This window comes from Magnolia sinica, chromosome 11 (assembly GCF_029962835.1).
Source record: "Magnolia sinica isolate HGM2019 chromosome 11, MsV1, whole genome shotgun sequence".
Lineage (NCBI taxonomy): Eukaryota > Viridiplantae > Streptophyta > Magnoliopsida > Magnoliales > Magnoliaceae > Magnolia > Magnolia sinica.
The window spans coordinates 55,495,825-55,567,913 of NC_080583.1; the positions used below are offsets into that span (position 1 = coordinate 55,495,825).

The 72,089-nt window shown below is 41.0% G+C and overlaps 1 protein-coding gene across 2 annotated transcripts; it reads left to right on the forward strand.

The window, feature by feature from the left end:
• The first annotated feature begins 222 nt into the window (after positions 1 to 222).
• On the forward strand, positions 223 to 44,754 carry LOC131219159 (probable E3 ubiquitin-protein ligase HIP1). Of its 2 annotated transcripts, none has more exons than XM_058214177.1 (6): positions 223 to 453; positions 19,838 to 21,701; positions 43,035 to 43,085; positions 43,278 to 43,373; positions 44,166 to 44,309; positions 44,435 to 44,754. In XM_058214177.1, exons 2-6 carry the CDS (start codon positions 19,950 to 19,952, stop codon positions 44,564 to 44,566), a joined length of 2,175 nt encoding a protein of 724 aa, XP_058070160.1. In that variant the 5' UTR covers positions 223 to 453; positions 19,838 to 19,949; the 3' UTR covers positions 44,567 to 44,754. The 2 variants fall into 2 exon arrangements, with proteins under 2 accessions (XP_058070160.1, XP_058070161.1); XM_058214178.1 differs by lacking the exon at positions 223 to 453 and adding an exon at positions 586 to 835.
• The last annotated feature ends 27,335 nt before the right edge of the window (positions 44,755 to 72,089 follow it).

Here is a 72,089-nt window from a genome sequence, read left to right on the forward strand (position 1 = left end):
AACGCAGTCAATTTATCAAAGTCACGCGGGGCTGATTGTAAAAACAACTTGAGTTGTATCATTTAAGACTCTGGGCCATTTCAAAGGGCAAACAGTCACCAAATCAGATCTGAGGACGGCGTGGATAAAATACAAATACCATGGTGGAGCCCACATAGCGCCGTTCAGTACGGAGTCGCGGTGGCCAGTGTCAGTATGCAATCCGCGGTCCTTAACAGGGGCTTGCTACATCCCACTCGAACGCGCGTGTCAGAAAAAATAAAAAAGGAGAATGGATGGATGGAAGGGTTGGGTGACAACGGCGTAGGAAACAGATGTGCAATGTTGATCTCCCGGGCGGAAGAAACAAACATGTAATACAGAAGAGAAGGGGGCAACTCTCCAGAGAGAGAGGAAGCGACACATGTATTACAGCGGATTCTCCACGGGCAATCGGTTTCTCCTGCCTAATTGGTCAGCGCCACCCCAACCCCAACCTCTTTATTTTTTTATTTTTTTTTCTTTATATTTTTTTCCCAACAGAGAGAGGGTCCTCTTCTTTATTTTCATAAAAGAAAATAGAAATAGAAATAGATATTTCTATTACTCGTGTGGAATTTCCATTCATCGCCTTCCCATTTCCCCACCCTTCCCTCCATCAATCGCTGTGACGAAGAGAGAGGCCGGCCTCCTCTCCTCTGAGTCCCTTCCCTCTTATCATCCATCTTAGCTCAATCTTACAAGGTCTATCTCACCCGTTCGATCTCGTTCTCCCTCTCTCTCTACCATCTTCTTCAGGCACACAAGCTTCTGCATGTCTTTCCATCAAGGGTGTCTTCTTTCATTACATACTTCTGTAAGATTATTGAGTTATAGTTCCCTACTCTGCCCCTTTCCTCCCTGGCATCTTTCATTTTTCATGCAATCAGGCGATGCGAAAAACCGAAATGCCCTTCATTACATTGATCATTAGCATCACAGGCCCTTTTGTTTTCCACTTTCTTCGCGTTTATGCACTTTGGGGATTTTCATTTTCTCATGGCTTTGGGTTATGAAATTTGGGGACTTTTTGATGGGGACATCAGAGGGCCTACTTGAGTATACCAGAGGTGGAGGCGACCACCGACATCAGCCCAACCCTCTACGTGGATGGGAAACAAGTTCTGGATGGGGCCCGTCGGACCACTTTGAAGACCTCACATGCATTGGACGTGACCCCAGATTGGGATGATGCATGTGGGCTGCTTAAGAGTTTTAGTCATAGGTTTTTATTTTCGTGTCAATCAGACTGTTGGATCTTGTTGATTGAGACATCGGGCCCCAAGAGGATCTTTCTTTATTTTTGTTTTTTTATTTTTGTTTTTATTTTTGTTTTTTTTAATTTTTGTTATTTTAGGATTTATTAGATAGTTGAGATTGCACTTAGGTGTTTTAGTGTGCTTGTTTTGGATTATGGGCCATAATTCTTACGTAGATGACAATTTTGTAAATTTTGGTATTTTTGATATAGAAGCAAGAGGGGGGGACGCCCAACCCTAATGGTGCTTGGAGTAAAGAAAACAAAAAGCTGGTCTCTCTTGAGAAAAACTGTTCTTCATCTTCTTTTAGGATTTGTGAGAAAACCCTCCCTTCCAATCGGATTGTGGAAGGACTAGAAGATTGCTTGGTGGTGGACTCCTCCAAAGTTCTCTTCTTACTCTTTCTCTTCTCCAACAAGGTACACAACTCTCTTCACTTTTCTTCTTCTTCCTTTTTCAACAACTCCTCTAAAACCAAAACCTTTTCATCCCACATCCATTTTTTTTAAAAACCTTTATCCATCAAAACCCAATCATCCATCGAACCTACACGTCCGTCCATATGGACAACCCTATCCCCTTGTATTTTTACATCTTCCTTCTCCTTACATCATCCTCTATACCCTTTTGCTCACCCTAGCGTCAATCTTAAACCTAAAACCGTAATCCCCAATTTCCTAAAACTCTTAAGTCCCTAAATCCGTAAGTCTCAAATTCCCAAAATCCCTAAACCTTGACTCCCGATGCCCAAAACCTCCTTCAAAAAATCCGATTTTCAAACAAACCCATTTTCCCTATATCTGATTTTTATAGTGCCAATGTTTATTCATGTGAATGTTGCCCTACCTATGCTAGATTGGAAGTCCCAACTTTCAAGCGGGCCACTCTTGTGATATTTTATACTTTCATGCACAGTGTATGTGATAGCCTAGGTCCATTGAGTGGTTAATCTGAATTTTCATAACTTATAATGTGGATGTGCTTGATTTTACTTGTTAAACGCTTAAATTGATATGTAGTTTGATCTCACATCATTCATCCTAGGCTAGTTTCACTCGTCTACATCAAATTTGGTATTAGAGTGAGGTTCTAGCGTAGGTTAGTGTTCCCCATTCGAACCGAGAGTTGTTAGATGCATTTAGAATCTACAAGCACCCCATTACATGCCTAGATTAGTATCTCATTGAGCACCATCAAATCTGATTTTTTTTAGTGTCACATTTAGGTGGTGTCAAATCTAAATTTTGCATTGCATTCATAATATAGTCCTTATAGAGTCTGGATTGTCTTTCCTTAGGGTCGTTTAGTGTATGCAAACACGAACAGGTTGTGGTTTTGGTCTATTCCCTACCATGAACCCGGATTAGATTGCCAAGGCTCTCAAAAAGATTAACCGCCGTCTGACGGCCATTGAGACTCACAATAGGACCATTGCCGTAAAATTGACTATCAGTAACCATCGTATCACGCGGCTAGAGGCTATCACTAAGGAAGACCACCAGTCTCAGGCAGGATAGCCAACAGATGAGGACCCAGTTGAATAGGGTCTAGTCCTAATAAAACCCATTACGAGTCATAATAGGAACTTTGGTCATGGAGTGGGTCATGTAGGACCGCACACCTCATGCGCCCCGTAGAGAGTCGCAAGATCATTACAACCTTGAGGATAGGGTTATGAAGAGCGTCAAAGTCGATGCTCCCGGCTTTGATGGCCACTTGAACCTGAAGGATTTCCTTGATTGGCTAGCTGAAATGGACCACTTCTTTGAGTGGCATGATATGTCAGATCGTTGTCGAGTGATGTTCGTAAAGATGAAGTTGATAAGTCAAACTAAGCTATTCTGGACCAATACGAAACGGAAGGCTGAGTGGTGTGGAGATGAGCCCAATACATCATGGGTTGAGATGAAATAGGTCCTTAGAGAAAAATATCTCCCGCTTTCCTACCGTGAGTGTCTTTTGGACCAGTGGTAGTCCTTGAGACAAGGGTCGATGCCTGTCACGGATTACATCACCAAGTTTTGAGGAATATATGATGTGATGTGACATTGATGAGCACCCTTCAGTGACTCTGACTCGTTTTAGGATGGGCCTTCGGGCTGACATTAGGCGTGAGCTCATCCCTTGTGATGTTCATACACTAAAGGAGACCTACCTTAAGGTAGATGAGCTTGAGTGATACCTAGTGCAACCAATCATGTATCGGTTTGGGGCTAGGGATTCTAGTGGCAAGGTTACTCCTCAGCGAGCTAAACCTAACCCTAGAAGCCAGACTAAGCCCCCAACTAGTGCTCCCATCTATAACAAAGATGTTAAAGGTAAGAGTCTAGCCAACACTAGTTCGAAGGGAAGTGAGTACATGCAGTGTTACCGTTGTAATAACTATGGTCACCTCGCAAAGGAATGGCCGAGCAAAGAAAGAGGTTTAGCTCTTATGATAGATGACATAGATGAGGATGCCTGGAGCGATTGCAATGTAGAGGAACATGAGCCTGACATTGGTGCTAGTGATGAGGAGTTCTATGAGCAGGAGACCCTAACACTCGTAGTTGTCAGATGCACCTTTGCCCAGGCTAAAGAAAATGATGATTGGTGCAGGAACATGATCTTTTACACTTATGCCAAGTGTGGAGAAAAGAATTGTAAAGTGATTGTGGACAGTGACAGCTGTGCCAACATGGTCTTTACCATCACCGCTAGTCGACTGGGCTTGAAATCTGAGTCTCACCCTCAGCCCTACATAGTGTCGTGGGTTGATGAGTTCTCTATTACGGTTTCACAACAGTGTCTTATCCCCATCCAGTTTGGGTCATATAAGGATTCGTTGTGGTGCGATGTGGTTCCCATGGATGAAGTTGATAAGTCAAACTAAGCTATTCTAGACCAATATGAAACGGAAGGCTGAGTGGTGTGGAGATGAGCCCAATACATCATGGGTTGAGATGAAATAGGTCCTTGGAGAAAAATATCTCCCACTTTCCTACCGTGAGTGTCTTTTGGACCAGTGGCAGTCCTTGAGACAAGGGTCGATGCCTGTCATAGATTACATCACCAAGTTTTGAGGAATATATGATGTGATGTGACATTGATGAGCACCCTTCAGTGACTCTGACTCGTTTTAGGATGGGCCTTCGGGCTGACATTAGGCGTGAGCTCATCCCTTGTGATGTTCATACACTAAAGGAGACCTACCTTAAGGTAGATGAGCTAGAGTGATACCTAGTGCAACCAATCATGTATCAGTTTGGGGCTAGGGATTCTAGTGGCAAGGTTACTCCTCAGCGAGCTAAACCTAACCCTGGAAGCCAGATTAAGCCCCCAACTAGTGCTCCCATCTATAACAAAGATGTTAAAGGTAAGAGTCTAGCCAACACTAGTTCGAAGGGAAGTGAGTACATGCAGTGTTACCGTTGTAATAACTATGGTCACCTAGCAAAGGAATGGCCGAACAAAGAAAGAGGTTTAGCTCTTATGATAGATGACATAGATGAGGATGCCTGGAGCGATTGCAATGTAGAGGAACATGAGCCTGACATTGGTGCTAGTGATGAGGAGTTCGATGAGCAGGAGACCCTAACACTCGTAGTTGTCAGATGCACCTTTGCCCAGGCTAAAGAAAATGATGATTGATGCAGGAACATGATCTTTTACACTTATGCCAAGTATGGAGAAAAGAATTGTATAGTGATTGTGGACAGTGACAGCTGTGCCAACATGGTCTTTACCATCACCGCTAGTCGACTGGGCTTGAAATCTGAGTCTCACCCTCAGCCCTACATAGTGTCGTGGGTTGATGAGTTCTCTATTACGGTTTCACAACAGTGTCTTATCCCCATCCAGTTTGGGTCATATAAGGATTCGTTGTGGTGCGATGTGGTTCCCATGGATGTCGGCCACATCATCTTAGGTAGGCCCTAGTTGTTTGATTTGGATGTTATAATATTTGGTCACTTGAATATACAAACGTTCATGTTTGAGGGCAAGAAAATTAGATTGAGCCCCCCTACCACCCAAGAACACTCCAGAAAAGGAGGCCACCAAGAAGGGTCATCCCGGTACTTCGAGGAGGTCCAAGCATAAGTCTCTTCATATTATTAATGAGAAAGAGTTCGAGAAAGAGACTAGATCGGATTCGGAGGTGTATACCCTTGTGGATAGAGCGGCTATGCCCCATATTAGTTTACCGTGATGTGATTTCGGTGATGTATGAGTTTAGAGATGTTTTTCCTGATGATCTCCCAGATGAACTTCCACCTATGAGGGACATTCAACATGTCGTTGATCTTGTCCCTAAGTTGACTCTCTCAAACCTTCCTTATTACAGAATGAACCCAGTATAGCATGCGAAACTCAAAAAGCAAGTTGATGAGCTTCTGTAAAAAAAGTTCATTCAGGAGAGCATGAACCCATGTGCTGTTCCCGTCCTTCTGACGCCCAACCAAGATGGCACGCGGCGCATGTGTGTGGATTGTAAGGCCATCAATAAGATTACCGTCAAGTACCGGTTTCCCATACCGCGTCTTGACGATATGTTGGACATGATGGCCAATGCTACCATCTTCTCTAAAATAGACCTCAAAAGTCGGTATCACTAGATTCACATTTGCTAGGTGATGAATAGAAGACTGCTTTCAAAATGAAGGATGGGCTGTATGAGTGACTAGTTATGCCTTTTGGGCTGTATGAGTGACTAGTCATGCCTTTTAGGTTGACCAATGCCTCGAGTACATTTATGGGGGTGATGACCCGGGTGTTGAGACCCTTCATGGGGAACTTTCTAATCGTGTACTTTGACGACATCCTTATCTATAGCATGACTAAGGAATAACATCTCCACCATATGAGGCAAGTGTGTGGGATCCTTAGGGCAAATAAGTTGTATGCCACCCCCAAGAAGTGTTTGTTTCTGTCCAATAGTGTCACCTTTTTAGGTTTTATCGTGTCATTTGAAGGCATGTATGTGGATCCTGAGAAGGTCAATGCTATAGTCAATTGGCCTGAGCCGCGCAATATTCATGAGGTGTGTAGCTTTCATAGCTTGGCCACCTTTTATAGGCAGTTCATTAGTGGGTTTAGTTCTATTATGGCTCGTATTACTGATTGCATAAAGAAAGAAGAGTTCTAATGGACTAAAGCAGCCTCTTGGGTGTTCAAGGAGATTAAAGTCAGGATGACAAGCTCCATGCGACGTTTGGATTTTCCAAGGTTTTTGAGGTTGCATGTGATGTGTCTGGCGTAGGTATAGGAGTGCTTAGTCAAGAATGACACCCTGTCGCTTTCTTTAGTGAGAAACTGAGTGAAGCGAAAAAGTATTTTACCTATGACAAGGAATTTTATGCAGTAGTGCAGTCTTTGCACAATTAATGACATTATTTGTTATTGATGCGGACATCAGTGGGGCACCCTTTAGAGTGTACCAGAGGAGGAGGTGTCGCCGACAGAGTACTAGAGCGAAGGAGTTGATGTGGACAGACGTTGGGTCCATTGGACCCATTTTCTGACGTGCTACGAGTACAGGAGCGGCATGACCACACTCTGACTATAGATCCATGGGACGAATTTCACACCCTACCACACGGGTGTTTTAGTTTTAGGCTTTTTTGTTCTTTTCCTTATTTCAGGGGCTTTATTGCACTTTCTTTACTTTGTCTTTTTTGTTAATTTTCTTGTTTTCAGGCGCCTTAGTGTACTTTTACTTTTTTCATAGCTTATATATACGTTGTGAGAAACCCTATTTTGATTATTATTGAATGAATAGAAATTCGTTTCTTTTCTTCCTCTTTATTCAAGAGATTGGGGTTTCATGATTGGCCCTTGGGTGTTGAGGATTCCACTCCGATTTAAGGTTTCTTTCTTTCTAGATCTTTGAGGTGCAGGAAAAGGTAAGAATCATCTTCCTTTTCTTTTGACGACAAAAGGACCTGTGCCTTCCTCAAACTCTTCATTCTTCTCCCCTTTTGTTCCTCTCTGGATATCCCCATTCTAGTTTGAACAAAAAAGAAGGATGGTTAGTCAGTAGGATCAGATCCAAACTTGACTGTGGACTGACTTATGCTAGATCTGGGATATCCTAATATCCCTAGTTCCTCCCTTTTTACTATTTACACGATTTTATGCTAAGGGGCATAATCTTGACGGAATTACCTCATCTTTGTTTTGAAATTTACTTAATCCATTTGACTGGAAACAATTAGTTAATTGGTGTATTTATTTGAATATTCTTTAACCTAATTATACATGCATTTAGGATTAGGTCATCACATGTCCCTGCATTAGTTATTGTAAGAGTTCGTCTTATTCTTTGATCATGAGGCTTTGCGTTACCTTGACTCCCAAAAGAAGTTGAACCTAAGGCATGCCAAGTGGGTCAAGTTTCTTTAGGAGTACACTTTTGTGTTGAAGCACAAACATGGTTCTGAATGTCGGTATCGGTCGGCATATCGGCCCAACGGAAAATAATATGATACGATGTCGTGTATCAGTATCGGCCTGTATCAACCTGGATCGTTTAGATTTTTTTTTTTTTTTTCGAAGTAAAAAAAAAAATGGAAAATATTAGAAAAATAGGGGAAAATGAGATATCCAAGAATCTTTTTTTTTTTTTTGTATGTGTTTTGACCATGTATTCAATGATGTATCGGACCATTCTTTGATGAGAATGTTGTTCGTTGAAGGTCAATTGAATGGGCCCTAATTGAACACAAATAAAAGATGGTTTGGTAAATAATGGCCTCTTACATTCGAAATATAACAAAAAGAAGATGAAAATATAAAAAAGCAAGGGAAGGTTTACCATTCTTTTCGATTTTTCCCGTAATGGTCTACTTCGTTTCAATTTGTCGAATCTCATTCAAATCATTTGTTTTGATCCCAAAATAGGTTTAGATCTAGCCTAAAATGAGTTTTTAAGATTCTTCCATGGTTTAAATGAAAAGAAGAACAGGAGGCATGAGTGAAAAAATAATATTTCAAATATGGGATTTTATGGGCGTATTGGTTTGTATTCATATCGGGCCGATATGACCCCGTATCGCATATCGGCTTGTGCCGATATAGATATGATACGACCATATCGGCCGATAGGACACCAATAATCATATCCATGAGCACAAGGCCGGGGTTGAGAATAAACCTACCGATCACCGAGTCTTAGGGTTGCATTACTCCAATCAATGATCGTAGAAGTCACTGGGTTTGATCGATTAAAGGAAGATTATCCTAGTTGTCTAGATTTTGCAGAGGTGTACACATCGTTGTTAGGTGGTTAGTCTAGGGTAGTAGTTTGTCTTGGTTAATGGGTTTTGTTTAGAGGCAATAGATTGTGTATATCCCGTACGTCCCTCCGTGACTTTCTTGTTTGGGAGTTTCATGTTAAAGGGATAGTTGGTCATTTTGCGCGTGATAAACTATTGCCCTTGTAGAGGAGCGTTTCTATTGGCCAAGTCTCAAGCGAGACGTGGCTAACATTGTAGGGCAATGTATGACTTGTCAGCTGGCAAAGCAAAGAAAGCAGAATACATGATTATATACTCATTTGCCAGTTCCCCACACCCCATGCGTTGATGTTAGTATGGATTTCGTGCTTGGGCTACCGTAGACGATAAAAAAAGCACGATTCCATCTTTGTGGTTGTGGACCATTTTTTGAGAATGGCCCACTTCTTTCCATGTTCTAAAACGTCTGATGCCACTAACGTGGCTAAGATATTCTTTGGGGAGGTTGTTCGTCTACATGGTTTGTCGAAGACCATTGTGTCAGATAGAGATGTGCGATTTATTAGTAATTTTTCGAAAACTCTATGGCACATGATGGAACTAAGTTGCAGTTCTCTTAAACATACTATCCCTAGACTGATGGTCAAACAAAAGTTGTTAATCAAAGCTTAGGGAATCTGTTACGATGTCTGGTGGAAGACCATATTAGGACCTGGGATGCAGTTTTACCCGTAGCCGAGTTTGCATATAATAGTTCAATCAATAGATCCACATGAATGACTCCATTCAAGATAGTACTTGGGTATAAGCCTAGAACACCTTTAGATCTCATACCTATGTCTGTCTCATGTAGGCCATCTGAGTTTGCAGACGCATTTGCACGGTATATTCATGATTTGCATGGTGAGATCAGGAAGCACATTAATAGTAGTAATCAACATTATAAACTCTCTGCAGATTCATATTGTAAGTTTTAAGGAGTTTTAGGTGGGCGACTACATCATGGTCCGCATTAGGCCCGAATGATTCCCACAGGGAACTGTGAGGAAATTGCATGCTCGCAGTGCAGGTCCATACAAAATTTTGACAAGAGTGAGCCATAATGCATATGTGGTAGATCTTCCATCTACCATGGGCATTACTGTCACATTCAATGTGGAGGACCTTATGCCTTGTGACGGACCCACACATCCATCTTATAACTCTCCTGCAAACCTTTCTCTTATGATGTAGAGCGGGTCGCAGACACTTTCATGTCCAAGATGGATCAAAGAAGGCCCGATAGGAGGCAGAAGTCATCAAGACCGTCAGAACCTTAAAACAGGCACATCTTGCAAACCGAAATGAGTTACTCGACGTACCATACGTGATTTTGGGGTAGGACGAGCTACTTTAGCCAACCAACCCTGCTATGCTGGGTTGCCCACGCCGAATTTGCGAGATTCCATCATATCGACGGTCGAATTCCATGTTTATTTCCGTTTTTTCTATTTTTAGTAAGTTTTAGTTTGATTATAACTCTTCATCGGTTGGGCTTTAGGAGTTTTGTCCAACATTAAAAGTGCTTAGAATAATTAGGAGAATAATGTGGTTAAGCCACATAGGACACTTACTATAAAAAGTAAATTTACTATTTATAGTAAGTTGCGAATTTTAGGGAGTTTTAGTTGTAGTTTAATTCCGAAATTTCTTCCAAGGCTTGGTATCCCTATTTAAGGGGTTGTAGACTTGTTTATTTCATTCATGAATCAATTTTCAAAATTTCATGAATACTATTTCTATTTTCTTGCTTTTTCCTCGTGGATTCGGAGTAGTTATCCTTGAGGAAGACGGTGATCGACCTCATCACGATCCCTGCATCATCTTACCCCTCATGATGGTGTCCCTGACCCCGACCCCAGCCCCAGCCCTAGCCCATGGCCTTTGCCAGACCCTGCTTCCCACCTCTTGCTTTCTCTTCCATCACTACTTGGACGGAAAGAAGAGATTGAGGATGTTCTAGGCCACCAAGCGGTCTCTACTCACCATGGAGGATATCAAAAATACCTTGTGAAATGAAAGGCCAGGCCCGAGTCAGACAACACTTGGATTGCAGAGGTAGAGTTCCAACACATTGATCCTGACCTCCTCGAGCACTACCACAGTTCTATTTCACCAGTGACGAATTCTTTTCAGCCGGTGAGAGTTGATGGAGATATCAGAGGACCTACTCTAGTATACCAGAGGCGACCACCGACATCAATGCAACCCTCTCTTTGGATGGGAAACGAGTTCTAGATGGGGCTTGTTGGACCACTTTGAAGACCCCACATGAATTGGACATGCACCAGGAAGACCCACATTGGGATGTTGCATGTGGGCTGCTTAGGAGACATTTTTAGTCATAAGTTTTTATTTTTGTGTCGATCCAACTATTGGATCTTGTCGATCGGACCATTGGGCCGCCAAATCTTCTAGATCTGGGCCCCTTGGGCCCTGATCTTGCTTTATTCTTGTTTTTGTGTGTGGTTATTTTAGGATTTATTAGATGGTTGGGATTGCACTTAGGTGTTTTAGTGTGCTTATTTTGGATTACGGGCCCGGACACTTAAAGTGGATGATAATTTTGGTATTTTTGATATATAAGCAAGGTGTATTTTTTTTTTTTAATCCTATTGGTGTTTGGAGTAAAAGAAAACAAAAGACTTGTCTCTCTTGAGAAAAGCCCTCCTTCATCTTCCTTTAGAGTTTGTGAGAAAACCCTCCATTCCAATTGGTTTGTGGAAGGGCTAAAAGATTGCTTGGTGGTGGACTTATCCAAAGTTCTCTTCTTACTCTTTCTCTTCTCCAACAAGGTGCACAACTCTCTTCACTTTTCTTCTTCTCCCTTTTTCAACGACTCCTCTAAAACCAAAACCCTTTCATCCCACATCCATTTTTTAAACCTTTCCCCATCAAAACCCAACCATCCATCGAACCCACACGCACATCCGTACGAACCATCCTTACGGACAGCCCTATCCCCTCGTTTTTTGCATCATCTTTTTCCTTACATCATCCTCTACACCCTTTTGCAAACCCTAGCATCATTCTTAAACCTAAAACCGCAATCCCCAATTTCCTAAAACCATAAGTCCATAATTCCCAACAATCCCCAAACCTCGATTCTCGATTTCCAAAACCTCCTTCAAAAAATCTGATTTTCAAACAAACCCATTTTCCCCAAATCTGATTTTTATAGTGCCATTGTTTATTCATGTGAATGTTGCCCTACCTATGCTAGATTGGAAGTCTCAACTTCCAAGTGGGCCTCTCTTGTAATATTTTATACTTTCATGCACCGTGTATGTGATATAGCCCAGGCCCATTGAGTTGTTAATCTGAATTTTCATAACTTATAATGTGGATGTGCTTGATTTTACTTGTTGAACGCTTAAATTGATACATAGTTTGATCTCACATCATTCATCCTATGCTAGTTTCACTCATCCTACATCACTTTTGCTCTATTGTTTGCCCGCTATCGACTTATCACTGTTACGGCTACTGTTCCTAGCCTCCTTTGGTTGCTGTTCATGCAGATCATTTGGATTCTCTAAGGGCCCGTTTTGGATACCACCAAATAAGTTAACTTTTCTACTTACAATAGTAGATAAGTAACTTATTCGAGATAAGTGAGTTTGGCTTATAATCAATTATCAGTAGCTTTTTTTAATTTAAAGTTACTTAATCACTTCAGTTTAATAACTAGAAATCTAGATGAGCTACTTAAGGCATAAGTAGCTTATCTTTCGTAACTTACAATCCAAATGCCCCCTAAGGGTTGTCTGGATGATTGTAAAGTTTTGAGTTGTAAACACTTAACACCTGAAAGAGTTAAGGTGTAAAGTGTTTACAGTCTGTCTTGTTTGTCTTTAAGCTATAAACTGTTTAAAGGTAAACGGTTGTCTGTGTTTGGATCACATGTAGAGTTTTACAACCTATAATGGATTACTCACACCGGACAAAGCTTGGAGAGGTAAATCCCTATAAAACTTCAAATGACATATAAGGGCTTCATTTAAGATGGATCATTAGGTTGAATTCATCTTAATAAAGCCCGGAGCCGATCCTTACACTAAACTAAGCATTAGGTGGGCCACAGAAGTGGCCCACCAATTCAAATGTCTTTTATAAGGAGAAACTATTGAATATAGATAGTTAATTATAAACTATCATCAAATTAATAGCAAAGAGACCAATACAACAAGAGTTCACAGTCAACCCAGAAAACAAGAGGGCAAATAATTCCCAACCAATAGCTTCTGGCCTGACGGATTATGTTCCACAAGCATTGACGGTTTCGATCATTGAACCATTGCCCCACTTGTTCAAACTGAACCTTTATATTGTATAAAGTTACAAGAGTCTACTAAAGGACTCATTTGATCCTCTGGCAGAGTATGTATGACCAGTGTTCGAAATATCGATACTATTGGCCGATATTATCGTTATCGCACCCCTGTGAGACGATACACTCGCGATAACCCCTGGAAGATACCAAAAAACCCAAAATCTAGATATTGGCCGATATATCGTTGATATCGCACGATATTTCGACGATATCGCGCGATTTCCTCTCCATTATTGTCGGACATCGACGTCATCATCCGAAAAAATCGGGAAAAAAAATTAGAGGGTGGATTTCGGTACCTGTAGAAGAGCGCCATGATCGGAAGCTTCCATTTGGTGGGCCATTCGAATTGAAGCGTCGTTCCTAGGTTACCACAAATAAAATCTCTGATTTTGGAGAGAAATCCGGAGACATCCCTGTCGATACGATGAGATTTGGGAGAAATTTTAGGGTTCCGGCTTCCGGAACCCTCTGCTTAAAAATGAAGGTCGTTCGAGCCTTTTTTTTATCGAAATTGAGTACCGTACACCACCGAGCTAACTATGTGTTGACGTCACCAAGTTCTGTGGGTCCCATTATGAGGTATGTGTTATATCCAGACCGTTTGTCCATTTGGCGAGCTCTTCGTAAGGCTTTAGCCGAAAAATAAGACAGATCCAAAGATCAACTGGACCACACTACAAACAGCAGTGGTAGATTGAACGTCTACCAATGAAACCCTTTTGGGGGTCACGGAAGTTTTGGATCAATATGATATTTATTTTTCCTCTTCATCCAAGTCTGTGTGACCTAATCAACAGATTGGATGGCAAATAAACATTATGGTGGGCCCTACGAATGTATTAATGGTGAGAATCAGTCCCCCACTGCTATTTGTGGTGTGGTCCACTTGAGCTTTGGATATGACTCATTTTTGGGTTCATGATCTAAAATGATCTCTCCAAATGCATGAACGGTGTAGATATAATAAATACATTATTGTGGGGCCATGCAACTCTGAAATGTTTGCACAACTTGAGCTCGAGGAGCGTCAGCGCCGTACACGGATTTCCTGCTAAAGCCTTCCGCAGGAAGTTCTTGCACTTGAAATCTTAGTGGGGCCTACTATGATGTTTGTGAGGAATCCACTTCGTCTATCCGTTTTGTGAGATCATTTTAGGACATGGAGTAAAAAATGAGTAGGATCTAATACTCAAGTGTGCCAAAAATGTGAGGATCGAACATCCACACTTGAAATATTCGTGGGGCCACATAAGTTTTGAATCAGACTAATATTTGTATTTTCAATTCATCCGTGTAGGAATAACGTTATGAACGGTATGGATGGCATGTTAACATGACTGTCGACCCAGGGAGGTTTCAACGGTAGCAATTTTCCTACCCACCTTTTCCTTTAGTGCGGCCCACTTTAGTCTTGGATGCTGCTCATTTTTGCTCTCAAGTGCTAAAATGATCTCAAAAAACGAATGGACGAGGTGGATTTCTTACAAACATCACAGTGGGCCCCACCTAGGTTTCGAGCGAAGGAACTTGGCAGGAAATCTGCGTACGATCAGCGCCCCACTCCCAGTGTGGTGGGAAGTGGATCCCCTAGTGAGCAGTGTACTTTGTAAACTTTGTGGGCCCACTATAATTCATGTATTTTATCCACTCCGTCCATCCATTTTACCAGATAATTTTATGGTTTGAATGAAGAGAAAAAACTATTATTAGCTTGATCCAAAACTTTTGTGGCCCACTAATGGTCAATCACCATTGTTTCCTATGGTATGGTCTACCTAATTATTGGATCTGTTTTATTTTTTGGATAATGTCCTGAAATGATATGGAAAAACGGATGGATGGGGTTGATACTGAATATAGTTGTCTTAGTTCAATCAGACAACGCATAGCTTAGGACCCTATACAAAGGAAATCTATTATGTATACTTCTTTTTTGAAACTTTATGATTTAAAAGTGTGTATTAAGGGCCTTTTTAACAATCCCCAAAGTTTCATTAAAAAATTCAACCATTTTCCCAATGTTTCCCCATGTTTCCCAAAAAGTGCGATAAACTATGCGATACAAATGATATATCCCGTGCGATAACCAATATGTATTTGTATCCCAAGGGTGCGATATGTTGTGCGATACCGTTATTTCGAACACTGTGTATGACGGATGATACATGGACACTTGCTTTTGTAGATGTGACACATATATAACTTAAATTAGCCTGTCCAAATCAAGGAAACCACTATGGATAGTTTATAAGCCTAAAATGATATTTTCTCTCTCGAAAAAAAAGAAGCCTAAAATGATATTTGTTCACTGATTTTAGTCTTTGCTTTATGAAGATCTGTATGTTGAATTTGAACTGTTTATTTAGTTTTATGTTGACCGCCATTAACTATCATCACTGGAGTATTCAAACCCGTGATTCAATATAAAAATTGTTTCATGAATCATCTAAAGTGTGCCCCACTATTTGGATGTTTTAATATGAGGTTATCATACGCCACGTTTTCGATTTATTAGTGCCCCAGGATTGGACAACTTTCCTCTGGCCTTTTCCCAAGTCTTTTGGGAAGTGGTAAGTGCGACATAGTTGCCTTCCTGATGTAGTGCCCTCCTCCCCTTCATTACCCTAATCCCTAAGAAAGATGGCGCAATTAGTTTGAAGGAGGCAGATTAGTCTAATTGGTAGTCCATATAAAATTCTTGAAAAAAATTCTAGCACAGAGAAAACCATTTTAACTGGGTCAGGTGGTGATACTGTTCAAACAAGCAAGCAAGGTGTTTCTATATGTTGGTGCAACTTCCCATGGTTTGTCTCATGAAGATACATAATCTGTGCATGAAATGGAAATAATAATGCTATAAATAAAAAAGCAAAAAAGTGACTGTGTGGTTGTAACTTGTAACCATCTAATCTACTTATCTGGGTTGGTTTGATTGGATTTCATGAGATGTAACTTGTTAGTGTCTGTTTTGGTATGCTGAAACAGCGAACTGGCGTAGACCATTCGTTCCCCACACATTCCTCTTTTTGGTTTTACAATGGTTGGGACCAGTGTTTGAAATATCGGTATCGCGCTATGTATCGCACCCTTAGGATACAGATATGTATCGGTTATCACACGGGATATATCGTTTGTATCATATATCGCGCTTTTTGGGAAACATGGGGAAACATGGGGAAACGTTAGGAAAATGGTTGAATTTTTTAATGAAACTTCAGGAATTGTTAAAAAAGACATTAATATACACTTTCAAATCATAATATCTCAAAAAAGAAATGCCCATATTAGGTTTCATTTGTATAGGGTCCTAAGCCATTCGTTGTTTGATTGAACAATGCAACTATATTCAAATTGAATGCATAACATTTATAAATGTACCAAAACATGTATGATCTACACTAGTGCACACTAATGCATGAGATCTGCATCGTTCATAACAATAGGGTGAGCCCAGGAAGGTTTTCAATGGTAAGTATTCATTCCCACTGTCTTGCTGTAGTGGGGGCCACTTGAACTCCAGATCCACCTCACTAGTGGGCCCTGGCCCATGTCCACATCCAGTGGACCTGATCAATGGTTGGATGTCAAACAGACACCATGGTGGGCCCCAGGAAGTTTTCAACGATAAGGTGTTTAAACACCACTTTTTCGGACCATGTTTCGTATAGTGTGATCCACATGAAGCCTCATTGGTGCACCATTGTTTGGGACCGTACATATAAGGCAGCATTTGGGACCATATAAGGCAACCTGCAAATAAACTTAATTGGTGGACCACTATTTCTTACAGCGTGGTCCACTTGAAACTTGTATCTGCTTCATTTTTTGGACCATGCCCTAAACTAATATGTAAAAATAGATGGCGGCGTGGATATGCAATGCATAGGGAAAACACAAATATCACCTTGATCCAAAACATTGGTGGCCTGTAAGAATTTTTCAACACTAGTTGTTCAATTCACACTGTTTCCGTTGGTGTGGTCCACTTGAGCTTTGGATATGCTTCATCTTTGGGGCCACCATCCAACTATTTTCAAAGCACATTTTAAGGCATGATCCAAAAAATGAAGCATGCCCAAATCTTAAGTAGACCACACAAATATGATCTAAAGCTTTTGTGGCCTACAATAAGTTTTTAATGGTCAATTACTACTATTTCCTATACTATGGACCGTTTGAGATTTGGATGTGCTTTATTTTTTAGATCACACCCTAAAATAAGTTTTCAATACAGATGAATGGTGCGGATGTAGTCACATACATCAAGGTGGGCCCCATGGGTCCCACACTCCTTGGTGGATCCATAGTCTCACCAAATCAGCTCCCACTTCTGATGGAGTTGGGTAGTATCCAATCCACGCATGCGACATGAAAGATCCGCAATGTGGGTGGGACCCTGACTATGGGCCCCACCATGATGTATGTGTTATATCCACACTGTCTATCCATTTGGAGACATCTTTTTAGGGCATGAGCTAAAGAATGAGACCGATCGAAAGCTTAAGTGAACCCTACTGGGGAAAATTGTAGGGGAAATGACACCCACCATTGAAACCTTCCTAAAGCCCACCATGACGTTTATTTGAGAACCAACATGTTCATAAGTTCACACAGATATGGACGAAGGGAAAACACAAATATCAACTTGATCGAAAACTTTCGTGGCCCCCTAGAATTTTTTAATGGTAGGCGTTCAATCCCCACTGTTTTCTGTGGTGGGGTCCACTTGAACTTTGGATCGGCCTCATTCTTTGGCTCATGCCCTAAAATGATATCTCAAAATGGATGGACGATGTGGATGTAACACATACACCATGGTGGGGCCCATGGAAACATAGTTTGATTACTTTTTAGGGAGAGGATTAGATGCAGCCCCGGCTTGACTCAAGACGGTGTGCCACTTATGGTGGGGCCCACCTTGGTATATTTATTGTATATCCAAGCCATCCATATGTGTTTACAAATCATTCTAAGGCGTGAGCCCAAAAATAAAGCAGATTTAAATATCAGGTGGACCATATCGTAGGAAATAGTGGTGATGGCTCATTAAAACTTATGAATGGGTCACAAAAGTTTTTGATCAACCTAATATTTGTTATTTTCCCTTCATCCACGTTTCCGTGACCTTATCAATAGGTTGAGATGACAAATAAACATTACAGTGGGCATTAGCAAGTTTCTAATGGTGGAGGTTCAAATATCATTCTTTCTTAGAGTATGGTCCACTTGAGATTTGGATCTAATTCATTTTTAAGATCATGCCATAAAATAATTTGAAAAAATGTATGGACGACACAGATATATAATACATGCATCGATGTGGGCCCCACTATAAGGGCCGCGTTGTATTTGGTGTGGCCAAGTCACACCAAATAAACTCCCTTAATTACGGTAGAGAGCGAGAGAGTTCTTCGAAACTCTCTTCTTCTCCGTTAAAGCCGTGAATGCGCAAGCCCTCCTGCGTCATCTAGAGACTTCGAATTTGTTAAAATCCCAAAAATCCCTCCCTAATTTCATCTTCGTTTTTTTTTTTTTTCAAAATCCAACCCAAATCCTCATAAACCTTGGCGGAAATCTAGTTTCCTTTCGAAGCAATTCTCTTTGAAGAATAAAAAAGGAGTTTTAGGTTTTCTTACATGATCTGGCGCTGTCGATCGTGATTGGCACACCAAATCCATGCAGATCTTGAGTAACAAGGTTAGAGAGATTTTTTCCCATATATATTTTTAGTTTCTTCCAATTTCGACAGATATCGATTGATATCTAGATCATAAACAAAGAAAAATCCATGATATCATGCGATAAATCGCTGATAAAATGTGATATCTTTGATATATCGCGCAATATCATGAATTTTTATTTATTTTTTATTTATTTATTTTTTGTGCGTGTGTACTCCTGGGCAGTTTCGTATCGCTGGACCGCGATACCGATAATATCGGCCAATAGTATTGATACTGCGAACACTGGTTGGGACACACGCAAAAAGCATCCCTATCTTTGGACAGTTTGATTATTTTCAAAATTTCGATGTTGGATGCTCATGTAATTGGGATAGAACCTGATTTATTTCTTTCTATTTATAGAATTATTATTCATGCAATTGGAAGAGGAGTTTCATTTATTTCTTTCCATTTTTCGTTTCACCATTGTTCATCATCATTGTCAGAGCCTTGTCCCAAATATTTGGGATTGGTTGTATTAATCTATTCTCACCAATCATTCCCATCTTTAGTTCCATGATCCTTCTAACTAGGTGTTGCTTCCGCTTCAAAGCGAGCTTTGGATTCATGATCCTGCTACCGTTTCCTAGCTTTTTATACTTGGTAACGTTTTGAAACAAAACCTTCCCCACTCCCGCACCCGAATCTCTTGCCACTTCACTTTACATTCATGCAACTATATTCCCGTCTAAGGTCCTATCCTTGGTAAGTGAGCAAGCTCATATCCCTTCTTTTCAGACCCTTCCACCCTAATCAATATTCCCCTTGTTACTGATGCCGTGTTCAGTTTCCTTGCCAATGACTATGCTCATGGGATGTACTTTCACTAAGTGATTTTTCTTCTTTACTTGGTTTCCGATGCAGGACAATTAACCACTTGCTCTAAAAGCTTGAACTGATAGAGCATGGCAAATTAATCCCTTTATCTCATAGCCCAGGCCCCAAATCCATGCGTTAGGTCTTTGGCTGAACGCTCCTCGTGGGCCCCAAATCCATGGGCTCCGCCTCACACGAGCCACCCACCTCACACGGGCCCCAAATCCTGTTTCAAATTTCATTCTAGTAGAATAACCATGTAAACTGCAAAGATATGCTCACAATCTTTCCATTTCATTTGGGTCATGTCTATATGAGATGTTTTTGTGATGACTCAAAAGCAATCCACATTACATAGCTTTTCTTATATTAATTAATTGATTTATCAGTTGCTCACACCAACTTTTGCTTCAATTTAATTCTATTTTGCAGGGTGCAAGGCTTATTTAAGGTTTGAAAGGAATGTATTAGATGTGACAAGCTGTTCAGATTGAAATATCTGTCAGAACCTTTTATATTTCAAGTGAAAAGCATATTTGCTCTAATGCACAGGCAAAGGAGTACTTTCCAATCCTTAAATGAAACCTTCGAATTTGGCCATGAATCTGGTTCAAGTAGTTCTGGCGTTAATCAGCAGGTTTATTGGAATAACATTCCAAATCCCTTAGAGGCCCAGAATTTGCCAGACTGTCTGCTCACTCCCAAAGATGATGGTGGGAGCATGACTAGCCCGAATCTCAGCGAACCTGGCTCTAGTTGTGATCACTCACTGCCTCAAGACAGCCACGATGAAGCAAAAATGGAGAATGGGTGGATGGTTTCGTTGAACACTCATACTGGAGCTGGCCCGAGGCTGGAAGAAAGGCGATTTGAACCCAGCAACATTCTTTCTTTGGAGACTGTGAATTTAACTCTTAATAACAATCAGCAGGGAAATGGACCATCATTTTCTCAAAATCCAAATTCTGATGATGTACCTCAAACTTCAGAGCTCCATGCAGGATTTATTGGAAATGGTGGACAGGCCATGGAAGCCGATATATATCCTCATACATATAAACAAGTTGGATCAGAAAGTGAGCAAATTTCATTTGCAGTTGGTTCTACTGATCCTTCTGCAACTGCTTCTGGTACAGTTGAGTATCTGGCTGAAGATAGTGATGGTAGGCCTGGTTGTTCCCTGGACAATCGACATTTATCCTGCAAGCGGAAGACCCTTGATGGTTTTTGTAGTCCGTCATCTTTAAGTGGAAATTCAAGTTTCTTTCAGCAATCTGAGAATAGCGTATGGCATGCCTTTCCTGCACGGCGTAATCCTGGTAGCAGTTTAAGCATATCAAACTCCTCACAGCATCTTTCTGATTTCAGTCCTCAAGAGCCGTCTAACCCAGTACTTGAAATTGGTGCAAGAGGGATAGCTTCCGACTACCATCCTGCTTCAACTGTAGCTGGAAATGCAGAAAGCTCGCAGAGAAATTTCCGTATGAGGGTTCATCCAGCACATCGACAAGATTCAGCCATGCCTAATCTGTGGTCTCCAGGGAATGCAGTTAGGCATTCTCATGTTTGGTCACCCCATCAATCATCTTTTAGATTTCTCCCCTATTATCATTCCCTAGATTTGAGCCGAGACATAGCCAGCACAAGTTCACCTCAGACCCAACCACTTGCTCCACCTATTCCTGGTATTTCTGAAAATGTGAACCCTTTTATATGGAATGGGGCTCACAATGCAGTAGCTGGAAGTTCATCAAATTCTACTTCCATTTCAGGGGTGAGGCCGTCTGCTTTACCAGAGGAATCTAACTCACAGACCATTCCGAGAAGCATTTCAGAGCATCCAATGTTTCCTCCAGCAACTGAGATGAGACAATTTACTCAAGATACTACAAATTGGAGCTTGGCTGATGGGAATATAAGTATACCTGGAAACCTTGATTCTTCTCTAATGGGCTCTAGTACTGGCTCCCATCCATCACCAGCTCTTACCTGGGTACCTCATCAGAATCCTCCTGCCCAATATCCGCTAAGGCTGTCAGAGTTTGTCCGAAGATCCTTGTCTGCCTTTGCTGGAACAGAGTCTAGAACTCAGAGTACTAATTATCCTCCGCTACGTTCAGGCCCTACTTCCTCGCAGGAGATGGTGCTATCTGGATCTGGTCACCAAGGGAATCGGCAGTCATATACGAGGTCTGCATTGTGGGCGGACAGGCAAGGTGATGGCACACTAAGACTTCCCTCTTCATTGCGGGATCTGGCAACTGCACCTGAAGGGAGAAGCAGGTTTGCATCTGAGGTTTGTACTTGAAACAATTTCCTCTTTGATGTTTTCATAGGTACTGAGTATTTAGTATGAGTCTATGACCTTGCAGGTTTTATATCATGTCTATGGTGGTTAACTACTATCACATTGCAACACAATATTGACACTGACTCTGTTTTATGCAACTCCAAGATTTCTTTGTTCTAGATGCTTGACCTGGAAAAGCATAAATATTTTTCAGATGTTGAATTTCATCGACTACTGATATGCTGATTGATTACCTTCTTCCTCCAATGACAGCTTTTCTTTCTTCTTTGTTTGACTGATTCCTTCTACAGCATTTATACGCCAATGGATTTCTTTTCTATCATGTATTTTGGACAAACTCATAATTTTTAGTGCCACTTCTAGGTGCTTACTCTATGTCATGTAGTCCAAATGTTCTCTCTTTTAGTTACTGGAAATGCACAGCATTTTAAGAAATGATTACAGTGCCATCAATTCAACCATTTTCTATTCTCCAAAAGTGACCCATGTGAATGATCCTTTTATTGTTGTGGAGCACATTTATGTGTATGCAATGCAACATTTGTAAGCAAGCTGGAACATACTTCACAACAATTCATTGATGCAATTGGCTATCACAGACAAGTTTACAAGAACTGCAAAATGACGAATGAGGTTGATGAGCCTTAAAAAAAAGAGGAACGGGGTCGACGGTCAGTGGGTTTATTGTCCTGTCTATATCTTTGGTACATACCATGTGGGCCGTACAATCCAAATTGGGTTGACGATCCAATCCAAATGGACTGTTTGATTGGGCCCCACGACCAATATGCATGGTTATTGTTGTTTTAGGTCTCTTAGGTTTGTTGGTTACTTGGTTAGCTAGTTAACGATGGTTTATTTGGTTTACTTAAGGGCCATTCGGTAAAACTTATTTTCAGCACTTATCACTGAAATTTGATATTTTCAATAATTCAAATCATTTGGTAAATTCAACTTATTAAGTGCTTGTGAATGCCCCCGCGCATGAGTGGAAGCACTCAACAAGCTTGTAATTCCTTTTTTTTTTTTTTGCTTGGATGATGGTTTATAAATTGGAATCGCCTTTGTTTCCTTAGTTGTGCAATGTCCTAAGGGTGTGTTTTGGATTTTGATGATTTGATTGGAGTTGCCGCTAGCCAAATGTATTCCAAAATCTACGATTGGCTAGAAACGATATAATTGTTTGTGAACCGGGAGATCGCTAGACTTCGCGACCCACGTGACGTGACTCCTTTGGTTGATCTGCACCATAGATTCCGAGTAAGGGCCTCGATTACGGAAAAGGGAGGGGTTAAGCACCATTTCCCGCCTGTGCAGCGCACAATCTTTACTTTACAGGATTTTACGATTTTTTGGGGGATTCAACTGAACTTCTATATTACTACATTAAGCCATACTGCATAGGGTGGTAGGACCATCAGGTAGGCAAAAGTAAAGAAAAGCAAACAAGGGGAATGTAAGAAAGGTGTGTGAATGTGTGTATTATGCAAGAGTACTGGAATGTGCAGAATGGAGTATTGGTCAATCGGAGATGTGAGAAAGAAAATGGAAATCAGACACCCTTTCTTAAGCAAAAGGGATGGTCGGATGTCTCCGATTCCAACCCTACCCTTTTGCCTTTAGTATATTCTTTAGCTTAAAACTCAATGTGCTTCTTACGTGGAAAAAGAAAAGATGATACATGTGCATCTCCACACTGGGGTGGGGTGGGGTCTGTGAGATACATAATGGCCATGGGGTGTGTCCCACTATGGTGTGAGATGCAGGGTAGCCCACAGGGAGATCTTGATTAATTTGCTTGGGAGGGCCTAGATAAAGGGATATTCCAGTGCTTCTCGACAACTCTGGAGCTTTTGGTGTGTTGGACGGTACTCCTTGCATCAAGTGGTATTAGAGCAAGAGACCAATGTTCAAATCTCCTTACTGGTGTGAGTGGATGATGCAGGTGCATCTCCATACTTGGGTGGGGTGGCCCATGAGGTGGGGTTTGTGAGATACATAATGGCCATCGGGTGGGTCCCACCGTGGGACCTGTGAGATGCATGATAGCCCCACGAGGAGATCTTGGTTTGTTTGCTTGGGAGGGCCTAGATAAAGGGGTATTCTAGTGTTTCCCCAACATCTCTGGAGCTTTTGATGCGTTGGTTGGTACTCCCTGCATCACCCACGAGGTGGGGTCTGTGAGATGCAGAATGGCCACGGGGTGGGTCCCACTGTGAGACCTGTGAGATGCGGGGTAGCCCACGGGGAGGTCTCGGTCGGTTTGCCTAAGAGAGCCTAGATGAAGGGATATTCCGGTGCTTCCCTAACAGCTCTGGAACTTTTAGTGCATTGGCCGGTACTCCCTACATCAAAAGATGTTGTCAGGATTGTCGGGCCGGGGTGAGCAGCGTTTTGGTGGTTGTTTGCCGAATCCCGACAACCCTGGATCTCTATGAGTGGATATGGGCACACTGATCCACAGATAGCTCACCGGCTTTGTCCCTACCTTTCCTCTGCTACCTCGATGGTCTGCTGCATTGGGGTTTATATAGACCCTCAACTCAGGTGTTTTGGGCACTAGTTGAGGACCCATACCTTTGTTTTTGTTTTTTGTTTTTTTTAGCAGAGGGCCCACCTGGTATATGTTATTAATATTTAATACTACGACAGGTTGCTGCTTTTTACAACTGGTACTTCAGCTACCTGTGTGGCCATTTTGTCACTTTTTGCATTGTAGTCACTGTTTTTGGAGGTTCCAATGTTGTCGGGGCTTCGTATGTCACCAAACTTTGAATGTCTGCTGATCGGGCTGGTGATTATCTCCAGGGAATGCCGGGGACCCTTTCGGCTTGATTTTCGTGGACCTTTTATATTGTTGGATTGGAGTCGGGGAAACGTGGTTCTCTCGTTGTGTGTGCTTTTTAAATGTCCTAACATCTTGAGAGATCGGCCTTCATCTATGCGAATCTGATTATGGGTGTGACAATCCGACCTGTTAATATCCTTGGGTTGTGCCAAGGATCTTTTCTAATCGTAACATCCAGGCTTTTAATGTTTTTTGGGCTGCTCGAAGATGACTTTATCCATGATATTTGTCTTTTGGCTCTCCGAGGGACCCTAGTGATTTGGATGGTATTGGTTTGGTTGACCCCTGATTTGGCCGATTTGGTTTGATTGACATTTTCCGAACTTGCCTAAAATGCGTCTCGCCTGCCTTGATCATCCTACAATGTTTGCCCACCCCCCTTGGAGATGTTCTTGCTGAAATTTAACTGAAGTCGAAGAGTAGTTTGAGTCTAGTTTCGGTTGCTGCGTCTACAATGCTTAAATAAATTTTCTCTAAAAATATGGATCTTTTTTTTTTTTCGAGCTTCTCCCTTTACTTAATGCTGAATGCTGAAAGTGGTGGTGCATTAAAATTTCTTTTCACTTTTTGAGTAAAATATCTATAAAATTATTTCTTCTTCCAAACAGGCCCTAAAAAGAAACATTCTTTTCTCTTCTTCCTATATCTGTAAAACCCTAGGTTTCAAAACCAATCTCCTAAGACCCAACTCATAAAACCCGTCTTTCACAAATCCTGCTATCCCAAAACCTATATCTAAAGCCCCAAAGCTTCTTCTTCTTCTTGTTTTTTGTTTTTGTTTTTTTTTGTCTCTTTTGTTTTTGTTTTTTTTCTCTTTTTTTTTTTTTTTTGAGAGAGAGAGAGAGAGAACTGCAAATTTATTAAAAAGCTCGTGGAGCGAGAAAAGAATACAACCTGGTAACTAAAGGGCACCCTAAACCAACATATTATCAGCCACAGCTGTTTTTTCAAAAACAATCCAATAAAAAACAAGACAAATGATTTTCCTAATGATCTCCTCCGCATCTACGATTTTCCTAAAGACCCAAACCTTGATCTTCAATCTTAAAAAGAGAAGGAAAAAGAAACAAAACAGCTACCACTCATGTTTCTCCATTATGGTGATTCTTGGGTGGACATGTTTACTTATAGTTAGTGCCAAGTTCTATGGTATTGGTAGGGAACCAGACACACGTGTTCCTGTGGGAAATTATTTGATGGTTGGATATCCACGCATGTTTCTCCATTATGGTGATTCTTGGGTGGACATGTTTACTTATAGTTAGTGCCAAGTTCTATGGTATTGGTAGGGAACCAGACACACGTGTTCTTGTGGGAAATTATTTGATGGTTGGATATCCAATCTGATCATCTTTAATCTCTTGAAGATTGAAAGGATATGATTAGGAGAAGAACATGAGGCTTCTAATAAAGTTGGAGGTCAGGATGCAGCTAGTGACAGGACAACGATTGATAATCCAGATGAGGTTATTGATAAGGGTTCTCCAAAGGTACCAACTAGGGTAGGTCCATCTTGAGAGGACCACACATTTGAGGGGAATGGTTTTTGTTAGCATTGTACTCAGGAGGCAGAGTTGGAATTAGCGAGGACTTTCTTCACACCATTTGGGGCATAACTAATGGATTATGAAGAGGCTCGAGGATTTTCAAAATCTGTGTGAATATAGGCTTTGAACTTTGGAAAGCTTGACCCACATGCTTTCAAAGATTGGTTTATGGCAGCTAGAGGATTTGCATGGATGACAGGGCCATTAAGAATATTACCAAAGTGTAGGTTTCCATATTGAGACTTGATTATTTGTTTGACTTGATGCCAATGTGATGATATGTGGAAATTTGGTGAAAACATCAATAGCTTCCTCGTTCATACTCAATCAGTAGATTCTCTATGATTGGTTTGAGGAATGATACAATCAGACATGAATTCATGATTGGTAGAAGCAGAAGTCATACTTAAAGAAAAAGGCTGGTTTGCATGAGTGGATGGCGATGCTATTTGGATTGACAAATGTGCTGAGTAAATGCACGTTTTAGCTCAGGTTTTATGATTGATTATTGGCAAGTTTCGTCATATATTTTGATGACATTCTTGTTTATAATAGGTGACATGAAGATTGTAGGAGTTTTATGCACTGAGAAGCTCTTCATTAATCTGCAGAAATATATTGGTTTCCCATATTAGGACCCGATGGTATTCTTGTTATGATGGCCAATGTAGTGCTGTTCTATAAGATTGGAAGATTGGTTACCACTAGATTTGAATTTGCTTAGAGGACAAAGGCGCAGAGAATGTTTACGTATTGTGACCCACAATTTACGATATTCTGGTTTATAGTAGCCCAAGCCAATTAATTGGGATAAGGGTTAAATGATGATGATTCTTTTTTTATTTTTATTTTTATTTTATTTTATTTTTAATGGCAGGTAATGTGAGATCATATGGATATGGAACATCTATATGAGAATTTTACACACCGATCGTCATTAATTTGAAGAAGTGTACCTTGATGACTTCCAATTTTGCTTTCGTGGGTTTTCTTGCCTTTTATAAGGCGTAAGGGAATTGGGGTCGATTTGGAAAGATTGTTGGAGTGGTCGTTGCCCACCAATATTCATGAAGAGCGAAGTTTCCATGGCCTATCAATGTTCTACAAGCGATTTATTAGGCATTTCAGCACTATCATGGTGCCAATTAGGAGTGTATGAAAGTGGGTCCATGTTAGTGGAGTAGGGTTCTGCCAAAGCATTTGAAAACAAAGGCTAAGATTATAGAGGCGCCAACCCTACAAATTCTTGATTTTTAGAAGTAATTTGAAATTCCATGTTACGCTTCATGTATGAATATTTGTGGGGTTCTGAGCCAAGAAGGTCACCTAGTTGCCTTTTTAGTAAAAGACTAATGTGCTTGAAAGAAGTGTTTAACTTGGATGTAGAATTTTTATGCAGTACTGCAAAAAGTGAGGCATTGGTGGTATTACTTGATGCTTGTGGAGTTCTTCTACTTAGATCATGAGGCGCTGTGATATTTAAATTCCAACAAAAATTAATGCCTCGCATGCAAAGTGGAGCTGTTTGTCGGAATCTAATTTTGTGCTAAAGCATAGGGAGTGTGAAAACAAGGTTACTGATATGTTGAGTTGTGGAGTTAATCTTTTGACATCCTTCTCCACCTTTGGATTTGAAGAGATTAACGAAGACAACAGAGATGACATAGTGTATGGTTTGATTTACAAGACGTTGATATCAAGATAACTTGTTGGCCACCCAAGATATTTGATGTATGATGTGTATATGATGCAACCAGGCCACTCGATCATCTGATTGAGGCCCAAATATGGCTGATTGTTTGATTAGGCCCTTAGATTGCAAACTAGACCTTGATCAGGCCCATCTAAGGGTCTACATTGATACGATGGAAGATTAGGTCCAAAACAAAGTTTTTGATTGGTAATTTGGACCATGTCAATGGTCTGATTAGCTTGTGGGGTCCACAAGTCCATGGGATTTAGTATTTTATTAATTTTTAGAGTTAATCATGGCTTGTGATTAAAAGAGTAAGGACTCTTTAAATAGGTTTCACTTTAATATTTTTGCAACTTATTTTGAGAGCCACGTTTCAACTAGCAAATGATGCCAGAATGATGTGAAATTGGTCCCTTTAAAGTGTATTGAGTTAGCTTTTTGGTGAGTACAACATTATGCAATTCCAAGGTCATTTGATTGAGTTATGGCCGATTTCAAGAAAGGATGTATGGGATTCAGGGAGTTCTTTAGTCATTTTTAATATTTGATTCGTTAGATTTAGTAGTATTGGATACAATAATATTAGGTTGGTTTTGCTTTTAGAAGTATATAAACAGTGTAAGGACTTCTGAATAGTTGATGAATATTCAACTCCATAAGTTATTTTCTCAGTTAAGTGTGTTGGCTCAGTGTAAAGATTCACTTCTGAATAGTTGATGAATATTCAATTCCAAAAGTTATTTTCTCAGCTAAGTGTGTTGCTTCCTCTTGGCATGTGTTGTCTTCCTTTAGCATGTGTTGCTACAATCCAAGCATCAGTTGCTGGATTTTTATCATAGTATGTGTTGCTTGGATCTATTTTGAAGAAGATTTTGTGGCAAGATCACTATGTAAAGGTTCATAACCAATTTGAAACTAGTTCTTTCAATTTGGTTGCTTTAATATCTCTTCTATGATAGTCATCTTTGTTTGCCTAAGAGTTCATTGCGAGACATGGTTATGTTGGAGCTACATCTAGCGTAGAAGGTCATTTTTGTACAATGACCCATTGGTGAAGGATCATCTCTTTGGATCAGTATTTAAGCTTAATGTTTGAAATTTAATCAAGTTGTGTGTTGGGTTAATGGTCTATCACCTTTGTTTTAGGTGATGGCATTGTTTTTTTTTTTGTTTGAAAGATGAAATATTATTAAGGCCAGGGGCCACAAAAAACGAAGAAGAAAAGAAACAGAGGACAACAACAAAAATGAAAGAGATCCAAACAAAGAAAGAAAAGGAAAGGAAAAAACGTATACAAAAGAGACCTAGACAGAAAAAAAGGAAAGGAACTCAGGGAGCCCACTCCCTGATGTACATAGCAACCCTTCCCACAACCACATCACTAGAACCCCTCAAGTTACAAAAGCAGCGATTATTCCTTTCCAACCAGATTGCCTAGAAGGTAGCCATTAAGCCAATTCTCCACTTTTTCTTTCCGAAGCAACCACTGGAGTCGACGTGCCGACTATGCAAAAGAGCTTCAACCAAGGCTGGCATCACCCAAGATAAGCTTGCCGATCTAAAGATCCAAGACCAAACGATTTGGGGAAAGAACAGTGAATGAATAAGTGGTCCACTGTTTCCTCCACTCGGAGGCAAAGAGGGCAGTCATTTGGAATGAACAAGAATCTTTCGCACAAGTTGTCAAATGTAAGAATTCTGTTACAGCTTGCCAGCCACACAAAGGCGGCCCATCTTGGGGACGAGCTTCGTAGGACCAAACATGGGAAGTGTGGCTAATCTCTCCATCGATCAGGTATGGCGATAAGGCAGAATAGAAGGACTGAACTGAGAAGGCACCACTTCTGGAAAATCTCAATAGCAAGGAGTCCTCCACCCATGGTGAAGGCTTGATCCCCTGCAAAAATGATAGGAGGGACAGGAAGTCACCACACTCTGCTTCATTCAAATTTCTTCTACAAGGCAGGATCCACTCTCCGCCTCCTATATTAGTGCTAAAGCCATTAGCAAAAGAGATTTCAGCGTCTGGGCACATATTCACTAAGGTTAGAAAAGGCTCCTTAAGGGGAGTGCTGCCGCACCAGGCATCTTTCCAAAAACGAACCCTGATCCCGTCCCCAATGGCAAAAGATGGACCACTGGCCATTAATAGGGACATCCCAACTATAACTTTCCACTGAAAGGATGCCCTATAGAGGGAGGAGTCCTTGGTCCACCAACCAAAAGGGGAGGTCCCATACTTCGCCGCAACAACCGTCCTCCACGAAGTAGACTCCTCAACCCCAAATCTCCACACCCATTTCCCGAGGAGAGGAGTTGGCAACATCCAAACATTTGATGCTTGCTCCTCCCTCCGAGGTAGGCTTACAAACATCATCCCATTTCAACAGGTGGTGTTTTTTTAGACACCGACCCACCTTGCCATAGAAATTCCCTTGTGATTTTATCAATGCGTGAAAGCACGGCCCCCCTAAGGATAGGAGGTTGTTTTTCCAAGCACACAGTCTTCTCTCCATCCTTTCCACTATTCTATCCCAGAGGCGCACTACAGGTTTACCATGGCACAAAGGTCATTTTAAGGTGAACAATAGGTTATCCCTTATGTTCACAAGATGGACATTATAGGTGAGGGCACTTTCCAGAGGTCATTTTTTGCGTGTTAGGTGAGTGCATCTTTTTAAGGGCAAAATGGTCTTTTTTACCTTTGATTTCTTGATGTCTAAGACGTTTAATAACATGAAAAAAATGTCATTTTTGCCCATTAAGTGAGGGAAATCTTTTTAAGGGCATAAGAGCCTTCATGCCTATGATTTCTTAGCGTCAAGTTTGGACATTATAAAAGGTAAAGAGATGACATTTTCCCTTTAGAGCCTAGAAGGGTTATCTCTTATGTTCGGAAGATGGAGGAGGTAGAGAAAAGTAGAGTAAAAAGTAAGGATAAAGGAGTGTATGAAGAAAAGAAATGAGTTTCCTTTGGAGAGATTTCTTGGGGTGCATTTTACTTTTAAGAGTTTTTCTTCTCATTCCTTTAATCATTTTAATGGAAGGGGTTTCCTTTAAATAAATTTTTTTTTTTTTGCGTGGGGGGGAGTAAATTTTTGCATGTTAAGTGAGATACATCTTTTTAAGGACTTCGGTCGTTGTGCCTATGATTTTGTAGTCTCCAAGTTAGGACATTATAAATAGTAAAGAGATCACATTTTCTTTTCAAAGTCTAAGTTATCCCTTATGTTTGCAAGATAGAGATGGGAGAGAAAGTATAGTAAAAACGAAAGATAAGGGGTGTACAAAGAAAAGAAAGTGATTTACTTTTAGAGAGATTTCTCGAGGTCTAGTTTACTCCAAGGAGTTTTTCTTCTCATTCCTTTAAATCATTTTAAAGAAAGGGTTTCTTTGAAATCGTTCATAGTCTCCAAGTTAGGACATTTTAAAAGGTAAAGATATGATTTTTTATTTCTTTTCTCTTTGGAGCCTAGAAGAGTTATTCCTTGTGTTTGCAAGGTAGTGAGGAGAGAAAAGTAGAGTAAAAAGGAAGGCTAAGGGGTGCTCGGAGAAAGAAAGGGATTTCCATTTGGGGTAATTTCTTGAGGTGCAGTTTACTTCGAGTTTACTTCTCGTTCCTTTAAATCATAGAAGCCATATGTGTGTCTCTTAACTATAGATTTTGGTGCTTTCCAATGATGCGAAAGTGGGTTTTGTGGTTCTTTGTTGTTGTATTTGGAGGTGAGAAATGGGGGTTTTAAGGTGTAAGAAAAGGTGGGATGGGTTCCTAAGGTTCTCTTGGCTGCTTGAAGAGAAGAGGTGGGATTTTCGTAAAGGTTCTCATGATTGCTTCAAGAGAAGAGGTGGGATTGTTTCCTAAAGGTTCTCTGCATTGAATGATGAGTGAGGAGAGATGGAACGCCTTGTGGCCGCTCACTAATTTGGTTACCAGAATCAAAAGATAAAAACAACAATTCAATACCTGTGGAATAAGCAATGCCATGTGTAACAAAATGAGTGAGACTATAATGGAGAAAAAATTCTGACACAAATCGACAACCATGAGAGACAAGATTTATGTGGTTCACCACAATGGCTACGTCCATGTGCAAGCGACAAGCAAATGAATTGATTGTTTTTTGGTAGAACTACAACAATTTTCAAGTAGATCTAACAGTCACCAATCTAATGAAATACATGTTGAATTACTTACCTTTTCCACCACCCTATACAACCATAAATAATTACAAAACCCCTTTCATGTTGTTATAAAGCACCTGATTGACCGTTGAGTAACACACATGTGGCTTTTATGATATGAAAGAATAAGAAGAAAAACCTCTTAAGAGTAATCTCCAACTTGAGAAATCTCTCCTCCAAAAAATCCATTTTCCATCATCTTCCTTTTTTTTTTTCTATACTTTTCTCCTTCCTCTTGATCTTGCTAATATAAGGGATAACCTTTTTAGGCTTCAAAGAGAAAATGTCATCACTTTACTTTTTAAAGTATGCCCTAACTTCAGGAGTAAGATAGGTTAAAAGACTCTTTTGCCTTTAAAAAGATGTTCCTTAGCTAACATGCAATATTTTCCATATTAGTATCGATGGATGTATTGCACCACTGGGATACGGAAATATATTGCACCTGCGGGATATGGAAATATATTGGTTATCTCACAAGAAATATCAGATGTATCATGTAAATATTTTATTGTTTTTGGGAAACATTGGGAAATTGTTTGAATATTTCAATGAAACTTCAGGGGATGTTAAAAAAGACATTAATACATGCTTAGTAATCAAAAGATCACAAAAGACAAATGCACATGATAAGTTTATTTATATAGGACATACACTATCTGACAGAAGTGATGCAACTATATTCAAAATCAATTCATATTATTTATAAATCTAAGAAAACATGTATGAAAACACAAGCAATACATTGAAAACAAAAGAAGTAGAAATATATCTTTGATGTGTGTGGGTGTGCCTCAGATCCACATAGAGTTGCGTGATGTCTAAGACATTCATACTTGGAAATTTTCATAGTTTTCTCTGATGACGGTTTCTTGAGAAAATCCCCTCCCCGTGGATTACTTGATTTATGTGGTTGGCGGGTGATTGCATGTATCCGCAGGGAATAGTCTTGCCCTAAAGGGGTGGGGACACCATGTCGTCATTACAAAAAAAAAAGACCATCTCTTGAGAAAATCCTTGCACCCTTCATGTAGAAGTCTAGTAATCCAGAAATCCTATCTCGTTGATCTTTATCTGGAACCATTGTCTCCATAATATCAAGAAATCTTACCACATGCGTCGCTTTTACCTCACTCCAATCGGTGGAAGGAAATGATATGGCCGAATTAAGGATATAGGTAGCCAAATACAATGAAGATGACATTTGGCTACCCCATCTATTATCTATAAGATCTAGTGCAAGCCTATAATCACATTTTTTTATAATTAAAGTGCTCCAGAAATTTCAATTTAGCCATCTCCATCGCATCATATGTGTATCCCATTGTTGGCTTCTCATCACCGCCCACCAATCTTAATATACCTACTAAGGGTTATGAAGATTTCAATGCATTGAACACTTATGTCCAGAACGGTTGCGAAAAAATAGTTTATTAGACTGACTTTCCTTTGGCCTTCTTTGACAAAGTCTAGTTATTTCAATTGGCCAATAATACAAAGCTTTTAAGCTAAGGTTTTTTTTTTTTTTTTTGTACAACCTTTATAGTGTTAAAAAGGCTGTTGCAAATTAGGTGATGACTGGATGAAGCAAATTACAACCAATGTGTTTTCTCATGTTATGAAGTAGAAGGGCATGTTTATACATAAACTTAGTGATTCTTCTAACTCAAGCAATCACCTTAATATGCAATCTACCTATCTATCTTTTATAACATTAAATCCATATAATGTGCCGTGCATGGAGTCCAAAATAAAAGGCGTCGCTTCTCCATACGAAAGCGACCAATGGATGCATAGGAAGCTATGTTGTCCATAATAACTTGGACTACATATTCTTCTATTTTCTCAACTACACTATCGAACAATGTAAACAAATATTTAGCTATATGAGAATGGGTTTATGCATCCATAGACTTCAAGAACATTATATCAGCCAAACAATTAACAAGAAAGTTAATCAATGTCCGATCGAATCCATTGGCCATTAAAATACATTCATAGATTTTCCATGCCTCTTTGTATTTAATAGTGAAGTTTTCAATAAAATCAACATATGCTTTGAGACCTGTTTCCCTTCATGATATGAAGGGGGCTTATGTCCAGGTCCAAATTGACCTATTGATTCAACCGTTACTTTGGAACTTTTCAATTAACAGTATTGAAAGTAACACTGGCTTGATATAATCACTTGGCAATATATTGAATTATTGTTTACTTGTCTTTATTTTTATAGTGGCTTTCTAGTGTTGTTTGTGCGGATCCTTTACCTCTTTGGTCCACAACATCCTCGGGATGTAGTCTACACCACCTATCCAATTATCCATGCCCACGGGATCGGTGTCAAACCTAGTGGTCTAGAGTGTCTGGTTGACATAGGAGGGGTATCATTGACATCAACAACATCAATATTCTCATAAGCTTCTTGGTATATATATTCCTCTCTAAGTACTGCAATGTCATGCTTTTTTCTAGCTTGTTTGTCAACGTACTCCATGATTTCATTTCAAATCTTGGAGTAACATTCGGGCATGCTCTTGAATTGGATCTTGGCATGTGTGCAAGGTGTTGTTTGTGTCATCCCATGCCACCGGTACTTACAAACTCACAAAGTTCACAACACAATTGTGGATTTTTTGTTAACATTACAATGTGCCCATACTTCTAACTTGGGTCATTCGACTTGGGTTTCAAAAAAGAAGATTGTGAAGAAGACATGATGAGAGAGAGTACTCTAGTTTTATATTTGTATTGAGAGAGAGAGAGAGAGAGAGAGAGAGAGAGAGAGAGAGAGAGAGAGTCTACTCTAGTTTTGTTTAGACTTGTAATTGTTAGTGCCTCGGTTTGTCAATGACGTGAGCTAGGGAGTCCCGAGTCGGTTGAGCCTCCATGGTAAGACATTTGAAGACTGAAGACTCGAAGACTTGATGCATCAAGGTCTGAAGACACAGGTAAACATGAGGTCCCTTGATAAATCTAGCCTTAGACCCTTTAAGTTCCAAAACAACCTACCTCTAGATGTTTTATTCCATAGGTAAACATTTGACTCATCTAATCCAAGCATTAAACCTTAAATGAACATGTTAAGTTATGCTTACAAGAGGCGCAAAGCTGTTGTTAATCAGAATCCCAAAACAACAGAACTCTGGGATATATGTCGATTAATCGAAAGATCCTTCGATCGACCTAAGCATGTAGAAAATTTCCAGCAACCTTTCTGCCTAAAATTGAATTAGTTTGACCAATCGAACAAGAGTGCTTGATCGATCGAAGCTAGCTGTTATAGATCTGTAGGTGCCTTCTCTATAAATCTAGCATCTGGATCTTTGCAAAGATGATGGATATTGGTAAATTAGAAGCCCTAGTGTATTCCACTCTTCCCTAAACCTCCTAGGCTTTATCCCAAAGAGATTCATGCTATCTTCTTAGTATATTTTATTATTATTATTATCATTATTATTATTATTTTAATTTTTAAATAAGCATTCCAAGCTCCATTACAAGAAGAACATGATCTAAAGTCTTCTATAACATTTAGACATCAATCTCATAGGTAAATCCTAATGTCTATTAACCTCTAGAGTGTGCATCTAGGTGAATCTCCATTTGGAAATCAACTATCCATTAGTTGTAGGAGATTCAACCATCCTCCCATTACCTTGGTAGCCTCATTGGCGTGCAAGATAGCCGATTCAAGGAAGCGGAAAAAGATCGACTTCAAAGATTAGGGGAACACAAGAGAAGCAGTTTTAAGAAGTGAAAACGCATCTCAAGAAGGCACATCAATGGGGCTCTATTTGTTAAGGTTGTCAATTTAAAGTCCATATACTCTTTCCTTGTGTAGGATTGAGTATATAGTTTGAGAATCAAACTCAATTAAGTCCTTGTGTAGGCCTCCGGTGGGAGTATACGTGTGTTAAGTCCTTGTGTAGTCCTCCAATGGGAGTGTACGCGTGTAATTGTCCATGGGAGTCTTCGGTGGGAGTGTACACTTGTAAAGGTTAGAGGTGAACCTATTGGAAACCTCCGAGATAGCGAAATCTAGTACACTTGAGGAGAGTACGTTTGCCGGGAGTGGAGTAGGCAAGTAGTCAAATTGCTATATATCTTTGTGTTTGCGATTGTGATTTGTGCAGATTTTTATTTATATTTGTGAGTTGAATTGTTGTATATGAATGTATAATTAGATTGTATGCTAGGCGATTAAGTGATTGCACATGCACACACAAGATATCTATCTTACACTTAGACTAGTTGCTTATAATGTTGCATCTCTTGTAGTTTATACAATTGAACCCACTTGACTTGGAAGCCCAAGTGTTAATTATTTTTAATTGGCATAAGTTTTAAGTAGTCCTATTCAACCTAACACTCCCTTGTAGGACTTGTCTGTAATTCTAAGCTCTGCCAAGCTTCCATGTATAGCGTGTGGTGTCATATTAGACTATCCACACAATTTCAGTAATTGTAGGAGAGAATGTCAAACTTGATTCTTGAACTTGAGTCCTTGACAAGTTGTAGGCTTTTAGTAGCTTTGCCCTTGAGGCTTCACCCCTTGTAACTTGGAAGATGTAATAACTTGTCGTTTTGTACTTGTAAGTTGAATGTTGTCTTCAAATCATTCCTTCAAACTTGAAAGTTGAAAGTCCAGACTCTTTATTCTTGTTCTAGAAAGGAAAACAATCAAACTTGAAAGAGTTAGAGGAGAGAGAGAGAGAGAGAGAGAGAGAGAGAGAGAGAGAGAGAGAGAGAGAGAGAGAATGACTGATTTAATAAAATCAACCTTGCAGATCTCATACTAAGTATGCGATGGCATACTCGTATAAAATTGCATTAGTGGTTGCATAGAAACACTGTGCAACCACATATTCACAAAATCCTTTTTTTTTTTTGCATATGAGCTCAAATCGCATAAGCGATTACACAATTGCTGAAGACAACATCGATTCCGCAAAAATATACCAATTTTTTCTCGAAATAATCGAAGAGGGTTGGTTGGATTCACCTAAGGGGTCATTTGGATGGGAGTAAATGAAGGTAAATGAGAGGAATTGGGAGTAAATGGAAGTAAATGGCTTGGCCTTTAGATGGGAGCAAATGTATGGAAATGAAATGAATTGGGAGTAAATAGGTCTGTAAATGAAATCCTCTCTCAGAGGAGAGATTTGGAAGTAAATGTGGTGAAATGCCTTTTTGGTCACATGAGTAAACAAAGGTGTTGCTACACATGTCCACCGTACACGTGGTTCACTGATGATTCTGTCATACTGATACTCGGAAACAATCTAATTATCGGCTACACCACTAAAATCACACCAATGGAATGATCCAAACCATCTAAAGGTTGGCCATCTAAATGGACGGTTAGAAAACTTTGGCAAGTTGCGTGTTTGTGATCCTTACGTTTGTGGCTGACTTGAGGCTCGAAATTTCCTCTTTTTTGGCTAAAGTATGTATTTTCAAGGGCTTATTACAATCATTTTGCCAAATATCGCATATGTACACTAATTTGGGATATCACATATGTTGCAGGGAATACATTGAAAAATTCCAATGCGTTCCAATTCCTCCCATTTACTCCCATCCAAACAAAATACTTGGATTTCAAATGCATTTCATTTACTCTTATCCAAACACAATTAGAAGTGGAAGTCATTTACTCCAATTCCATTTCCTATTTACCTCCATTTATAAGCTCCCAAACAAGCCGTAAAGAATGAATTAGAAGTGGAAGATTTGACAAAAAAAGGGAATTTTCTAAAAAAATTTCTATAGATTTTTTTTTTTCCGCTTCTCGCATGGGTATTGATGATATGTTGTGATGTATCGATTTATCATCTATACATCACAATATTATTGCCGACACCATAAAATCAATGTACGTTAGTGTGGTTTCATATTAGTGAGATGCAATCCTGATATATCAACAGATGTTATCAATATCGCGATCACTGTTAACATGTAAAAATGTCCATCACCTGAAGCTAAGGTAATGGGCCATTGCCTCCAACAATCTCCACCTTAATGGCACATCGATAATTTTCCTTCCCATAAATACATCCCTCCAGAACACATGGCAACAATCGCCAACCTTTTATCCTCCAGAAATTTCAGATCTTCTCCTTTCCATGACTAACCCATTGCAAGAGAACCTCCTTTCCATGACTAGACCATCATGGGCAAAACATTGAACGCTTTGTCATCACTTGATATCTATTGCTAGAAAAGCGCGAAGGAAGCCAAGAGAAATCACATCTTTGTAAGGGATCAAGAGCTTAATAAATCTACCAAGCTCTCACACCTGGAACCGTCCATTCTCACCATTTACAACTTCACTTCAAATCTATAGTTAACATCTGCGCCCTTATTCTTCCAAAACGCAAAAATAAATAAGATTAAGATATACACTGATACACACCACCATGAAAGCTCTTATACTTCTTGTTGTATAAGTGATCTTATGAAGACAATGAAATAAGCATCACCTAAGGTTTGGGGTATACATGTAAATGAGTAGAGAAAGAGGCACAAGATATAAGTGCTTCGTTACATATTGATTTCGTCCAGTGTTTTAAATATCGACGGTATTTGCCGATATATCCCACGATATATCTTGCATCCCACTCGTGCAATACGAAACTCGCAAGTAGTGCGATATATCTCACATGTTTGATCCAGTGAGCATATTCAATTTTCGATCCTTTTTTTTCTTATTCTATAAATCATGTTAAATTAGTGTCAAATTGTTACAAATCCATGGTTTTTCATGAAAAAAAACATGGATTGGGAGCTTTAATTTCGAGATTTAGAGGACATGAGCCGAGTTGCAGAAAATTGAAAAAAAAATCAAAATTTCCCACTTCCTAGCAAATTGGTTGCAATCCTTGTGTCCAAAAATAAAATCAAACATGTATGTAACCTAATTTAGTGATTCTTCTTTTGCTTTTGAATATATTGCTTGTGTTTCCACACGTCTTCTTACATTTATAAATTATATGAATGGACTTTGAATATACTTGCATTAATTCATTTAGACAACGCATGGATTAGGACCCCATACAAAGAAAACCTATTATATGCACTTATTTTTTGTAATGTTTTGATTTATAAGTGTATGTTGATGCCTTTTTTAACAATCACTAAAGTTTCATTGAAAAAATCGACCAATTTCCCCATGTTTCCAACAAAAGCGATACATTACGCGATACAACCAATATATCCCATGAGATAACCGATATGTATCTGTATCCCAAAGGTGCGATAAGTAACATGATACCGATATTTCGAACACTGATGGTACCCACTTTAGGTCACTATTGGTCATACATGTGGCCTGAGGTTTGGGTTGTATCTAGAGTTGGGCATCGGTCCGGATCGGAACGGATCGGGCCTAACTCGAGCAGATCCGAAATCTCCCTGATCTGACCCGAACTCGATCCGATCCGGGACCGAGTCCAGGTCACCTAACTCGGACAAATCCGATGCAGCGATACATTACGCGATACAACCAATATATCCCATGAGATAACCGATATGTATCTGTATCCCAAAGGTGCGATAAGTAACATGATACCGATATTTCGAACACTGATGGTACCCACTTTAGGTCACTATTGGTCATACATGTGGCCTGAGGTTTGGGTTGTATCTAGAGTTGGGCATCGGTCCGGATCGGAACGGATCGGGCCTAACTCGAGCAGATCCGAAATCTCCCTGATCTGACCCGAACTCGATCCGATCCGGGACCGAGTCTAGGTCACCTAACTCGGACAAATCCGATGCAGGGTTGGCCTGACCCGAACCGAGTCCGACTCAGTCAGGAAAACCGAGTCGGATTGGGTATAATTCGGATCGTTTAAATTTAATTCATGGTGTGGTCTACTTCAGTCTTCAATATACTATTTTTTTGTGCTCAAGGCTTAAAATGATATATAGAAATGGATGAACGGCTTAGATGAAACATATATATCAAGGTGGGCCCCACATGACTGCAAAAACTATATCCACGCTTTCACCGAAATGTACAGTAGCGTCGACGTTCACTGCAAGAAAGTGTTGTTGACGTTCTTTTCATGCAAACTCTGTGACTGTTATGTGGGTCTTACCAAGGGATATGTGTTATATCCAAACCGTCCATTCATTTGGCGACCTCGTCTTAAGGCTTAACACGAAAAATAAGACAGCTCTAACTATCATGTGGACCATATGAATTGTTTAACGGTGAAAATCATTCTCTGCTGCTATTTGTGGTGTGGTCCAGATGATTTTTGGATATTATTCATTTTTTAGATGATGCTTTATAATAATCTCTAAAAATATATGAACGGTGTAGATATAATAAATACATCACTGTGGGACCCATGTAACTTTGATATCCTTTGAACCGTTCGTACAACTCGGAGCTCGAGGGCCATGTTTTTACTTAAAACTGCTTTTCTAGCCCATTGATTTGCTCGAAACCGCTATAGAGCTTGAATTGGAAACGGAACTGAGTAACTCAGTAGGCTTAGCGTAGTTAGTAAACTCTTCGAGGTTCACCATGATTTATATATTTAATCCACTCCGTCCATCCATTTTACCTAATAATTTTAGTGCTAGAGAAAAAATATGAATTATATCCGAAGCTTGAATTGACCACACTACAGGAAACAGTGTGAACTGAGCGTCCACCGTTGAAAATATTCTTGTGGGCCACAGAAGTTTTTTATCAAGCTTATATTTGTGTTTTCCTTTCATCCATGTCTGTAAGATCTTATGAACAGGTTGGATGGCAAGTAAACATCAATGTGGGGCACAGTAAGGTTTCAACGGTGAAAAATCACTATTACCACTGTTTCCTGTGGTATGATACATTTGACGTTTGGATATTCTTAAATTTTGGGTTCATCCCCTTAAATGAGCTGAAAAATCGTATGGACGGCGTGGATTAAACACATACATTCACGGTGGGCCCAACTAAGTTTACTGAGTACGATAAGAGCGTACTGAGTAACTCAGTACGCAATCCGATTTCGCCTGAAATGCAGTTACGAGAAAATTTAATACTCTGGTGGAGTGTGATGGATCATACGCAGGCACTTAGAAATTGTAGATGTGTCATATGAGTAGTCCAATTAAACCTACCAAATTATTGTATATAGGGAAGATTTATTATGAACCAGAGATTAAGCTTATTTGATTATCTTACGAGGAATGGTGGAGACATTTGTGGGACGGTTATAAAATCCAACGGTCTTATTTCCACAAACAAGTTTTTACAGATCAGATGATAGGATTGTCCAACCAATCTGATCTTGGGTTTTCTCATGGAGGCAGTACGGTGCATGGTCTACTCAAATTTTTTAGTTAATATAAATCGAGTGAATAATTCTGAGTCCACGCGTATCAAGTGCCATACGTAGCCGAGTATCATATATGTAGAAAAGGTGCTAAGACCCATGTGACCCCACACGTCTAAGATACCTTCTTATTCGTGGAGGATTGAAACCGTTCATGGCATGTGGCCCATCCAAGCGACGAATAGCTTTGATTTGGAGAGGGATTGGATACTGACACTACTGGAGGGGACCGGCTGCTAGACAGTGCTCTGTGGGCCCCACCATGATGAAAGAAAGAAAAGAAATATGTTAGAAATGGCGTCGGGTAGTAGAGAGGAAGAAGAGAGCGTTGAAGAAGAAGAAGATGAGAGATAGGGTAAGAGATATAGGGGTATAAAAAAATGTATTTATACTACCCGCTCCTGGTCGGGTCGGTCCGGGTCATTTCGGTTCGGGTTATCGGATCGGATCTGTCTGGATACACCATTATCCAACCCCAACCTGAAAAACGATCTGATCTGGACGGATAGACTCGATCAGGCCTGATTTTGGCCGTCAGTTCTGTTTGGAACGGTTCGAGTCGGGTCCAATATGCCCACCTCTAGTTGTATCACTTGTATAAGCTATGTCTAGCCACTTTTCGGGGGGCAGATAACATGTCCAGATGTTTGCATAGTGTCCTTTTGAGGCCCTTTGAGCACTTAGATTTCTGTGAACCTGAAGTTGGGTGACCTGTTAAGGGTTAAGACTATCATTTGACAGGTATAGTGGCCCTGTGATTATGGACAGTAGGTCAATTGGGTTGCATTGGGAATCAGAAGTGTGTTGAGCAGGGGAGATTGGCTTTCTTTTGTAATGAGATTAGGGAGACTGCAGAGCAAGGTATTCAATAACAGTAACGGTGGCAGTAACGGCCACTGCCGTTACCTTATACGGCCTGTGACATCCAATATGCCCTTTTTAATTTTTAATTTTTTTGGAAAAAAAAAAACTGTATCGGCCCCGGAATGGGCCATTATGGGGGTTTTTTTTTTTTCCTGTTACAGCCATTACAACCCTTTAGCGCGTATCGGTTCCCACTGTTACCGTTTTGTGACAGCCATTAACCTTTTTTGAATACCTTGCTGCAAATAGGTTAAACATAATGTTTACCAATGTCTAAGACATGGTGAATAGAGAGGCAATCTACCTTGCTAAGGAAGGTTCCTTGAGATCTTCACTTTCATGGGGAATTCTCTCTCTATAGTTTAGTTTTTCCATTACACACACACAGACACCTTGATTGAGCACATCAGTGGATATGTGGCTTCCACTAGACCACTTGGTACTACATTCTACTTCAGGAATTGGGGCTTTAGAGGTCTTTGAATAACCTTTTATTTTTTTATTTTAAAAATTTTTTTTATGCTTAAAGAGGTAGGAATGTGCATTAATACCGTGTGGATGAGTTTGATGCTTGTTTACATTTTCTAGCTAGAGGAACTACCCTTCCGCTCTTGTTATAGGGAATTTTCTTTCTTCTTGCTAGATTTGTTGTAGAAATCCCCCATATCTTGATTTTCTATTTACCCTTTTGAATACATTTTGCTATTATGTTTTGAGGGGAAAAAAAGGAGAAGCTTGCTTACATCTTTCTATATATGGGTTCTCTATTCTAGTCCTTAAATTTTGCATCAAGCATCAAATGTTCTGGAAATTTTGTATTTATGATCCGTCCATTCTTTGTAACAGATTCGCAATGTCTTGGAACTCCTGCGTAGGGGTGAGAGTTTAAGATTTGAGGTTAGCACTTTTAACTTCTGTGCATGTGGCTCATATCTAGCCAGTCTCACCTTGTTTTCTTTCTTGCTCATTATTATCGATATCCTTGTTTTTGTTACCAACAAGTTAGGTTATTCTAAATATTTTATTGTCGGAACAAAAAGATGTCTACATTGTATGTCTGAAATTAGTTTGTCGACGACAATGTGGCAGGATGTTCTAATGCTCGACCAGTCGGTATTTATTGGGGCTGACGTGCATGATCGGCATAGAGACATGCGGTTGGATGTGGATAATATGTCTTACGAGGTACAAACTGATGCGCGCTTGCTTGTGTGTATGTGTGTGTAGAATGATTCTACAAACAGTTGCATCTGAAAGTCTGTGCATGTGTCCTCACTTGCATATTTGAGGAATGATCCTACAAAAGGTTGTGTGACTTTCACATGCAACCCCAGTTATGTGTCAATTTGTCATGTGGGAAATCCAAACCGTGCACAAGATGGGTCGCAACATGATTATTACCTGATCCTAAAAACAGTATGCACAAATCAACTCAGTCATCAAGTGGGACACAACAAAGAAGCATAGTGGATGGCAGTCTATCATCATCATGTCAACAGTCCAAATGGTCTCGAATTGTGGCACACTTGAATCAGAATGGCCTAATTTAAGCCTTTCATATGGTAAAGTCACCCCTTTCCAAAAAAGAAAAAAAAATGGTAAAATCATCAAACTCGACAAGTCCGTCTGGTAGACCCTACTGTGGATCGCTCATCTATCAATAGTTGGGTAAACCAATTATGTTTAATCGTCCTATTCCTTGGAAAAATGAAACTCATAACAGAAAGGACCCTGATTGCATGGTTAGAATCATCAGATTGATGCAATCTTGACTGGGTGGTGTGGTCAAGAAATGGCGAGAATTAATGTTAAGAAAAAAGAAAAATTGGCCAGGAAACAAAAGATGATGTTTTGAACTCTCCATGCATAGTGTACAACCTGCACGAATACAGTGCAACTAGTGCCACTGAATTGACACAATGTACTGTTTCCAATGAAAGATTGCTGCCCTCTGAACATAGAGGTCTGAACTTGCAGGAATTATTAGCGCTGGAAGAACGCATAGGAAATGTAAGCACTGGACTGAGTGAGGAAACGGTTTTGAAGTGCATGAAGCAGCAGAAGTATGCATTGATATCCGTAGAAGCACCTCCAAAGATTGAACCATGCTGTATATGTCAGGTAAGCCTGCTCTGAGATATTTTTGTGATTTTTTTTTTTTAAAAATTACTAAGTTCCAAGCAAAAAGATTTTTTCTCAAGTCAAACTCTTCTTTGGCCCCAATGGTGGGGGTGGGGGTGTGGCAGGAGGAATATCAGGAGGGGGAGGAGCTTGGAATGCTGGATTGCGGACACGACTTCCATACCAACTGCATTAAACAGTGGCTAATGCACAAGAATCTGTGCCCCATTTGTAAGACAACAGCCTTGGTGACGTGAGGATAAAAGATTCGGGTGGGTCTTGCTTGCCTTGAAGAGGCGGAGTGTGAAGAAATTATTTATAAAGAGTTCATTGTTGAGCCCAGAATGAGAGCAAGTTATTAACAAAATGGTCTATTGAATCCAACAATTTGGCAGCAGACAATATTATTCCATTAAGAAATACATTGCTTCTTCTTTGTTGTGTATTTTGTTTTATTTTCACAGCAGCTGGTGAATCAAGGAAAGAGGCTGAGGGAAGAGGTCATGAAAGGCTATTGAAGGTCGTCAGGCAACAACTCTCTTTAACTCTCTGCCTGTCTAATGTGGCCTTCAACTGAAGAAACGCTTACCAGCATCACCTCAATTCATAGGTACTCCGTTTCTTAAAAATTCCAAGCGCACCTAAGAATGAGTTCATCTCATTTTTGTTAATCCTAATTATGCATTAGAGATTGTGATGGTTGGTTATCAAGATTATTTTGTTTCCTTGCCAAAAAGAAATATATGATCTCCAACACATAATTATGGTTTAATCATTTTTAGGCTTCAACCAAATAGGCCCGAAGCCTTTGGATTCACAGTTCTGTCTAATAACAGATGATTTTTCTAGTAGCATTTGACCCCATCACTAAATTGCAATTTGGTTTACTCGTACGTGTGATCTACTTAAAAATGCAATTCACACCGTTACGAGAACTGATCAGGTGCGGCCCCAAGTGCACTCTTCCAAGCACGTCTTTCCCTCCTGCTAACATGCTACCTTTTTAGGACTTCCCCACCATGTTACAGTAGGTCCCACTAAGGGCCGATTTGGATGCACCCACCCAAGGGCCGTTTGATGCCTAAATGCTGTTTTGATCCTAGTGGCAGTTGATGTTGTGTTTGGATGCACATTGCAAATCCCCATCTGCTCGATTCGAAAATGTCAAATCAAAGAAACCAATCTGGTTGGTTTGTTGACCAAGAAAGTAGGATTGAAAACCCCCTTTTCAGGAATGGCCTTTTGAGGATGTGAGTCTAAACAGGCCCTAATGGTTCACCTGTCGCATAATTCAGGTTGATGTGCTCTTCAGGTGGACCAAACTGTTGGAATCAGTGGACAACCACAAAGTATGGCCCACCTGATGAGCAGACTAGCCTGGTTTTCTGTTCCAAGTGGTCTTCATGGTGAGGTCTACAGTATGCATGCTGTCGTACGCAGGTGCTATGTTATCCGGAAAGATATTTTGGACCATCCATGTAAAGTTCTACCTTTCATTGCCCATGACTCTTAGGAATCACACTGATCAGATGATCCTAATCATCACATATATGGTCAATAAAACAAGGGATGTTCCGAACTAACTATTTTGAAGAAGGCATGGGATCATCATTTGATTGTCTTTGCCTCTTGTAGTTACGTTGATTGGACCACTTGAAACATTCCAGCAATGGTCCAAAAAAAAAAAAAGGATGGTCCAGAGCAATTGCATTGGAAATGTTCTGATGATTGATCGGGAACATTCGTTATGTGAGGCCCAGCTGAATCTGTGCCTCTCACAGAGCCACTTTGATTAGATGATGGAAACATTTGATCAATGGCCAGAAAATTCATGGGCCATTTTGATTATATATTGAAAAATGGTCCAAACATCTATTTGGACCATCCATCACGTGGGGTGCACTTTAGTTGCCTGTGATTTTCAAGAATCAATGTTCTCTGGAACTGCATTGATTTCACTATGCTATGATCAATGGCCAAAGTAGACTGGTTATGCTATAAAAAGGTTTCATCTTCAATTTGTGCCAGTTTCTGCCCACATGTAACCCCCCGCAGCACCCCCCTGTTGGGGTTGAAGTGGGCACCTATACCATTAGGGCCAGTCCGGGAACTTGTATTTTAAATGCCTCCCATTCCTAAAATTGCAATGCATTGAAATTATGTAGTATTTACGGAAATTTAAATTTGATTACTAAATCAATTTTAATATCCTTAATTAGTGTACATTTAATTAGTGTACATATGTGATATTTGACACAATACTTGTAATAAGCCCATTGAAATACATTAGTAAAAAAAATAAATGATGAAATTCCGATCACTGAATGGACCACAGGCATTATATCACAACCAAGCAATTAACCAACGTTTTTTAACCATTGATTTACATGGCCAATGTTTGGACCTCTTAAATCATTCTATTGATGTCATTTTAGTGATGCAACCAATAATTTAATAGGGATGGGATATCATCAGCATGCCACGTGTGTAATAGATTAGTAGCCTAGCAATACTTATATTACATTGCAACTCTCTTACCCTTAAAAATCAGCAAAATTGAGATATAATTTCAAATCTCAACAAAAGGGAGAGATTATAAAAATCAGCAAAACTAGATTTCAAATATTTTCCAATTTATATTGCCAAACGACCTGGATTCCGAATACACTCCAATACCTCTAATACTCTTCAATCCACGGAGCTAAATGACACCTTCCGGTGTTGGTGTACTCATGAGAGTTTGGAGTGTGTGTATATATATATATATATATATTTTAAAAAACATTTTACCCACCTATTGAGCACCTTAGATTTATTATAATCTATATTTATTATAGATGAGCCAATTAGGTTCCTCATAAAAGCATGACAAGAATTTGGAAACGTAAACCTATCAATGTCATACGCAGGCTTATTTGTGTAACTCATTCCACATGACACACATGCATGAGAACCAATCTTTAGGGGATCCAACCAACATATCTCGTCAGATTTGTCTTCCGCCCAAAAAAAAAAGACCTTAAGTCCTATTAACCTCACTAAGGCCCCATTTGTTAAATCTGAAGTCTAAAGACTGAATCTAAAATCTAAAACCTGAATCTGAAATCTAAAGCCTGAATCGGAAATCTGAAGTAAAAAAAAAAACTTGTTTGATAATTATGGCTGAAGTCTAAAAATTAAGTACTGAATCTGAAACAAACTGTTTGTTAACAAACATCTTAAATGTGTGAAATATGTTAATTTGACACATTTTCCTCTATCTCTCGTTTGGAAATGTTTTACATTATAAAGAAATTATTTTTTATTAAATGAAAATAAAATTTTATATTTAATTCAAATAAACTAAAATACTTAATAAAAAACTAAAATATCATCATAAGGCCCTCAATTCCTCTTAGCGGGAAGATTGTCACTGTGTTGTATAGGATTGAACACCAGTAGCAACAAAACCTTCAAATAAGGCCCACCTTATATTTATATGCTATCCAAACCGTTTATAAGGTCATTCCCAATTGGATGAAGTGAAAACATATTGATCCAAAACTTCCGTGGCCTATTTAAGTTTATTTTTCATCCAATATGTTCATAAGGTCACAAATACCTGTATGAAGAGGGAAAAAAAAATCATATTGATCTAAAACTTCTGTGACCCCAAAAAGGGTTTCAATGGTAGACGTTCAATCCCCCGCTGCTTTTGCAGCTTATTTTTCGTCTCAAGCTTTAATACGAGCTTGCCAAATGGATGGATGGTTTGGATATAACACATACCTCATGATGGGACCCACAGAACTTGCTGACGTCAATACAATAGCTACACCAACCAATCCGCATCCTACTTGGATGCGGATTAGCTACTGACAGGTTGAATAGTGATATTCGCTACCGAAGTGACGTCATCAATTCCATGGGCCCACTGTGATGTATGTGAGCCCACTATGATGTATGTGCTTTATCTACACCGTCCATCTATGTGGAGATTTAATTTTAGAGCATGAGGTAAAGAATGAGGGATCCAAATATGTAGTTGACCCCACCACAAAAAAACAGTGGCGAGATTGATGCCTACCATTGAAACCTTCCTAAGGCTCACCGTGATTTTTATTTGAAATCCAACTTATTTACAAGTTAACACAGACATGAAAGAAGGGAAAAAACAAATATCAGCTTGATCAAACACTTTTGTGGCCTATTTAAGTTTTTAATGGTGGGCGTCACTCTCCCCACTGTTTTCTGTGGTGAGGTCCACTGGAGCTTTAGATTTGACTCATTCTTTGGATCTTTATCTAAAATTATATTTCCAAATGGACGGACGGCGTGGATACAAAACATACATCATGGTTGGGGCCACATAACTTGGTGACGTAACTTCGGTAGCGTGTCTCGCTACTCAACCTGTAAGTATCCAATCCGCGTCTCCAAAAACAGATGGGCTACTCCCCTGCCACCAGCCAATGACTGATGATTGGTGCTATGTGGGCCCCACCATGATGTATGTGTTTCATGCATGTCGTCCATCCATGTTTCTAGATCATTTTATGGTATGAGACCAAAAACGAGGTATATCCCAATCTCAAGTGGACCACATTATAGGAAAACAGTGTTGAATGAACGTCGACCATTAAAAACTTTTTAGGGGCCATGAAAGTTTTGGATCAAGTTGATCTTTGTTTTTTCCATTAATCTAGGTCCATATGACCTAATCAACAAATTGGATGTCAAATAAACAGTACATTGGGCCTTAGGAGAATTTTAATGGTGGATAATACTATTGTTTTCCTTGTGGTATGGTCCACTTGAGATTTATATTCCTCTCATTTTTGGTATCAAGCCCTAAAATGATCTTTAAAAATGGATGAATAGAATGGATGAAACACATGCATCATGGTGGGGTATAAAGAAGTTTCATAGGTTAAAAGTTGATTTTGTATTGCGCGAACAATTTAAAGAGAAAATATTGTTGTAGTAACTTGAAAGGGGGTAATTTTGAAAGTAAAAATTTTTGTTTAATGAAAAATTCACTGAGCACATTCTGCATTCACCATTAAGCCAGACACGGAAAAAATTCAATGAAAAACCACTTAGCGCTTTCCTTCTTCTGCGTTAACGACGCATTAACAAACACCACTAAACACGGAACATTTTCCCAATTCCGCATTAAGTGTAAAAATTCAGCGTTAACAAACAGGCCCTAAGTAGTGATTCAACATAGATTCTATGTCTTTGAATCAAGCTCATTTTGGAGCAACTTTATAATAATGGAACCAGGACCGCTTTATGATAATGGAACTAGGACCGCAAAATCTAATTAGAATGTAAAGAGTTATTACTCCCTCCCACTTAAATATTGCACATGGTAACTCATGGTTAGGGGTGTACACAAACCGAGTTAGCTCGCTCGACTCGACTCGAAAAAGCTCGATTTGACTTGGTTCGAAGCCGAGTTCGAGTCGAGCCGAGCTGATATTTTTAGCTCGAAAAAAATTTTGAACAGAGTTCGAGCTTGATTCAACTCAGATCGAACCCCAACTCTAATCGAACTCGGATCAAACTAGTTTGGTGTCTCGGTTACTTTGATATTGATGTTGCTCACCAAGTGTTTGATGAAATGACTAAACAAGTGTCGGCTAGTGGCAAGGAAGTTATGTATATGAAATAACTACCATTTTCCTTGATTTTGATGTTGCCTATAAGGTGTTTGACGAAATACTTGTTGTTGTTTTACATACAGTGAGAAACTGAAAGTGCCCTGCATGTGTTTGTGAAAATGTCGCGAAGGCTCGATTTTGGCTCTAACTCGGCTTAAACTGGCCCAAACTGCTGACCGAACCGAGCCGAGTTGGCCAGTCAGGCTCGAGGACCGAGCCAACCAAGTTTGAGCTGGGGTCAGCTAGGGGCCAAGCTAAGTCGAGCTGAGGCCAGCTCGACTCGGTTCGACTCGGTGTACACCCCTACTCATGGTGAATACATGGGGGTGCTTAATCTATATCAGTAATGTATTGTTGAAGTCCCTCAATATACATTGATATATCATCTTCTAATAGCTTAAGCTTTTAAATTAAGTGGTGATTTGACATGATATCAGAGCAGAAAATTAAGTGTTCGAATCTTAAAAGTAACAAATATGTCCCATCAAGTGGTGATTTGACATATGCCCAAATATAACTATAACCATTTCTCATGTGGGCGTTGTTTATATGTGATGAGAAAAATGGATGGTCCAAATGATTATATAAGGTAGGAAAGCATTTCCTATCAAGAATTAGCTTATTATATTATACTAGTAAAATGCACATGCTTTGTAACTCATTACTTGAGCCATATGTGTAACCGTCAGCCGTCCATTGATTTTATTTGTGGAGCTAAGCTGATGAGCTGATCGGCCTGATTTTCATGCAAGGTGATCTTCGTGATGGGATGCTATTTTTGTAAACCTTTTATACGCTATATTCGTGACACTAAAACACACAAAAACATAAGTTAAATTAGAAAATTTTCAGAAAAACTAAGCTAGGTGACATGTATATCTTTTAATGATACAAATATCTCTCATATAGAGAGTAGGGAATGTTGTAATAGACTCCCTTGCTAATTTCACCCCTCAGTACTTTCTCCACGATCGGTGCTTTCTCTGTTCAGAATGTTTGGGGATTTCTCATATTGCTCATTTTCAAACTGATTCTTGCTCCTCATACTGATTGGGACTCGCTTATATTCATGTTCAGATGTAATATCTTTAGGTGTATTTTGGCTTTATGATTAGTTTCTTTTTTGGTAGGGACTTTTGTCCCCCTTTATTTGTATTCTCATTAATAAATTCAGGTGTTGTGCTCACACCTTTTGATATATATATATATATCTATATATATCTACACACACACACACACACACACACACACACACACACACACTAGTATCTATAACCATTCAATTAATAGTCATTTAACGGAGTAATGGAAATCAAATCAAGCCAATAGACTCATTAGGTCATATATGTACGCATGGTTAGATTCTGTATATATCCAACCTGTGTGTGATGACCAACTGCAACAAGATTCAGATTATGTATGACTTGTGCAAACTTGAATCCATCAACCCTTTACAACTCAAATCTAGACCCAAAATCAAGCGCAAAGTAAAGTTCTAATCCTAAGCTAAACCCTAAGTCAAACTAAGTCCAAAGCTTGAGTCAAACCTAAGACTAAGCCAAGCCTCACAACCCAAGCCCAACCCAAGCTTAATCCAAGCCAAATTTAAGCCAAATACAAATCAAATTCAAATTAAGTTTAAGGCCCAAATTAAGACATAAACCCAAATTCAGACCTGTAGGACCCAATTCTAACACAAACCAAAAACCTCAGAGGCATCCACAAAGGCCATTGAAGCACCCCATAAAATTTAGGGTCAATCCGCATGGTGGGAGGCATATAGTTGATATATGCCATTTGCCATGTGTCAAGTTTCACAAATCGAGGTGAGAGTTGTCGAAGGAGAGAAAAAATGTTCTTAACTCGTTGTTTGTGCTTGATTTCCATAAGTATGAAAATAGACTTAGTCCACTCTCTTTTTATCCTCTCCTCTCCTCTCCATCAATCATGGCCCCAATATCATCATTCAGCCCAATCTTTACCTAAATCACCACTATTCCACTCCCTCCACCTATAAATAAGCCTTTACTCCTTCATTTCCAACACTAAAGAGTGGAGGGAGAAGGCTATCATCCACAACTTAGCCACCCCTTCTCTAGCATGGCCTAAGCTTAGTCCATCTAGCCCGAGCCTAACACATCCTTTCTAACTAATCTAATGCATCTTGCCCATCTTACCCAACCAACCTAGCCTATATAGTCCATCCAAGCCATCCAACCTAGTCATCAATGTCATCTAAAGCATCTGTTTATCTGATCCTAGTCATTAAAACTATCAAAATCGTCCAAACTTTTCATTCAAACCCATATCTAAGCTGATTCAACCCATTCAAAGTAATCATCCAACCAATACAAGTCATCTCAATGGTTTATATCTTGCGAAATACGGTCGGAGTTGAAAATATTTGACCATCTCTTTTATGAAAAGTGCCGAGTCTCTTCTTTCCTCTTCCACATCTCCATTCGCCAGTCATCTCACGTGGCACATTTACTACTTTCTTTCACTTACATATAATTAGTCGTAACACTTTTCCCTTCTAACTCCCATGCTTCTCTAATTTGTTCGAGCGTATGCCTAAGGTTTGCTTGTTTTCCCGAATCCAGTCACACTACAAACTCAAATCGACTAGTACATTTTTGTTCTTCTTTTTCATCCCTCTTAGGTAAATGGGTGCTGGTAAATCGCCTTGATAATCTCTCACTTGCAATCCGAACTTAGACACCCATCATTTTTATTATTCCACATCTTGCATTTGCATCATTGTATCCCTTCCAATCCCTTACTTCTCTAGTCTATTTCAACACATGATATGGGGCTTGCCATTTTTTGGATCTTGCCACACTAGAAACTTGAGTCGACCAGACCATTTTTTCTTCTTTCCATCTCTCTTAGGTAAATGGTTGTTGTTGGATCACCTTGACGATCGCTCACTCTCAATCTTGAGTTAGATACCCATAGTTGCAAAGTGCTAGCCTGTGGCTGACAAATTAAAAGATAGGCTCATTTTTCTTTTTCTTTTTACTTAGTTACATGGAATACTTGCGGATCACCTTGATGATCCCTCACTTCCATTCCTAAGTTAGACTCTAGCAGATGCGGAGTGCTTGTCCACAGCTAGCTATTGAGATTAGGTTCATTTTCTGTTTCTTTCCAAATGCATAAACACTAGGCTAAACAATCCCCTAACATCTATTAAATCCAACAAAGTAGATACTGCACTCACATGCGGGTGGAGAAAATGCCAAACACCTTTTTTCTCTATCACCGAGGTCCCTTACGCAGAACCCCAGGTTGCGGATCATGAGTCATTACAAAACAGGGTATCCTTAAATTCTCTGATTTTTGAAGATTCTGCAATCTAGCCAATTGCAAAATTCCGAGATAACTGGCTAGTGATGACTCCAAGTCAATCACTTCATATTCTAAAGTCAACCCACAAAAGCATACAAGCCAAAGCATAAGGAAAAGGCTCCCATGGGCGCGACCCCAGTGTTCAATATTCACATATTTTCAGCCCAGTTTATGAAATTTAGAGATTTCAAGCTTTAGAGAGTTATTGCTTAACTCAACCATAGTAAAGATCTAAAATTGAGATGGATCATTACTCAATTGTGGTTATGATCAAGGAGATGATATTACTCAATAATGACCATGATTAAGGAGACGATGATTGCACAAAAACTAAAAGACAAACTGATTCCCAATTTTTGTTATGTTATGATCCGATTGCTTGGCAAGACCATGCATACTTCGGGAGGATCGATGAAAGGAAAATGCAATAGAGGGTGATGAGAATGGGGATACTGCATGGTATACGTAAATGAAGTAATACAACTATAGGAGAATCACTAGGGCTGTCAATGGGTCGTGACTCGGGTAGGTCTCGGCCTGGATTTTGAACAGTTTCAAGCTGGACTGGGGGGAAGAAACCTGACACTTTTGTAGGAGAGGTGATCAAATATGTTAAATCTCGATCCTACTCTACAAAATCTAGATTGCTAGGAAGACTCAGATTAGTTGGAATTATACTTGGATGGCTTGGATGGTTTGGATGCTCTCTCTTTTCCCTCCCCTTCTCTCGTCTTCTCTCTCTCCTTCTTCCCCCTCCTCTCTCTCTCTCTCTTCCCCTTAGTAAGAAAATTGCCTATTGAAGCAAAGGGTGAGGGTTTTTTTATAGAGTGGCTAGCAAAAATTCAATTTATACCGGTGGTTTCATCAGTTCGAACAATGGGGCATCTCTGTTTAAGGTTTCATGAGCATTAGCTAGGTTGACTCTTGAGGTTAGCTAGGTTGACTCTCGAGGTTAGCAAGGGTGGCGAAAATCAGATTTTTGCCAATGTTATACATGAATCTCAAGGTGTAACTAATCAATTGTTGGTTAGAGTGCCATGTGACACTTCCTAATTATTCGATAGGTGTTGGCACAAATGGCCACGTCCCAAACTCGGGAACCGGGCTCACTAAATTCTCAGCTGCCAAATTCGGTGCCAACAGCCTTCGTAGTACCCTATTCTCGACTCCTAGCTCCTATACTCCAGGTTCTGATCCTGGGATCCCACAAGGAGGATTTTCAGGGTAATTTTGTTATTGTAAAGGAGTCTAACCATAAGTGTACCAAAGTCACAAAAACATCACCACCATCACATATCCACTATATAATCTTTGAGTACAATGTTGGAAAGGAAAATACAAAATATAACCAAGAATTAAAAAGATCAGGCTCATGCTCCGGGCTCAATGTTGCTGATACACCTTAGCATCACCTGCAGTGTAAACAAACACACATAAGGCTCATACGAAGCTCAATAGAGTGCGTATGTACATGCGCAATGCATATGATAAGGATACAAATATCAGAGTAAGCGAAAAATGATGGAGGGCTAAGCTACCAAGTCCATGAATGTTGTTAACAATACCAAGGCTATGGAATGCAAGGCCTACATGTCCAAATGTCATATGCTAGAGATGCAACGCAAACATTTCAATTCTCAACCAGTCCATACATCAGAACAGTTCATCACTTGAAACATCACTAGGGTCTAGTACACTCCAACACTAGTTGCCGCCCATCACGCACATGACTAAGTGAGTGGAAAAGACCTCATCAATGGTATGTTAATGCCCACTCGGCTCATCAATAACAGCCCCATTTCACGAGCTGGTCAGACTCAACCTAACTTATAGCCCCCTTCACCAAGGCGGATAAGGTCACACCCATTTCCAACCGACCTTGACACAGTATGAGATGCGGCCTAATGGTATTTGGCAATCGAGCGCTCATATTATCCACTCGATCTTGACACTGGAGCATCTACTAATACCAAAGGGTTTAGGGACTTTCACTCAAGGACATTCATAGTGTCCAAGTGCTAGAACATATTTACAGTATCCAATCCTACCAGCCACGGTATGTTTGTGGTGACCACAATCCCGATGTCGTTGGGGTATGAAGTCGATCGTGACATACAGAATGCAAAATGCATGAGTCACAATATCCAAGTCATGCACCAATCCTGCGCATATCGTGCGATCATGTGGGGCGACCATATCCCGTATGTCAAGCCGAAGGGCGTATGCTATGAACAATTATCATCCACCACAGGCATACAAATAATGTTTATGGGCATATAAATGGGCATGATATCCATTACACTAAGCATGTTATCAGTGTATCCTATCAGGTTAAGCACACTAGCATGTTATCAGACATATCATGTGACAATTGGCCTTAATTGGCACAATATATACAAAGAGTGGGACCTGAATGGCAGGCCCTATTAGAAATATAGAGGTCTATGTGGTGTGGCACACGTTAGACTAGCATCGGCTCCTCATGTAGCTTGTACATGAAAAGGTTTAGCAATTAGATGTAAGGTATGTATAAAATACATATGCCAAGGCCCAAGGCAAAGTGTATATTTTAACGGGTTTATTGCAACCATAATGTATTACATACGTACACTAATTAGAGATGTTAAAGTTTATTTAATAATTAAATTCAAACCCTTGTAAATATATTATGCAAAGTTACCTTGGGATTATGGGGATCTTGAATCCAGGGTGCCACACTGGGGGATTCCCAAATCCAGGGGGGTTTCCACACCACAAGTTCCTTGTTGTGCGGCCCACCCAAGGTATGGATTGACATGATTTTTGGGCCCATGGCCTAAGATGTCCTGGAGAAAAGGATGGACAATGTAGATGAGGCGCACTCATCAAGGTGGGTCCCATGAGTGGGACCCCAGCCATTGCAAAAAGGGCAACCCCATTGGTCTCCTTAGTGCGGTCCACCTGAGATTCGGATCTTCTTGATTTTTGGGCCCCTGTCCTAAAATGATCTGGCAAAATAAATGAACGACGTGGATGAAACATATACACCATGGTGGGTCCCACGCATGGGCCCCCACTCTACGCCCATGAAGGGCTTCCACCATCTTTGGTCGTTGGGCACGACGTCCAAGAGCTCTTCTTCTTCTTTTTTTCTTTTTTCTTTTTTGCTTTCTCCATCCAGGTGTGGCGCATTTGTATGATCCAATCTGTCCATCGAATTGGCCGACTCATGAGGGGTTCAATGGGCCCCTGACTTGGGCTAGTTTGGACGAACAGAAACATCACGGTGGGCCTTGGAAGGTTTCAATAGTGGGCATTAATTCCTGTGATGCAGCCCGCTTAAGAGGATCTTCGTCATTTTCTGGCCCATGGCCTAAAATAATCTGGAGAAATAAATGGACGGTGTGGATCAAACAAATACATCATGGTGGGTCCCATGAGTGGGGACCCCACTCCCACGTTCACATGCATATGGCGTTGGTTTCCCAGCCCCACATTTCATGTGTTGTGGTCCACTTGAGATGCGGATCAGCTTCATTTCTAGGCTCAACGCCTAAAATGAGTTGACAAAATGAATGGACGACGTGGATGAAACATATGCACCATGGTGGGACCCACTTGTGGGGACCCCACTCCCCATGTTTGTTAGTGTACTGATTTGTGCATCTTGCGTTGTCAATCACGTGAGTCCATGTGTCATGTAGTCGGTTGAGCCTTTCATAGCTGGAGACTGAAGACACAAGTGAAGATAGAACATTAAGGAGCATTGAACATGTAAATAAAGTGCCTTGGTGACCCTAACCCTATACCGAAAACAACCTACCTCTAGATGATCTTAATAATGTAATTAGGAAAATCCTTAATGATCATCCCTTAAGCCATAGGAGCCTAAAATTATCACTCTTATATTGGCTTTAGAGGTCTCAAGTTGCTGAAATAACTACAAAAATTCAACAACCTTTGGTCCCACCGAAGAACACTTCGATCGCACCGAAATTGGCCATAACAAGACAGTGAGCGCAAATATGAAATTCAGGCTAATTCGGCTCCAACCGAACATGCCTTCGAATGGACTTGGTGCCATCAAAGGATAATGTCATGCCCCAAACTTAGGAACCAGGCTCACAAAATTCTCGGCCGCCGAATCCGGTGCCGACAACCTTCGTAGTACCCTATTCTCAACTCCCACCTCCCATACGCCAGGTTCCAATCCTGGGATCCTACAAAGAGGATTTGCAGGGTGATTTTTTTTTTTGTAAAGGAGCATAACTACAAGTGTACCCAAGCCATAAAACATCATCACCACATATCCACTAATATAATCTTTAAGTACAATGCTGGAAAGGAAAATACAAGATGTAATCAAAACTCAAAAGAACGGGCTCATACTCTGGGCTTAATGCTGCTGATAAGCCCTAACATCACCTTCAATGTAAATAAATGCACATAAGCTTCATACGAAGCTTAATAGAGTATGTATGTGTGTAACGCCCTGAAATTCGGGGGTTGAGCATAACTCAGCTCCCGAGTTTCAAAACATCACTTATGCAACATATTTAATGATGGATGTATGTTGTCTGTATGAGTACATAAAACATGGAATAGGTTAATCCAAACAGCAAACATAATTTAGGGATAAGTGAAGAATGTAAGCGGAAGACTTAAAGAAATATATGTGTACATATGCAAATCCCTGAAATACATATACATACCAGGTCGTATTACAAGTGTTGCTATCAAAATTACAAGTATCAAATTACATCATCTATTCGCAAAAAGAAATCCCAGAATCCCATGCATCAGAACAAGGCTCACTACAACCCGCCTGAAAACTGCATGAAAGAAAATGCAGCCTCATCATCCTCAAACTCCTGCTCAGCCTCAGAGGTCGCATCAACATCTGCAACTAAGACAGAGTCTGTGGGTGTTTAACACCGCCTCAAAACGAGGGGATGAGTGATCAACTCAGTGGAACAATAAAGCAAAGGTTAACATATTATTAATTTAATCAAGCAGTAATGATAAAGCAAAACAATCAAACATGTCCTAAGTACTCTTGTTAATGCAAGGATGTATGTAAAATGATGCGTGCCCTCGCGCACACACTTTCAGCGTCTTCATCTTACGTTACGCATGACACCACCTCAAGTGCTCCACCTCTTCCAGGCACATGCAATGCGGTGCATGAATATGATTATCAAGTTGTTATTAGTCATTTTCATACAGCAGGATTGGGAAGCTAAGGTACCTTCCTCATATCAATTTCCAAACAGTGATTCATTCTAGGGTCGTCAGTCCTAGACAATCTCATACGATCATATGGTTTTAGGTCGCTGCAAAGGGCTCGTCACCAATCAATGCACGCCTATCATACCTTCGTTACTACAATAAGGCTCGTCACCTCAATGCGGTATCCAGGTATGCTTGAGGTCACTATAAAGGGCTCGTCACCAATCAATGTAGGCCGACAACACGAATATAGTGTCCCATACCACCATAATTGGCTCACGAGTTTGGTTGCTCACTGGTCACTACGGGGAGGCTCGTCACCCCAGCGTAGGCCGACAGCTTGACCACGGTGTCCCATACCACCATGTCTGGCTCATGAGTCTTAGCGGATCAAGGTACAATGGTTAACAGGATTTCATCGGTAAGTTTGGTACCCTAGATTCAAACAATAGCGTCCATACATGGTGAACATACATCGGACAATCGGGTTACTTGACGAACTCGACTAGCACGAGCGCACGTTGGGTTGAACGACATAGAGTGCGCAAACACTCCGTGTGGCCAAACCACTGCCGACAACTCTAATACGACTCGGGTTCGTCTAATCACGTCCTACGTGGCGAAAGCAACTTCAGCCACGAACTCAAGGCCGATTACCGATTTCCTAGACTATTCCATAGTCCCAAACACATTCTACTACAACAGATATTCATATCAACAATTTAGAATAGTAATGGAACAACAACTCAAATCATGTGGTATGTAAGCATTTGAAGAATATCAACTTAACATGGATTCTCACATAAGTAATACTTGAACTTAAACAACAAGGAATATGACTTGCATGAGGTAAATCATTCACATCAATAGGAGTGTTGAGAATCGCTTCTCAACGCCCGCAATTAGGTTAATATATTACACTTTAGATCATTCAGACATTTCTACAAACACTTAGAATACATAGTGCAACATACATGACGTATGTTGAAATACATGCATTTGGACAATTCCTTTTACCAAGGAGTTGTCACACATACAGTTAGCATAGGTACATGACAAATAATCATGGCAAGTACATGTTCATATTTTATACGTATACGGTACTTCCTACATATACATAGAATACACAAATCTCAATATAACACATGCATATCAGGAACGCAAAATAAACATAGCATTTGGCATGTGAAATCTCATCCATAACAAGAATAAACCATTAGCTGGCATTGAAAGCCTTGAAAACCATAACCTATACGATTAAAGTCCGCACCTTAAACCAGAAATAGAGCACCGAACTGATTCAGACGATATGTCTTCGTCAATGGCGACAAGATAACCTAAAGCAAGAATAGAAAATGAGCTACAACAACACATAGACTCTTCGAAGCTCTAAAACATATTAGGGTTAGGTTAACTTACCCAAGGATGGACTCAGAATCGCCGGAATAACGATTCAAAGGTGATGGTTTAAGGATGAAGAAGAACAGGAAAGAATCTAAGATGATTCACCAACTTCTCTCTCACTTTCTCTCTCTTTTCCTCTCTCTTTCTTAGCTAGGGTTAGGAAATTCGTATGGAAAAGAGAGTTAGGGTTTTAAGGTCTATATATAGGCCTAACATTGATGAAAATAGCCCCAGGGCCAAGGTATACTTAGGTTATAACCAAAACAGGCCTCTCTCGATCCAACGGAACACTTCCGGTGGGCCTTTTTCCACGTGCGGTCGGACTTAAGCTCACTGACCATGGATCTAGGTCAGACTGAGTTTTCGTACCGATCGGATCTACAGATCAACTGTAGCGGACCACACTCAATTCAATGATCATCGAAACTCGATCAGGACCATAAGCACTATGACATGCCTGGGCCACCTTCCCTGATCCGAGGGTGAAATTGGGTCAGAATCCAACGGTCAGATTGCTTAAAATCATCGCGCAAGCGACACGACTCAAATTTCATAAAAGCATACTTAATTTCTCACCGTTCTCACACTCTTCACTCCGGACTCAATCAAATCGACCCAGGACATCATCTAGACTTGATTTTTTAGGTGATGGCCAAGTCCAACATGGTGACCAATACTGCCTAAGATCATCGCTATCAGACTTTCGGCGCGTGGTCCAGGTCCGATCCAGAACTTCCAAAAATTCCCAAGAGCAACTGGATTTAGCGATGAATCCCAGATTTCAGAGTAACCTAGCGCTAACTATTTTACAAGTTTTGAGTCATGCAGATCAAATTTAAAGTGATTGATGCTAATTTCACAAGCAATCGAGTTTAGCGCTAATTACCCCACAAACAGCTTCTAAGGAAAATAAAGGTAGTACTCGGGTCTTGGCATGAAATTTTTCGGGTCATTACAATCTGCCCCCCTTAAAGAAAAATTTCGTCCTCGAAATTCATACCTTCTCATATTCCTCAAGGATCTGAGGGTAGCTCTTTCTGACCTCAGCTTCAGTCTCCCAAGTAGCCTCTTCTTCACTATGATGCATCCATAGAACTTTCACAAGAGGGATAACCTTGCTACGCAATACCTGCTCCTTCCTGTCTAGAATACGCGTCGGTCGCAGTACATATGTGGCATCCTCGCTCAACTGCACCTGCTCCCAACTAATAATATGCGAAGGATCAGGAACGTACTTCTTCAGCATAGAAACATGAAATACGTTATGCACGCCCGCAAGAGGTGTGGGCAAAGCAAGGAGGTATGCTACCGCTCCCACTCGATCCAGAATTTGAAATGGACCAATAAATCTCGGCGTAAGCTTTCCCTTCTTACCGAACCACAGAACTCCCTTCATAGGGGAGACCTTAAGAAATACATGGTCTCCAACCTCAAACTCAAGCGGTCCCCGCCTCGTATCAGCGTAACTCTTCTGCCTACTCTGGGCTGTCAAAAGTCGACGTCGAATAATGTCAACTTTCTCTGAAGTCGCCTGCACCAACTCCGGGCCAATCAAACTACGCTCGCCAACTTCTGCCTAGCAATGCGGTGCTCTGTATGGGCGACCATACAACGCCTCATAGGGAGCCATGCCAATACTCGCCTGGAAGCTATTATTATACGAGAACTCTACATAAGGAAGACAATCATCCCAACTGTCCTTGAAATCCAAAACACAAGCTCGCAAAATGTCTTCTAGAACCTGATTCACACGTTCCATCTGCCCATCTGTCTACGGATGAAACGCGGTGCTAAACTTCAATTTCACACCCATCGCTTCCTGGATATGAGTCCAGAAGATAGATGTGAAACGCGTGTCTCTGTCAGACACAATCTCCAATGGAACTCCATGCAGACGTACAATCTCCTTGATATACAACCTAGCCAACTCATCTGCAGAGTTTGTGACTCTGATCGGCAAGAAATGAGCCGACTTCGTCAATCGGTCGACGATCACCAAAATAGAGTCATGTCCCTTCTTCGTTCTCAGCAACCCAGAAATAAAGTCCACAGAGATGAAGTCCCACTTCCATTCTGTTATGGGCATGGGCTGAAGCAACCCAGGAGGTCGGCGATGCTCTGCCTTGACCTGCTAGCACGTGAGACAACGAGACACAAATTCAGCAATGTGAACCTTCATGTTGTCCCACCAATAAGATCTTCTCATATCTTGATACATCTTCGTGCTACCTAGATGCATCGCAAGCTTAGAACTATGGGCTAACTCGAGAACCTCCCATCTCAAGTCAGGAATGTCTGGGACACATAACCGGCCACGAAATCGTAGGCCCTCATCAGAACCAACACTCCACTCGGAGTTCTCATCTGTACCAACCGCTTTCTCATCTTCGCCAAAAGCTCATCATCTGCCTGAGCTGCAATGATCTTCTCATCAATGAGGGGCTGTACACGAATGTGTGCGATAACCTCATACGGCTCTTCCACCATAAGCTTCTGTTCAAGGTCTCGGACAAACTCCAACATGTCCCATTCTGCTATCATCAGCGGAGCCGCAAACTCTATAGCCTTCTTGCGACTCAACGCATCTGCCACAAGGTTAGCCTTGCCCGGATGGTAAGAAACATCGAACTTAAAGTCTTTCAATGTTTCCATCCATCGGCGTTGCCTCATATTCAAGTCACGCTGCATGAAAATATACTTAAGGCTCTTGTGGTCGCAAAAGAGCTTGAACTCCTCTCCGTAGAGGTAATGTCTCCAGAGCTTTAATGCGAAAATGACAGCTGTCAACTCCAGGTCGTGTGTAGGGTAATTCTCTTCGTGTTTCCTCAACTGTCTCGAAGCATAAGTAATCACCCTGTCCTTCTGCATAAGGACACAACCCAGGCCATCGCGAGAAGCGTCAGTATACATAATATACTTAACCCCTTGCTCTGGCAATACTAGCACAAGGGCGGACGTCAACTTGTCCTTCAGCTCTTGAAAAGCTACCTCCGCTCTCTCATTCCAAGCAAATTTCAAATCCTTCTGTGTCAGCTGAGACAACGGTTTGGCTATCTTCGAGAAGTCTTGTATGAAGTGTCGATAATAGCCTGCTAGACCCAGAAAGCTCCTCACCTCAGTAACTGAACCAGGCTGCTTCCAGTCCTGCACTGCAGCTACCTTAGCAAGATCGACAGCTATCCCTTGGACACCACATGTCCTAGGAAATTGACTTCCTCTTTCCAGAAATCACACTTTTTGAACTGCGCAAAAAGCTGATTCTTCCTGAGAGTATCCAAAATCGCTCTTAAGTGCTCCATGTGCTCTTCCCGACTCGTAGAATAAATCAAAATGTCATCGATAAAGACAATGACGAATTAGAACAAGAATGGCCAAAACACCCTGTTCATCAAATCCATGAACACGGCCGATGCGTTCATAAGACCGAACGACATCACAAGGAACTCATAGTGGCCAAAACTAGTCCCGAAAGCAGTCTTCTGCATGTCCTCATTCTTGACGCGCAACTGATGATACCCTGACTACAGATCAACCTTCGAAAAGTACCGTGCCCCCTTCAACTGATCAAATAAATCATCGATCCTAGGCAAAAGGTACTTATTCTTCACAGTTACCAGATTCAACCTGCGATAATCAATACATAATTGCAAGGGACCATCTTTCTTCTTCACAAACAAGACAGGTGCTCCCCAAGGAGACACACTAGGCCGAATAAAGCCCAAATTCAACAAACCATCTATCTGCTTCCTAAATTCCTTCATTTCACTCGGAGGCATACGATAGGTGGGCAAAGAAATGGGCGCCGCACCAGGCATGAGATCGATAGTAAAATCAATCTCGCGCTGAGGAGGTAATCCAGGAATCGACTCAAACACATCTTCAAATTTCTGAACTACAGGCGTGCTTTCAAACGTCGATTCAGCCATACTCTCTAACTGAGAAGTATAATAATCAAGACGAAAAGGGTAACTGACCTGAACTGGGAAAGTAACTGTCTCGCCCTCAGGTCCATGGATTGTCACCGACCTTGCTTCACAATCAATCTCTGCTCGCATCCTCGTGAGCCAATCCATACCCATAATAACATCGTAATGAAAAAGAGGTGCGACAAAAAAGTCAACACGAATCGATCCACTTCCTAGATCAACCCAACAATCCATACAACGCTTGTTCAAAGCAGAGGAGATCCCCATAGCGGTAGTGAGCATCACTCTTTTCATAGAAACTATGCTCAAACTCAGGCGCCTAACTGCCGCATATGATATAAGAGAGGTAGTGGACCCTGTATCCACCAACATAGAAACGAGACTACCTTCAATGTGAGCTGTAACCTCGAAAGATCTCGGCACCAAGTCAGCCATAGGCGCTTCAGCTGAGAGCGCATGAACTCGAGCCTGCTGCTAACGATTCGGTGAAGGAACCATGGGCCGCTGAGGTGGCCTAAAGCTAGGTATTGAAGGTCTGAAGGATAGATGAGCTGGCACTAAACGAAGAGGTGGAGGTAAAATAACCTGAGGCATCGGACGGCTAATCCTCTGCGATGGAGTAAAACCACTGTCCCGCATACACAAAAAGCAAGAACGATCCAAATGCCCCATCTTCCCACAGTACGAACAGTGAAGATCAGCTCGCATCTGCTGAGTGGGCGGCGCTAAACGCCTAGGAGGAGAATCTGCCCGCGGCCTCTTGCCGAGAAAAGGTGCAGGTCTGGGAACCATAGGTACTCGCATACGGGACGACCTGTCCCCGTCCTGCTCTGCTCTCAAGGACATGCTCACCAACTCCGCATAAGAAGATATGCTAGCACAGCACATCTTCGATCGGATCTCAGGCTTCAATCCCTCAGAAAAATGCCGCATCCTCATCGGCTGATCGCTCAGAATCAAGGGAGCATAGCGACCTAGCTCAGTGAACCGGTTCTCATATTCTGTCACCGACATCCCTCCCTAGCGGAGGCGAAGGAACTCACTCTCCTTCTCATGTCAGTACTTAACCGGAAAATACTTCTCGTGGAAGCGTGTCTCAAACGCCTGCCATGACCACTTATATCCTTTCTCGACAGTGCAAAGAACACTGTCCCACCATAAATTGGCCTCTTTCTCAAACATGAAGGAGGCAAGCTCAACCTGTTCAACCTCTGAACAGTGAAGCGGTCTCAGCATCTTAGAGATGCGATCAATCTAGTACTCAGCCTCCTCGGGTCTATGAGAACCCGCAAATGTGGGTGGTTGTAAGCGCTGGAATCGCTCAAAAGTGCCATTCGCACTAGCGCTCCCAGATGAGTGCTTAGGTGAAGCAGGTGGAGTCGCCCCCACCGACTGAGCAAAGATGTCAGCCATGGAAGACAAGAACTGCTGCTACTGCTGCATCAACAGCATCATCTACTCAAACCTATCAAAAGGTGGAGCAGACGAAGATGCACGACTTGGCTCAGTAACCGAAGGCCATAGGTGTCGGCCCAACACCAGCATGAGACGGGCCCGACTGTGGATCCATCTGGCTATCGCTCAGGGGAGGAACCCCAACAAGCGACTCAACCAAGGAGAGACGGGCCGAAGTCTTCGAACCCTTAGGAGGCATACCCTACATTCAACAGAGGATGCAACATGTAAGATTCTACGTCCACATAATCCACCCACACAGCATTCACAGCATAACTTCAAAGATAAACAACATGCATTCCATTTAACAAAATTTGTCGCAATACAAGTAGTGCAGCATTACATGAATCACGACAGGGAAAGTATGTGAACTACAACATCTAAAACTTCAACCAACAAACAACTTCCAACTACAAAGCCAACAACGGCTAAACACAGAAAGAAACAACAAAACAAAGCAAAGGACGACTACAACGACAACTACTCGTCGAAATCAGGAGATGGAGGCGGGGCACCCTTATCCTGCAAGCAACACAGGATAGACTTCAGAGTTCGAGTCACCTTCTTAAACTTATGCTTCACAAGGCCTCGAAGATCCATGATATCCTGGCGTAGAACAGCCTGCCCTTCCTCAAGCCGAGCGATACGGGCATCCCTGGCAGCCTGATCTGCGCTCTGCTCTGGTGCCACAGGAGGAGAACTCTCACTCGTATCCTATGCCTCAACCTCTTCCTCGTCCTACTCTGTTTCTTCTTCAATCTCAGCTCCACCTTCAGCATAACTCTCATCCTCATCACTCTCTGACTCATCCTCACTCTCTGAGGCCTGTCGACGAGGACCAATTTCCATCTGCTTAAGGGTCATCAGATTAATGTGACGAACAGGAACCGGCTTTTCTGCCCCAAGCCTATAGCCAAACTCATGTGCAAGCTTACAAATGAGTCGGCCAAATGGGAGCGATTCAGTCCTCCTAGTCGAACGAGCAATAAGGATAATCTGACACAAGATGTACGTCGGCACACATAACTTCGCTCCTTGCCCCACCTGATGTAGAAAATCTACCATCAGGCGCGTACACTTGCTGCGGTTGCTCCACCTTGGATATACATTGAATGTACACATGTGGTGAAGCAAGCGGAAGTCGTCCGTCATGTTGGTAGCTAGAAGACTTCTATTAGGCTGCCACTCGACTAGACGACCACACAAGAGCCAGGTGCGACGATCCCTCTCGCACATACTATTCAAATTCTTCTCACTGGCATGCACCTCACAAAGTGGCGTATTCAGGAGTCGGGATATCAAAGCGACATTGACTGTGGCCTCCCGACGGCTACCACAAGGAATCTTGAACTATAGAGGCTCCAGCGAAGGATCACGAATGTTGGCATAAAAAGCTTGAACAGTGCTTGCATTGACGCGATATTTGCCCTCGAACAAGGGACACCAACCAGCCCCTTCCAGACGCTCCAACAACAGAAACTCGCTAAATAGCCACAGATCAACATGAGCCTCAAAAGGGACCCTACGGCCTTCATAGATTCCATGAGATAACTCCGCCAATAGGGTTCTTCCAATGGAAGCTTGAGGATCAAGGTCCCGCTTGGTCTGGAATTCACGGGCGGCGGTCGTGCTCGCGGCGGCACCTCTCGGCCTTCGTGCACGAGTTGGGCGACTAGGCCCGGCTTCATCCACGGGCGCTCTCTTCTTCCCCATCAAAGAAAGAAGGGTAGAGATGGAAAATATAGCCGTGATAAACTCAAAGAGGGCCATAGGAAATGAGAGAAAGAGAGAAATAGGAAGAATGGTGAAGCTTCCACACACTTGAGATCCCAAAGAAGGATTTGGGAGCTCAAATGAGAAGAAAAGAGAGTGAAATCAGTAATAGGGGTGAGGCTTTGAGATGGGTTGGTGGGTGTGCACGAAAATGGAAGAAGAAGGAGATTTGGGAAGGGTTTTGGTGGAGTTTTGAGAGGAACTTGGAGAAAAGGAGAGCTTGGGAGGGTGATTTGTGAAGGAAGTAGGGTTTAGAAAGGGATATAACCGAGCAACCATGGAGGAGTGGGCCACACTAGGCCCCAAAGTCATCGGCCCGAGCCGGCCCGCCCGGCCTGGCCCGCTGATCGGCGAGGGCTCGCCGAACCGGCGAGGTCATCGCCGGTCTCTGGACCGTCCGGCGATGACTTGCCATTTGGGCGAGGTCCTCTTGGTCCCTTATGTGGAAAATGATGTGGGTCTCCCCCTGGGTCCCCCTGGATATGCCCCGATCGGCCCCTTTGTCGGATTCGACGCTTATCGGGCTATTCGGGTTAAATTCTGATACAAACAGAGATTTCTTGACAATTGAAGGGTTGAGATGGGAAGGTAAACCATCTAGACTCATCAAGGGACAGTCTAGAAGAGATTTTGGGTCACTGTGTGTGATCAGGAGAGAGCACAGACTCGATCTCGACGATCGTTTTCAGTAAACTTTCGTCGATAGAAGCAATGGGACACAAACACAAAATCTACAATAAACTCGCACCCAAATACACTAAGGTGGCAATAGTGTGCGGTGTGTGACCAAAACCCAGGTCCAGTTTAATCCAATTCATGCTCTGATACCAACTTGTAACGCCCTGAAATTCGGGGGTCGAGCATAACTCAGCTCCCGAGTTTCAAAACATCACTTATGTAACATATTTAATGATGGATGTATGTTGTCTGTATGAGTACATAAAACATGGAATAGATTAATCCAAACTGCAAACATAATTCAGGGATAAGTGAAGAATGCAAGGGGAAGACTTAAAGAAATATATGTGTACATGTGTAAATCCCTGAAATACATATACATACCAGGTCGTATTACAAGTGTTGCTATCAAAATTACAAGTATCAAATTACATCATCTATTCCCAAAAAGAAATCCCAGAATCCCACGCATTAGAACAAGGCTCACTAGAACCCGCCTGAAAACTGCATGAAAGAAAATGCAGCCTCATCATCCTCGAACTCCTGCTCAGCCTCAGAGGTCGCATCAACATCTGCAACTAAGACAGATTCTTGTGGGTGTTTAACACCGCCTCAGAACGAGGGGATGAGTGATTAACTCAGTGGAACAATAAAGCAAAGGTTAACATGTTATCGATTCAATCAAGTAGTAATGATAAAGCAGAACAATCAAACATGTCCTAAGTACTCTTGTTAATGCAAGGATGTATGTAGAATGATGCGTGCCCTCACGCGTACACCCTCAGCGTTTTCATCTTATGCTACGCATGACACCACCTCAAGTGCTCCACCTCTTCCAGACACATGCAATGCGGTGCATGAACATGATTATCAAGTTGTTATTAGTCCTTTTCATACAGCAGGATTGGGAAGCTAAGGTACCTTCTTCATATCAATTTCCAAACAGTGATCCATTCTAGGGTCGTCAGTCCTAGACAATCTCATACGATCATATGGTTTTAGGTCGCTGCAAAGGGCTCGCCATCAATCAATGCATGCCTATCATACCTTCGTTACTACAATAAAGCTCGTCACCTCAATGCAGTATCCAGGTATGCTCGAGGTCACTACAAAGGGCTCGTCACCAATCAATGTAGGCCGACAGCACGAATATAGTGTCCCATACCATCATAATCGGCTCACGAGTTTGGTTGTTCACTGGTCACTACGGGGAGGCTCGTCACCCCAGCGTAGGCCGACAGCTTGACCACGGTGTCCCATACCACCATGTCCGTTTCATGAGCCTTAGCGGATCAATGTACAATGGTTAACAGGATTTCATCGGTAAGTTTGGTACCCTAGATTCAAACAATAGCGTCCATACATGGTGAACATACATCAGACAATCGGGTTATTTGACGAACTCGACTAGCACGAGCGCACGTTGGGTTGAAGGACATAGAGTGCGCAAACACTCCGTGTGGCCAAACCACTGCCGACAACTCTAATACGACTCGGGTTCGTCTAATCACGTCCTACGTGGCGAAAGCAACTTCAGCCACGAACTCAAGGCCGATTACCGATTTCCTAGACTATTCCATAGTCCCAAACACATTCTACTACAACAGATATTCATATCAACAATTTAGAATAGTAATGGAACAACAACTCAAATCATGTGGTATGTAAGCATTTGAAGAATATCAACTTAACATGGATTCTCACATAAGTAATACTTGAACTTAAACAACAAGGAATATGACTTGCATGAGGTAAATCATTCACATCAATAGGAGTGTTGAGAATCGCTTCTCAATACCCGCAATTAGGTTAATATATTACACTTTAGATCATTCAGACATTTCTACAAACACTTAGAATACATAGTGCAACATACATGACGTATGTTGAAATACACGCATTTGGACAATTCCTTTTACCAAGGAGTTGTCACACATACAATTAGCATAGGTACACGACAAATAATCATGGCAAGTACATGTTCATATTTTATACGTATACGGTACTTCCTACATATACATAGAATACACAAATCTCAATATAACACATACATATCAGGAACGCAAAATAAACATAGCATTTGGCATGTGAAATCTCATCCATAATAAGAATAAACCATTAGCTGGCATTGAAAGCCTTGAAAACCATAACCTATACTATTAAAGTCCGCACCTTAAACCAGAAATAGAGCACCAAACTGATTCAGACGATATGTCTTCGTCAACGGCGACAAGATAACCTAAAGCAAGAATAGAAAATAAGCTACAACAACATATAAACTCTTCGAAGCTCTAAAACATATTAGGGTTAGGTTAACTTACCTAAGGATGGACTCAGAATCGCTAGAATAACGATTCAAAGGTGATGGTTTAAGGATGAAGAAGAACAGGAAAGAATCTAAGATGATTCACCAACTTCTCTCTCACTTTCTCTCTCTTTTCCTCTCTCTTTCTTAGCTAGGGTTAGGAAATTCGTATAGAAAAGAGAGTTAGGGTTTTAAGGTCTATATATAGGCCTAACCTTGATGAAAATAGCCCCAGGGCCAAGGTATACTTAGGTTATAACCAAAACAGGCCTCTCTCGATCCAACGGAACACTTCCGGTGGGCCTTTTTTCACGTGCGGTCGAACTTAAGCTCACTAACCATGGATCTAGGTCAGACTGAGTTTTCGTACCGATCGGATCTACAGATCAACCGTGGCGGACCACACTCAATTCAACGGTCACCGAAACTCGATCAGGACCACAAGCACTATGACATGCCTGGGCCACCTTCCCTGATCCGAGGGTGAAATTGGGTCAGAATCCAACGGTCAGATTGCTTAAAATCGTCGCGCAAGCGACACGACTCAGATTTCATAAAAGCATACTTAATTTCTCACCGTTCTCACACTCTTCACTCCGGACTCAATCAAATCGACCCAGGACATCATCTGGACTTGATTTTTTAGGTGATGGCCAAGTCCAACATGGTGACCAATACTGCCTAAGATCATCGCTATCAGACTTTCGGCACGCGGTCCAGGTCCGATCCAGAACTTCTAAAAATTTCCAAGAGCAACTGGATTTAGCGATGAATCCCAGATTTCAGAGTAACCTAGCGCTAACTATTCTACAGGTTTTGAGTCATGCAGATCAAATTTAAAGTGATTGATGCTAATTTCACAAGCAATCGAGTTTAGCGCTAATTACCCCACAAACAGCTTCTAAGGAAAATAGAGGTAGTACTCGGGTCTTGGCACGAAATTTTTCGGGTCATTACAGTGTGCGTGCACAATGTATATGACAATAACACATATATCAGAGTATCTGAAAGATGATAGAGGGCTAAATTGTCAAGTCCATGAATGATGTTAGCCATACCAAGGCTATGCAATGCAAGGACTATGTGGCCACATATCATATGCTAGGGATGTAATGCAAAACAAGTCAATCCCCAACTAGTCCACATATAAGTACAATTCGTATCTGGAAACATTGTTGGGGTCTAGTACGCCCCATCGCGGGCAGGACCAAGTGAGTGAAATAGACCTTACTATCTGCCTCATTAGTGGTATGTCAATGCCCACCTGGCTCGCCGATAGCGGACCCATTTACGAGCTGGTCAGACTCAACCTAGCTTACAACCCCTACCCTCGGGCGGATAAGGTCACCACCCCTTTCAATCAACCATGACATTGTGAGAGATGCAGCCTACTGATATTTGGCACTCGGGTGCTCATGTTATCCACTCGGTTTCGACGTTGAAGCATCATATGGGTACTACAAGGGTTTAGGGACTTTCACCTAATGATATCCAAAGCGCCCTAATGCTAGAACAAATATTTTCAATATCTAATCCGATTATCCACAATATGCCTGTGGAGGCCACAACCCTAATGTCGCTAAGGTGTAAAAGTGATTGTGACATACAGAATGCTTAAGTCATACTGTCCAAGTCATGCACTGTCAAGCCCCAAACGCGGAAACTCGGCTCACAAAATTCTCAATCATCGAATCCGGCGCCGACAGCCTCCGTAGAACCCCATTCTCGGCTCCCAGCGCCCATTCGCCAGGTTCCGATCCTGGGATGCTACAAGGAGGATTTTCAACATCAGTTTGATTCGTAAGAAGCATAACCAAAGGCATAACCCACAAACAACAACCAAAAACTCCATCACATTTCCACTATAATAAAAAACTTTACAAATACAATGAGCATAAGGGAAATACAATGAAGATGAATAAAACTCCAAAATGATCTGCCACGCGCCCAAGCCTCAGCGCTGCTGCTATCCAACGTCACCTGCACACAACGGTCATGCATAAGCTTATAGAAAGCTTAGAGGGTGGTCAAAGTG

Coding starts and splice junctions, on each gene's coding strand:
- LOC131219159 (XM_058214177.1), top strand. CDS start 19,950: ATGCACAGGCAAAGGAGTACTTTCCAATCCTTAAATGAAACCTTCGAA. Junction 21,702..43,034: donor GAAGCAGGTTTGCATCTGAG/GTTTGTACTTGA, acceptor TCTTTGTAACAG/ATTCGCAATGTCTTGGAACT. Junction 43,086..43,277: donor GTGAGAGTTTAAGATTTGAG/GTTAGCACTTTT, acceptor ACAATGTGGCAG/GATGTTCTAATGCTCGACCA.